The 72,089-nt window shown below is 40.7% G+C and overlaps 1 protein-coding gene across 1 annotated transcript; it reads left to right on the plus strand.

The window, feature by feature from the left end:
- Positions 1-21,621: 21,621 nt before the first annotated feature.
- Positions 21,622-28,272, plus strand: LOC147906087 (linamarin synthase 1-like). The gene is made up of 5 exons (XM_087385872.1): positions 21,622-21,939; positions 22,053-22,101; positions 22,227-22,441; positions 23,866-23,919; positions 28,054-28,272. The coding sequence occupies exons 1-5, from the start codon at positions 21,622-21,624 to the stop codon at positions 28,270-28,272; spliced, it is 855 nt and encodes a 284-aa protein (XP_087241998.1).
- The last annotated feature ends 43,817 nt before the right edge of the window (positions 28,273-72,089 follow it).

Here is a 72,089-nt window from a genome sequence, read left to right on the forward strand (position 1 = left end):
ACTGGCACTGGTCTTGCAAAGCAGGTTCTTCAATCACCAAACCCCATGGGCCGGTTGGCCAAATGGTTGGCAGTTCTACAAGAATATGATTTTTCTTTCAAAATTGTAAAAGGGGGTTGTTCCAACTTGAAGAATGCTTTGATTGATTTAGAGGAGTGCCTTGATGTAACCCTTGTAGCAGCCATAGAAGTTGGGGATCCTTGGTATGGTGGTATCTACAAGTTTTTGACTGCTTTCTCCTTTCCTTCAGAAAGTACTAGTAGCTATGAGAGAAAGAAGATCCGCAGAGATAGTAGGCGCTACACCCTCCTTGATGGGGTGTTGTACCATCGGGGTGTTGTACCGTCAAGGATGGATGGGGTACTAAGACGGGCCATTGATGCAGATGAAGTGCCTAAGGTATTGAAGCATTATCATGATGGATTTTGTGGAGGCCACTATGCCAGTGACTATACAGCTAAGAAGATTTTACATGCTGGATACTATTGGCCGACCTTGTTCAAGGATGTCACTTTGTATTACAAAACATGTGAACCATGTCAATTCTTTGGTAGGAAGGATTTGCGTCCTGGGCAACATCACCCAGTGATGTCCATCCATCCGTTTCAGAAGTGGGGAATAGATTTTGTCGGGCCCTTGCCCATGACTGCCCGCAAAAAGAAGTATCTTTTGGTAGCCACTCAATATGTCACTAAGTGGGCTGAAGCTATCACCCTCCCTACTACAAATGGCAAGGCAGTTTCAAATTTCATATTTGAACATATCTGCACAAGGTTTGGGACACCCATGGAGATAGTCTTTGACCATGGGAGTCCATTCTTAAATGAAGCAGTGGAGTTACTCATGGATCGCATGGGTATTGATCATCACACTTCTAGCATCTATTATCCAGCATCCATGGGTCAAACAGAGCGGACTTGAAGAAGAGCATGCATGATACATTCCAAGAAAACTCTTGACCAAGGCACTCACAGCTTATGTAAATGATTGGCAGCTTGATATAGTGGCTTTGCATGAGCATAATTAGCATATGTATGTAGGTAGGACATGACACTTTGCTTGTTATGATATCTTTTATGTAGGAGAGCATTCTTTTTCAGGTGTTCTCATTAAGTCCTAAAAAAAGTAGCATGCCCATTTGACACACACACACACACATATGCTAGAAGCACATCGATAACACTCTCTTAATTTGCCTCTTCATGTTATTAGCTACTTCAATCACTAAAATTTTGGACCACGCCTTTGCATAATTTGCCATAGACTGTAGTCAAGAGAAGTGGGATGGCCTGGCACTCTGCGGCAAGAGTCCAACCCCAATGTTGCATACTTATAAGCACATCAAGTGGTTTGAGAGAATCCTACACAAGGACAGAGAATGAATCACCTACAGATGAAGCAAGGGCTTTAGGCGCAACAATAGAAGATGGCTCCACAATGGAGTCAGAGGTAATTATCATCAAGTCATGATTGAGGACTTTGCCTACCTCGGTCCCAAGTTTTATTCACAAAACTTACTCTACCATTACCTACCTCCATCAACAAACTCTAACTCCTATTCTGCAGAATCTACTCCCTTCTCTCTCCACTACTATAATCTCCTCATCTTTACACACTCAGTCTAAGTCTGAGTGATCCCCTCCTCCAACCTCTTCCAGAAACCTTGATGTTCAACGTTCTCCTCCTAGTACTCAAGCCTCACTAGATCATCAAGATTATAGAAGTCACAACAAGAGGAAAAGACGGTAAGAATGTGTTGGTTGATACCACTAAGAATTGGTAACAACTTAGAGTTTCCATTGCATCGATGCCACTCAGACCACACACCATGTGACTCACATATGGGTGCCAACCCAAGTCCTATCATATAAATGCCAAGAGCACACATGGAATGTCCAAGAACTACACATCTTAGATCATAATTGTGATCTCCCCTAGGAGGTAACAACATAAGAATGGTCTACTAGCTCATTTGAGAATGAGGTGCTATACTAACAACAATGGGCTTTGTGGCATAACAAGGTGCTAGTAAGCACCATCTAGTCAATAACCCACCCTCAAGTATGTCTTAGCTACCATCATATTTTGTTCAGCTTCTTTGATTGGTTGAATCGCTTCTCAGGAATGCCCTCATAGAGGCATAGACATATTTCCAACACATCAAATAGCTCTATTAACCCTCATATGAGAGAAGTGGATTAGAACAAAAGAAATGGTAATTTATCAATATAATAGAATGTATGAGTCCCAAGCCTAGATGCACGGGCCGGACCTTGTTGAGCTAGTGTGTATATGGATTGATGCTTGGGAAGCAGCCCCAATGGTATCATTAGTCGACATACAAGGTATATTTCCATGGCCTGTGGAGTCTCTTAGTTATCACTGCGAGATTGATTAGCAAGTACCTTGTGTATCTGTATGGGATACTTCACCATGGGCTATAACACCAACCCAACCTCTCAAAGAGCCTACTGAAGGAGAAGTTATTCTTGCTATGACAGAAGAGTCGATGCACTAAACATGACACCAAGCACCTACTATGAAGAGGAAGACTCCTCCTCCCAAGACATGGCTAGAATGAAGAGCCCCTCCTAGGAAATGCCATCAACACACTTCTCGCTGAAGTGCCCAATTGGTGGTATAGCTTCCTTCAAGCAATGGCTATGGTGCATCATGAAAGTTGAGATGTGAGGACATAGCTCAAGGTAAGTTGAGGCAAGTATTAACCTCTAGTTAACATGTGGCCTGGGATTGGTTGACTCAACCACAAGAAACTCAACTCAATAAGTCCACATCATGGAAGCCAACCTAAAAGTGGTGAAGGATTTGGATTGTGCTGACTAGCAGGACAACTAATCTCTAGAGATAAAGGGGAGATATCGAGAGCCAAGAGCAGTAGCCAATGGTGGAACACGATCCAACTAGAAGACAATGAGCTTGCCTTTGATTAAGTCAATAAAGCTCCTACTTAGTGGTAGAAAATAAAGATTAGGAGGAGGCTGCTACTACTACTTTTGAGATAAAGAGTTTTGTGTAGAAATAATGGTAGCATAGAGCTAGTAAGTCTAGATGAGTCTGAAGGCTCATAGAGCTTCTAGCTCAGTCAGGGTGAGGGAAGGTGAGTTTGAGTTTGAGTCTGAGTGGAACTTTCAAGGGATTGTGCAGCCATGAGATGTTGTAATGGGAGGATTTATTCTATAATATACAATCAGTGCCTGGGAAGCTCTGGGTGTACTTATGCCTACAAACTTATGCCATTTGGTTTGTGAAATGCACATCAATGTCTTGGAGATTCATGGTGAGACCTTGAGGGAGTATATGACCAAGTTCATTGCTATATATCTGAGTGCAATTTCTATATAGCTTGCTTGCTTCAAGAAGTATTTGCCAAGTATAGGTAGGTAGGGATCTCCTTGAACTTGGTCAAATGGGTGTTTTGCATGTCACAATCGGTATACTACTTGGTCATGTCATTTCCAAGGAAGGCATTTGAATCGATCCAAGAAAAATCCAAGCCATCGAGTAGAGCCTGGGAAGATTTTGACAAACCTCATATCTTTTGTTTGGATTATTGGTTTCTATAGGATATTTGTAAGGGAATTTGTTAAGATTGCAATGCCTCTTTACGAGGTTACTAAGAAAGACATCAAGTTCTAGTGAAATAAGTATTTTTCTACATCTTTTCATGCTCTTTACATTGTGTAGGCAAGACACTATTTTTTAGGTAGTGAAGTGAGATGTAATCTTCCATCTCCATGTGGATGCTTAAAGATATTTCATTGGCATCATTTTGGCCAACTAGATGATCGATTAGATACTTGATTTACTATACCAGTTCGCCTATGAAATCACCAGAGCAAGAGGCTCTTGCAATAGTTTCTAGTGCTCAAATATTTCAATGCTATTTGGTTGGCAATCCTTTAAACTTTTTCTATGTTGGTCATATGGTTTGTTTTATTTGATTAACGAAAAAATCATCCAAGGGTGATTAACAAAGACACTCTAGTATCTGTCGCATGCCATGTTTCTTGACCACATGCCATATTTGATTAACAAAAAAATCATCCAAGGGTGATTAACAAAGACTATCTCGTATTTGTTCAGCATGCCATGTTTCTTGAACACATGCCCCAAGACAAGCACCTAGGTAGATAGTCTTTAAATCCCAAAAGTATAGCCAAATTAGAGTTTATTTTTATCACCAAGTAGTAGATGGGTCTTGCAACATTGGGTCCTTTTTCATGAACGAATCATTGTGTTAATCAAGGCACACACTTGACATTCTAGGGGAAACGTCATAGCCACTATTAACACTTATTTCATTAATTTTGGACTCATATGTCTACTTTTGGACTATTCCTTAAAATCCTTCCCAAATGAAAAGTTTACTTTATAAAACTATCATTCGAGAATCAAAAGTTTACTTTCTGGCACTATCATTTTCACATAAGACATTTCAAAATATCTCTATACAATGTTGTACAAATAATGCAAAAACTACTATTAAATCCTAAATTTGTATTTCTTGTTTATAAGAATCATATTCTTAGAATAAAAAATCCGAGTTATTAGTTTAAATCCATGAAAAACCATGCTATTGAGGATTCACAACATTTTAAAAATGTATACATAAGAGACCTGTAAGACTCTTTTTACTTTCAATGCAGAAAACTATAACACTCTTGAATATTCAAGAAATTAAAAGGTTTATATACACATGAGACATGATGGAAGCCTCTTTTGTACTCCAAAAAATAGCAATAGCTATGCTTGCAATTTTACATTATCATGTCATAAGTTTTACAACAAATATTGCTCTGGATGAGTCTTTGTACAAAGGATCTCCTGTGGCCTTTTCAATAATTTAATTTTTCCTTTACAATGAGTTTAGTACAAATGGGCGATCCAAACATTTTCTTGTTTGAATGTCCTTTTCTATCATGATCACAGAAATGAGCGATCCAAACATTTGCTTGTTCAGAATGTCCTTTCTGTCGTCACTTGTCACTTGGGTGCCATCTTCATTCACTCTCATCTGACAACCACCACCACCTTCACTCTTTCTCGATATTTGAATGGTGTTATCATGGGCATTGTTCATTTGCGCTATCTCCTTCTACTTCCTCCCGGGCGAGCATCTTTGTGAACTTTGTAATGTGCGTAATAATTGGTTGCGGTAATTTTATTTTGTCTTCTACATCATACCCCATGTGCTTCTTTAATTTCTTTGACCTTGATTTCCAAGATACTATGACTGTCTCTGTGGAAAGTCTTGAAATTGCTTCATGGTTTGGGACCCATTCCTTTTTCAAACAACTACTATACAATGTACTATTATCTTGGTTCTCCTTCCTGCCCCTTGGCTCATACCATACCACTGTAAATGTTGTAGCTCTCCCCCGGTCATCCATGCTCACGTCAACTACTTTCGCAACCCAAAACTTCACGTTCTCATGTTCATCATCCGATGGTCGAACTGCAACAAAACAGTGGACATCTATGTCTATTTGTGGCATAAACTCTCTCTTCTTGGGTCCACAATATGGACGTGGGAGCAACGATTCAAACTCATTTTCAAAGACACCACATGCTGGATGCAAGTCATTGCCAACATTTGGCCAAAATAAAGGATGTTCTACCTTAATATCATCTTCTCGCATTTTTGCAAGGTCCTTTATCAATTGGTAGGTCTTGCTAATTACAACAGTAGTGTGTTCCTTCCAAGAGGGCTTCCAATCAGGAAATCTCCGGAGCATTTCCTCTTTGTATGCAATAAAAGCTTTTAAGCCTTCTATTTCACCTTTGGATTTCTCGCTGAATTCTTTTATAGGAGCCCATGTTGGATGCATTTCTTTGCTCGGGATTGAAGTTAAGAGAGAGTAAGGTTCTTTAGGTTCCCATTTTGTATCAAGAGAATAGTGTTGCCATTGCATCACTGGTTTTTCATCCTTTAAGAAAAATCGAAAATAGTATGGAGCGCTATGACCAATCAAGGCATCACCACCTTTTTGTATGAAAGGTAGAATAAAGCTCTTCCAATCATACATCCTCTCAACCATTGAGCATATTGTTCCTTCCTTACGGCCACCAACTTGCCTCCCACATTTTCTTATCAAGTCATCCATTGTCTCCATGTCCTTGTGTTTTAGTTCTCTTGAAACTGTGCTAAATATCTGATCGATATCCTCATGTGTGTGCCCAACCAACAAAAACCCAACTTCAATCTCATTGAAGATTCTATGAGCGATTAGCATTGAGCAAAATGCAAAGAAGAGTACATTCTTATTCTCTCGTCCGCAATTGTCTACTTGTACTCTCAAAGTTGCTAGTAGGCGACCTTTTTCTGCATGTACATTGTGAATTGCCTTCATAACGGATGTTACAACTTGATTGCTATCATGTAGATGCAAGGAATCAATCCATATGTCTGCAAAAAACTTAAATCCGTGCACTAACACTCCACATAGATGTGTCTTTAAAAAGTATTTGCCTTGTAGCTTAGGTGGAGTGTTAACGAATCGAGGTAATGTTGTTGTATTTTGATCCATACCATCAACAATAATGCACATGTACTCATTTGGGTGAGAAATAGCTTGCTCCTTCCAAAATGCATATTTTATTCTAGAATGTCGAACAAGTCCATGATGAAATTCTCTCTTTCTTTTGTAAGCTTCTTGCACTCTCAAGTGCTCGCTTTAGATCATCACAGTCGTTGCACTTTGACATTTTTTGCCTCTTTGGGATTTTAACATGTCCAAAGCTTTTTTTCCAAAGAGTATACAAAGTATGAAAAGATGCCGGTGCATGCCCTCTTTGCCTCTGTGTTTCTCCAATAGAGTTAAATACTTCTTTTTTGGTCAAACCTATCGGAAGATGCATTTCTGATAGGTGGGGTTGCGGTAAAGCATTTTCATAAATGTAATCTTTCAAAATTGCTGTTGCCGCAATCGTTGAGGCTCTTGTTTTGGGCCTTCCTATGTTTCCATGAATGTTAAATTTAACTCCATACTTTGCTTTATTAGCCAAATTCCAATATGTGCCATGTGATAATCCTGTAATAATGCGATATGCATTATTGCATATACTTTTTCCATTTATAAGAGGCCTTATTTGATGTCCTGAACTTCGCCTTCTCTTATCATTTACAAGAAAGCAAGACAATCTCGTGAGTAGGTATTCATTTCTTCTGCTTCCTTTCCTTTGCCAGACATGTTCTCTACAACCCTTGATGTCATGTAAGTTAATGGATCGCATACATGTATGTTTACAGCATGTAGATCGCACTGCTTTTAGCATAACATCTTCATTCATTACTCTTATTCTCTTTGGTTGCTTTTCTGGATCTACCTGCACTCGTTGTCTTTTCATGCATCTGTATGTCTGTTTTGGGACCTTCTGTACATTCTTATTTGGATTTGTGTAGTTCTCCTTGTAAGATTTATTTGTCACGTTGTTTTCATGAGATGTTGCATCCTTGATCTTATCACTCTGACAGTCAAATACTGAATATTCCTTTGTTGATGTCATCCTTGCTTTTGATACATTCGTTAAACCATTTGTAACATTTACAAGTTCACAATCAAAGTCAAACACCGAATAGTCCTTTGTTGATCTCATCCCTACTTTTGATACAATCGTAGAACCACTTGTCACAATGGCATCAGAGTGTCTCGAATGATCTTCAAACTCATCTATTCCTGAGAGAACATCACTCATTGATGCACTTTCTATGGATTTCATAACTCCATAGTCAGTGGTGATAGAGTGTCCAGAATGATCTTCAAACTCATCTATTCCTGAGAGAACATCGCTCATTGATGCACTTTCTATGGATTTCATAACTCCATAGTCTTGAAACTCCTCTACTCCAGAGAGAACATCACTCATTATACTATCGTGCATGATTTCCATAATTCCATAGTTACCTGCTTTGACTCCAAGAACTTTATCAGTATCCATGAAGCCATCCATGCTTGAAAATATAACACTTTTGACATCTTTGCCCAAGTTCTCAATGTGCATGAACTCATCCACCCCGGATAAGGCATCACTTGTGAAATATTTTTCTTTCTCGGTACCAATGAACTCATCGACTTCTGATAAGACGTCAGTGCTATAGTTGAGTGCATTGGAATCATCCATCTCTGAAGGAATAGAGCTTGGTACATTGGCATATTCTTTCAATTCTTTGATGTTGTAGTATACATTATGTTTATCATTAAAACCACATGCTGAGTCTTTCCAATCTTTAAAAATTGCATGCTCCATCTCAAATCCTTACCTACCTCATAGTAGGGACCATCCCATGACATTGAGTTATCATCCATACCATCATCAGTAACTTTTTAAATTCTCATCTGCGCAAATGTCCAGTGTTCAACTTGTTCAAATCCCAAGACTTGACCTTCTGCTACATACTTATTTGCAAATGATAACATTTGTAAAATATCTCCCACTCTAAAATCCAAAGATATGCACTTTGTATTCCTGATGACATGTGTTGGATAAGTCTCATCTCTGTCCCATGCAATAAATGCTTTGTTGGAAGTATTATAGGGCATAACATCTCCAAGGATTTCCATATCCCCACACTTATGCTTTAGCTCAACATGTGCACTAAGAATCCTTGATACGATAACCGCCACCTTATCTTCGCCAAGTCTTCTAAAGTGACAAATAGAATTTGGATCACTTTCATGGATTGTAGCAAATGCAACTACTTCTCTTTTGCAACATAAAATCACCTCCATCCCCGGAATAAATTTTGTAGCCATCTCCTTTATGAGTTTCCTTTGCAAACAAGCTGTAACAACCATTATAAAGAACATTAGTCTCTTCTCAATAATCTACTTTATTAATGATTTAAAAATCTAGAACTTGTTTGAAAATTTAATTAGACACTAACCAATAACAACCGTAAACCAATAACAACCCTAAACCAAAACAACCCTAAACCCTAAACCCTTAACCCTCAACCCTAACCAATAACAACCCTACACCCTAAACCCTAAACCCTAACTCCCAAACCCTAAACCCTAAACCCTAAACCCCAACCCCCAAACCCTAAACCCTAAACCCTAACCCCCAAACCCCAAACCCTAACTCCCAAACCCTAAACCCCAAACCCTAAACCCTAACTCCCAAACCCTAAACCCTAACTCCCAAACCCTAAACCCTAAACCCTAAACCCTAACTCCTAAACCCCAAACCCTAAACCCTAAACCCTAACCCTCAAACCCTAAACCTTAACTCTTAAACCCTAAACCCTAAACCCTAAACCCTAACTCCTAAACTCTAAACCCTAAACCCTTAACCCTAACCCCCAAACCCTAAACTCTAAACCCTCACTCCTAAACCCTAAACCCTTAACCCTAACCCCCAAACCCTAAACTCTAAACCCTAACCCCCAAACCCTAAACCCTAACTCCCAAACCCTAAACCCTAAAACCTAAACCCTAACTCCCAAACCCTAAACCCTAAACCCTAAACCCTAAACCCCAAACCCTAAACCCTAAACCTTAAACTCTAACTCCCAAACCCTAAACCCTAACCCCCAAACCCTAAACCCTAAACCCTAACCCCCAAACCCTAAACCCTAAACCCTAAATCCTAAACCCTAACCCCCAAACCCTAAACCCTAAACCCTACCCCCTAAACCCAAACCACCAAACTCTAAACCCTAACCCCCAAACCCTAACCCTCAAACCTTGAACCCTAAACCCTAATTCTCAAATCTTAAACCCTAAACCCTAAACCCTACCCCCCAAAACCTAAATCCAAACCACCAAACCCTAAACCCTAACTCACAAACCCTAAACCCTAACCCTAACTCACAAACCCTAATTCCTAACTCACAAACCCTAAACCCTAAACCCTAACTCACCAAACCCCAAATCCTAAACCCAAACCACGAAATCCTAAACCTTAAATCCTATGAGTGTTTTCAAGTAATATCATTTATTTAAGTAATAGTTTTAATTAGAATTCATAAGTAATAGTGGAATTGATAGTTGGGAGGGTGGTAGTGGGAGAAAGGGAGAGTGGGAAAGTGGAGAAAGGGAGTGTGGGAGGGTGGTAGTGGGAGAAAGGGAGAGTGGGAGAGGGAGTGGGAATGGGGGCGGTGGGGGTGGGGGTGGGGGTGGGAGGATGGGAGTGGGAGTGGGAGAGGGAGTGGGAATGGGGGAGGTGGGGGTGGGGGTGGGGGTGGGAGAATGGGAGTGGGAGTGGGAATGGGGGAGGTGGAGGTGGGGGTGGGAGAATGGGAGTGGGAGTGGGAGAGGGAGTGGGAATGGGGGAGGTGGGGGTGGGAGGATGGGAGTGGGAGTGGGAGGGGTGGGGAGTGGGAGTGGGAGGATGGGAGTGGGAGAGGGAGTGGGAATGGGGGAGGTGGGGGTGGAAGTGGGAGGGGTGAGGTGGGAGGATGGGAGTGGGAATGGGGGAGGTGGGGGTGGGGAGGGGTGGAGAGGGAGGTGGGGGGTGGGAAATGGGAGGTGGGGGAGGAGAGGGGTGGGGATGGGGGTGGTGGGGGTGGGAAATGGGGTGGGGGGTGGGAGTGGGAGTGGAGTGGGATGGAAAAGAGTGGAGGGGTGGGGAAGTGGGAGTGGGGTGGGAGTGGATGGGATGGGTGGGGGTGGGGGTGGGAGGATGGGAGTGGGGTGAGAGGTGGAGGTGGGAGGTGGGGTGGGTGGGGAATGGGGGAGTGGGAGGTGGGTGGGGGTGGGGGAGGGTGGGGGGGGTGGGGGGGTGGGGGGGGTGGGAGATGGGAGTGGATGTGGTGATGGGAGTGGTTGTGGAGAGGTGAGTGGGGATGGGGAGGGGTGGGAGGAGTGGGAGGATGGGAGTGGGAGAGGGAGTGGGAAGGGGAAGATGAAAGAATGGGCGTGGTTGTGAGAGTGAGAATGGGGGAGGAGGGGTGGGAGGATGGGGGTGGGAGTGGGAGTGGGAATGGGGTGGGAGGATGGGGGTGGGAGTGGGAATGGGGTGGGAGGATGGGAGTGGGTGGGAGAGAGAGAGAAGATAATCTAATAGAGAGGCCAATGGGAGAGGAGATAATGTTATAGAAGAACCAATGAGAGAGAAGCACTTAAAACCCTAGTTTTTCTTATATATACTCTCCTTCTCTCATTGTTTCTCTCATTTCAACAAGGAAGAGCAAGAGGAGAAGCAAAAAGAGGAGGAAGAGCAAAAGCAAGCACAAGCATAGATTTCAACTTTTTTTAAAATTTGTATTCTTTGAAATTTTATTATAGAGAGAGAACTTAGAGAGAGAAAAGTGAAGGAAAGATTTTTAGAGAGAGATTATAAGAGAGAGAGTCTTGCTGCCTCGGCAGCAAAAGAGAGAGAGAGAAAGAGAGAGGGAGAGAGAGGAGAGAAGGGGGGGGAAAGAGAGGGGAGAGAAAGGGAGGGGAGAGAGAAGGGGGAGGGGGGGGAAGAGAGGGGAGAGAGGGGGGAAGCGGTGAGGGGGGGAAGAGAGAGAGAGGGGGGGAGAGGGAGGGGGGGGGGAGGGAGGGGAGGGGAGGGGAGAGAGAGAGGCGGCAGCGAGACAGGAGGGGGGGGAGAGAGAGAAGGGGGGGCGCGGCAACGAGAGAGAGGGGGAGGGAGAGAGAGAGAGGGGGGGGCCGCTACCGCGGCAGCGAGAGAGGAGGGGGGAGAGAGAGAAGGGGGGCCAACGAGAGAGAGGGGGGGGAGAGAGAGAGAGGGGGGAGAGGGAGGGGAGGGGAGGGGAGAGAGAGAGGGGGGGGCCGCTGCCGCAGCAGCGAGAGGGGGGGAGAGAGAGAAGGGGGGGAATGCGGCAACGAGAGAGAGGGAAGAAAGAGGGGGGGTTGCTGCCGCGGCAGCAAGAGAGGGGGGGGGAGAGGGAGGAGGGGGGGGGCTGCCACGACAGCGAGAGAGGAGGGGGGGTAGAGAGAGAAGGGGGGTGCGGCAGTGAGAGAGAGGGGAGGGAGAGAGAGAGAGGGGGGCCGCTGCCACGGTAGTGAGAGAGGGAGGGGGGAGAGAGAGAAGGGGGGGCAGCGAGAGAGAGGGGGGGAGAGAGAGAGAGGGGGGAGAGGGAGGGGAGGGGAGGGGAGAGAGAGAGGGGGGGGCCGCTGCCGCAGCAGCGAGAGAGGGGGGGAGGGAGAGAGAGAAGGGGGGGGATGCGGCAACGAGAGAGAGGGGGAGGGAGGAGAGAGAGGAGGGGGGCCGCTGTCGCGGCAGCGAGAGAGGAGGGGGGGGAGAGAAAGGGGGGGAGGAGAGAGAGAGAGGGAGGGGAGGCCGCTATCGCGACAGCGGAGAGAGGGGGGGAGAGGGAGGGGGGGGAGAGAGGGAGGGGAGGGGAGGGGAGAGAGAGAGGGGGGGCCGCTGCCGCGACAGCGAGAGAGGAGGGGGGGGAGAGAAAGGGGGGGAGGAGAGAGAGAGGGGGGGGGAGGCCGCTACCGTGGCAGCGGAGAGAGGGGGGGGAGAGGGAGGGGGGGGAGAGAGGGAGGGGAGGGGAGGGGAGAGAGAGACGGGGGGGCCGCTGCCACGGCAGCGAGAGAGGAGGGGGGGGAGAGAAAGGGGGGAGGAGAGAGAGAGAGGGGGGGGAGGCCGCTGCCACGGCAGCGGAGAGAGGGGGGGAGAGAGGGAGGGGGGGGGAGAGAGGGAGAGGGGGGGGGCACTGCCGCGGCAGCGAAAGAGGAGGAGGGGGAGAGAGAGAGGGGGGGCGCGGCAGTGAGAGAGAGGGGGAGGGAGAGAGAGAGAAGGGGGGGAGAGAGAGAGAGAAGGGGGTGGGAGAGGAGGGGGGCGGCAGAGAGAGAAGGGGAGGAGGGGGCCGCTGCCGCGGCAACGAGAGAGGAGGGGGGGGAGAAAGAAGGGGGAGGGGGAGGGAGAGAGAGAGAGGGGGGGCCGCTGCCGCGACAGTGAGAGAGAAGGGGGGGAGAGAGAAGGGGGGGGAGGCACGACAGCGAGAGAGAGGGGGGAGAGAGAGAGAGAGGGGGGGCCGCGGCAGCGAAAGAGAGGGAGGGGGGAGAGAGAGAGAGAGGGAGAGAGAGAGAGGGGGGGGAGGCCGCTGCTGCGGCAGCGAGAGGGAGAGAGAGAGAGGGGAGGGGAGAGAGAGAGAGAGAGAGGGGGGGAGGCCGCTGCCGCGGCAGCGAGAGGGAGAGAGAGAGAGGGGAGGGGAGAGAGAGAGAGAGGGAGGGGAGAGAGAGAGAGGGGGGAGGCCGCGGCAAGTGAGAGAGAGAGTGGGGAGCGCAAGCGAGAGAGAGAGAAAAGGTGAGGAGAGAGTGGGAGAGAGAGAGAGAGAGAGGGGAAATGAAGAGGAGGGGAGAGAGTAGACTAAGATGAGAGGAAACGTAGACTAGAGCGGAGAGGAAAGAGAGAGAGAGAAGAGTGAGAGAGATGGACGAAATTTAGAGAGGGAGGACACAAGAGAAAGTACGATCGAGATAGAAAATCTTACCAACAAAGAGGAGAAATGAGTGGGCGACGATCGAGAAAAGATAAAGGAGAGATGTTTTGATGGAAGAATTTGGGAGCTACGATCAATGAGGCATATGAGAGGAGATTGGTGTGTGATTTAGTCAAAACTTAAACAAACAAAACTATAAACCTTGGTGTTTGATGAAAATTTAGAGAGGAAGGGCACAAGAGAAAGTACGATCGAGATAGAAAATCTTACCAATGAGGAGAAAAAATGAGTGGGCGACGATCAAGAAGAGATAAAGGAGAGATGTTTTGATGGAAGAATTTGGGAGCTACGATCAATGAGGCATATTAGAGGAGATTGGTGTGTGATTTAGTCGAAACTTAAACAAACAAAACTATAAACCTTGGTGTTTGAAAAGAGAAACGTGTGGAAACTAGAATTTCAAATTTCCCGCCTTTTTTTAAACTATGAATCCTTGTGTTTGAAAAGATAAACGTGTGAAAACTTGAAAATTGTGATAAAAGACAACCTTGTGTTTGAAAAGACAAACGCGTGGATGTGAAAAGACAAATGTATGCTAAAAGCAAAACTTGTAGAAACTTGAATTTTAAATTTTTCTTTGTTTTTGAATTTAAAATGAGTTTCACTTTCATTTTCAATTTACTAGTTTAATTTAGACTATAATGCATTTTGTTTTGGAATATAAAAAGTATAATTTTAATTTTATTACATTTTAAATTAAAATTTTAAAAGTAGTTTAACTTACATTCGTTATTATTACTTTAATTTATTTCTTTTTAGGGAGAATTAATATATTCTTCTACGTAAATATTAAAATTTTAATTTTAAGTCTTATTTTCTTTATTTTACGTTATTTTTTCATAAACTTTAAGTTAAAGTACTTTATAGTTTTTATTATTTAAATTCAAATTTATTAAGATTTTAACTTCTTATTAATGTGAATGTTCAATTCTTATGAGTTGTAAGTAAATTAGTTTTTGAAAATATAAATTTTATTGAACCACTCTTTTTTGTGTAACTTATCTCAGGCTTAACTTTTGAAGGTGTTTATTAACACCATTAAATATTAAGAGAGTTTACAACCGAATCTTATTTTTTCATGTAACTTATCTAGGCTGCGTTAAATTTTATAATTTTAGTTTCATGTCCTTAAAAAATATATAAAAAAATGCTTGTTTTTATGTTTTTATATGTGCTTTGAAGATTGGGTTTTTCTTAAATTTTATATGAAAACTAATCCAAAAGTATATGTAAAAATGAATTTGTACATTGACAAGTCCAAAATTAATGAAATAAGTGTTTATTGCTCAAGGTAGAGTTAGGTTTGTGCCTTGAGCCCCGCTCGGGGGGTGCACCATTAAGAAATCCTAGGTATCACTTGCGTTCAAGGGGTATTCAAAAAACCCCACAACTAAAAATTTTTCCCAACAAAACCACACCTCTTTACTTATGAACTAACGGATTTTTTTCTAAACCTAAATAAAAAACCCCCTCTTGTTATTGTAAACCTGTTAAAACTTTTTAAAAAGTGGAATTAAAATACCCCTCCTTTTGAATGCACGTGGTAGACTAAAATTTTCAAAGGTGAACCCTCCGAGGAGCCCCCCTTGAGACGAGGTAAGTTTGAGGATTGTTCCACCAACACCTTGTTGAATGAGATCATCCTTTATAGCTATGGTTATTTGTAACATGCATTATCCCTTTTATCCTAGTAATACAAGTTGTTTGTTCCTTACACATTTTCTTGCTTTGTTTAGTTATTCAATCATTCATCCATATCCATACAGTTCTATTTACACTTGGAGGCTACAAACCTATTTAGAAAATGCGTGTTTTCCCTAGAACCATGTATCATTAGGATGCACAATGCCAAGTGAATTAATGGGTGCAAGAGAGGACACATTCACAAACTAAGAACTTTGACAAGCATGAGCATCATGCACTCGCCAAGAGTAGGGTATTAGGGTGGTCACAGGTCAACAAAGGGGTGACGGATATAGACCATCAACATAGAATAAGGTGACCTACTACAAGGTGTCCTAGGTTGTTGACCCTATCTGCAACGTGGCTTATCTACCATGTCACCTATAGAGATTGGAGACCTAATCTAGCCTCAATGGGGCCACTATGCTAAAACCCCATATAGCATGTGCTCTCAAGAGGTATTAAAAAAACCCCCTACCTATGGATGTTTATAAAATATATACTCCCCATCTATAGACTTTGAGATGGTTAATATGTATGAAAATTTTCACTTTTTGAATTGTAAAACCCCTTTTGTACATATATTTTTTGTAACTCCATAATAATATAAAAAACATTTTGTTGATAGCACGTGCTATCTTACAAAATTTTTAGTGGCCCCCATGGGAATCTAGTACATGGACTATGCTTAGTGCATGTGCTAAGGCTATGGAAAGAAAATCTAGGCTGCACTACATCTAGAGCGAATGAACATAGGTTGATAGTGCTTGAACAAACTCGAGGTGGTGAATATTTGTGGGGAGTCCCATATCCCAATAGCAACACCAAAAATGTAAACAAAAATCAACCCATGCCATAGAAACACTATATTGCTGAATGCACCAATTGTGGGGACATATTTGAATGACATGATCTGGGAGGGACTAATATGAAGAGAGGTGGACTGCATGAAAGGGAAAGAAGATACATGCAAAGTGTGTGTGTGTGTTTAAAATAAAAAACCTTTTAACAACATGACACACGAAGCTTGGATAAGGGTGGATAAAAAATTATTTACTACATGGTTGTTCACACAACCAAAAGTTGGTACAAAAGTGTAAACAAAAATTATAACACCGGTGCAGTCCTGACACACATCTTATTTACTGAAGAGGAGAATCTGCATACCTGCCATCATCCAACAAGAAAACATGATAAGAAGCAAGTTATCTTAAATTGGGAAGACATGTGTCATAAACCCTCCTCCCTTGTTATCGTGGTCACAATAAATTCAAAGCCTAGTCATAAACTTAGCCAGCACATTGTAAAAAATTAAAGTGTAAAAGATGGGTTTTATAAGAGTGAAAGTGTATAGGAATAACCTTGGTTACTTATAATAACGAGAAATATTTACTTGGGGGAATCAGTAAGGGGGGGGGGGAAAACCTTTGGGGGGGAGAGGGGTTTTTTAAGAGTTAGAAGTACATATATGTTGAGAAGGGTGAGAATTTTATAGAGTAACTGGGAGTATTATGGTTAGAGAGGGAGAAAAAATGTAGAAAGAGATAAGGGAGTATAGTTAAATATGGAGAAGGGTGTGGGAAGGAGTACTAGGTAAAGGTATAAATTGAAAGAATTCCTTAAGAAGGGATTAACTTTCTGGATAAATGAGCATAAAAAATATTTTTTTTTAACAAAAACCTTCAAGGTAGATGTTAGTAAAAATAAAAAATTAAAATAACCTTAGAGTAGTTTTAAGACTAGGAAAAAAGAAGTAGGAAGAATTTAGGAAAATAAGAGATGGGATTATGGATAACTTAGCGTGGTAGCTAAAGAGATTAAATAGGAAAACTTTGGAGAATTAAGGGTATAACAAAAAACAATTTTTTAGAAAAAAAGGGGGGGGGGGGAAGGAGTAGTATGTTGAGGGGGAATGTAAGGGATCTATAGACAAATAGAGGGGGGAACAAAAAGGAGAGAGGGGAGGGGGGCAATACAAAAAAATTACAAAAAAACAAGAGTGAGAAAATGGGGGAAAATTTTGAAACCTGAGAATCCATAGGTCGTGGGAATCGGGCTTCATGCCAGGAGTTATTCTACCCTAGGCTCTGTCGTCGCACAGCCGTACACGCACAGCCGTACACTAGAGTCGAGGCTCAACTATAGGAGTTATGAAAACGAGGGGTGATCGGCCGCACGGGAGGGGAGATCTTTGTAAGGAGCATCAGCAGCGTTGTAGGGTGGGCATGTACTATTTACTAGAGGCTTTGGGAGACTTAGAGGTACAAAAGGGTTTTAGAGCGATGGAGCTGAGATATTTCACATGGGTAGGCATCGTAGCAAGCGAGAGGAAAAGACAGGCAAGCAAGGTAAAGGTAAGTCATACGGATCGTGGTTAGTGATGGGCTAGAGTAGGAGTAGGATATCTTTTATAGGCCAGGGGTCGGGAATTAGAGGGTCGGGGGATAGAGAGCTAGGTTGTTGTGGGGTCAGCGGGCAGTTTGATAGTAGATAGGTTTAGGAAGTGTAATTAATAGGGGGATTAGGAACAAAACAAGGGGGGTAGGAGTAGTTTAATTAAAGGGGGTTAGGAGTAGATTAATTAGAGGGGGTTAGGTCTTAAAGGAGACAAAATTAAATTAACCAAGCAAAGAAATATTAAACAAGACAAGAAATTTTAGAAAAAAGGGGGGCGAGGGGGTGTTACTTATAAACAAACAAGAATTTATGTAAAAAGTTACAGATAGGACGACTAAAATTAGCCCCTCTAAAGATAGGCTTAGAAGATTTAAATAAAAGAGCGACAATAAATTGCTTTTAAATAAATTAAATTAGGAGCACATTAGAAAATATTAAATAGTAAAATAGTTTCTAGAGGAAATTTTTGAAAATAAGAGGGAGAGTAATTAAAAGATATTCAAAAGGGATAAAAAACCTAGAAAGGAAAATAAAATATATAACAATGATTATTATAAAGAAAGAAATAGTAACTAAGTAAATAGTAAGAAAATAGTAAGACAATTTTAAAAAAAGAAAGAAATTAGGCACAAGAGGAGAACATCAAGGAAAAAGGTAAAAAAGGTAGTAGGAAAAAGATTGGGGATAATTCAAAACCTACAAATGAAAAGAATAAGCACTTAGTCAGAAAAAGAGAGAGAGAGAGAGAGAGAGAGAGAGAAACCAGGGGGCCATGGTCTGAACAAAAAAGAGAGAAGGGTGTAGGAAGTGTGTGTGTGTGTGTGTGTGTGTGTGTGTGTGTGTGAGAGAGAGAGAGAGAGAGGTATGTCATTGAGTAGTATTATAGTTCAAGAAACACAGAAATGAGAAAAGGAAGAAAGGGGCTAGAAAGAGACTCCATGGGAAATGTGAGAATGGGTCCAAATTTCTTAGCATTAGAAAGAAATAGGAAATACATAATTTGAGAAAACATTGGAGAGAATATCATGTATCAAGGCGATGCCCTCATTTTATAGTCAATTCTCCCCATCAACCGATTCCCCTTCCACATGCACAAGTGGGTGGAGGGTATCTTCCATATGAAGCATAAGTCCAGATAGTTCAATCAGGCATGACACTCCTCAGCTCCTCCTTAGTTTCCATATTTTCATAAACATCCAACTTCTATCTCAATATGAAAACTGAGTGCATCACATAGTGATCCTTTCCTAATTTTAAGATACACAAATGCCAACTTGAAGGTCATGTGTGTGTGTGTGTGTGTGTGTGTGTGTGTGTGTGTGTGTGGTGTGAGTGTATCTTAAAATTACCATTAAAAATATATATATTTATAGTAATTTCTATATTATAGAGATATAATATAAAAATTACTATATGCTTGGATATGCACAACTTTCTAAATGCACATAAAAATACATATGTGCTTAAACTATGCACAACGAGTCCTACATAATGCACTCATGCGCCCATCGATGTGGTAGGGTGGGGTGGACACAAGTGAGATGTTTGCCACCTCAAGTATGGCCATATGCTTTCTCATCTTACAAGATACAATCCAAATCCTTATTATGCATACAATTTACGTAGACATAATATGATTGGGCATGCTCGTGTGCCTGTGCATGTGTGTGTGTGTGTGTGTGTGTGTGTGTGTGTGTGTGTGCGTGCGTGCACATGTGTGTGTGTGTGTGCACGTATGTGCACACACACACACGTGGGCCTACATGCATGTGCGTGCACATGCATGCAAGTATGTATGTGCATGAATCTGCACACGTGCACGTCTTCATGCAAATGAGTCTGCATGTGCATGTGCATGTTCTTGAGACTATGCAGGGTAGTGGAGTTTGTATGATTGTGTGCCATGAGACGTTGTGAGCTTTGGTAATTTTATTTGGTCATTGTGGGTTGGTGTCTTTCATAGATAGTTATTTAGTTGTGGATTTGTAACTAGTATTGTGCATGTAGGATACATTTGTGTGTTTTGCATTCCTAAATAATTCTTGTTGTTGTCACAATTGTGAGCTAATAGATGCCGTGTTAAGAATATTGGTGAATGAGTATTCCAATACATATATTCCAAAATGCGTATTCCAATATGGCATGTTAAGAATGTTGATTAATAATGCAGATTCCAATATGAACTAATGAGTTTATCTATAATAGTATCTCAAATATGGTAATGGATTATTACTTGTATGACTTTTGGTTGCAAGTTGGCACAAGGTTCCATTCTAAGACATTGTGTACAACAATGTGTCCACTTTAAAATAGTTTGGATGGTGGAATCTCCTTGAACCCTCAATAATTGTTTCGTGCCAAAATGATGGGACAGTGATTGTAATTTATTAGTAATTTTCAAACCAAAACTTAGCTTAGGATTTCCCTATGGAATAGTCCATCACATGCTAGTCATAAATGTTCTTCTTAGTTAATTCTTAGATAATAAAATCTTCATTATTTGATAGTGTTGTACCTTTGTCAAATATTACTTTGATTTTTAAAATATTGTTGCCTTCTATCAAATTCATTTTAACAAAGTATAGATGTTTACAAGCTTATATATTGAATTTGAATTATGTCTCAAGTTGCTTCAATATCATATTTTTCATATACAAACGCCATTCATGACTACTTTAGTATATGTTAACTTTTTTTTAAAGGTTCTCCTTACACATTTTCTTCACATTGACTTTTAAAATCATGTCTCTTCTTGACTCATATGCTTGCATATGTTTCATGTATAATCTAAATTCAGTAATTGCAAAGATGTATAATAAAGTTATATTTTTTAACTTATTTATTGCATATGTTTTGTCCCACATGGTTTTCCACCCATCAAGGATGACTTCTAGTTTGATGTCTGTTTCATGAGAATTTCAAAGCTCTATTCTATTAAGTTTGATGTATATCCCAAAAAAATTCCAAAGCAAGTGTTTTGTAAGATATTCAAAAGATTTCTTTATTAAAGGGCTAGTTTAAAATCAAGCCCAAATAAGTATGTCTTCTTCTTTTCATGTTTTATAGTATATGTTTGTTAACAAGTTAGATTCCTTTAGAAGTTTATTTGAAAGCCTTCAAAATTGCATAAATCAAGGATGTAGACACTCATTTGTTTGACATCATATGATGTTTAAATGTAGATATAGGATGACTTATGTGTGTGTGTGCATGCACATGCACGCATGCGTGCATGCGTGGGGGGAGAGAGAGAGAGAGAGAGAGAGAGAGAGAGAGAGAGAGAGAGAGAGAGAGAGAGAGAGCATTTAGTGCATCTGTATTTTGGTTCCATCCTTAGAACCAACCGTTTGAGTTTGGTTATTTGAATATTTTATGTTATTATATGTGATTGATGCTGCCAATGTGGGCACGAACGCCACTCTTACCTTTTTATTAGCTTCAACTTGTCAATCCAACTTCCTGTGACTAAGTAAAAGCTCATCATCTTTGACCAAAGCATGTGTCTCTATGTCTAGAAGAAGAGGATGTTGAGTCAAAAAGCCTCTTTGTAATTGTCACTTGACTGTGTTAATGAGTGCTCTCTAAATTCAATTAATTAGACAAGGGGTGGGCAGGCAGAGCAGCCAAGGGGTGGGCGGCCTCTAAGGCTTTTTACACACCAAAGCTCTGCCCGCCCACCCACCTAAAAGTATAGGCACAAGATGCCACATGTCGAGCCATAATTGAGCACAGGAATCTCTTCGATTAGACAACTTTGGGTGGGAAAGGCCCCCTACCTAAGGGCTTGGCAGGAGAATTTCTTCATGAGGGAAATTTAATGGGTCAGTGGGTGGTAGGGCTAGAACACATAGCCTCATGCCATGGATACAAGTACTTTACAACCCAGCCATGGGGGTGTGTATGTAGACTTGCCTAAACCCAGATTATTGAGGCATGGGCATGTGCCCATTCTTATGGAAAATAGTTCTAGCCACTCAAAGTGCATAGTATATGAGAACCACTAATACATAGAAGAATGTTGTAGACGTGTAATGCTTGGTGACTGTCTAATAAGAGGTGTGGTTTTTATCAATCTAAAGTTGCCTCTGTTTGATTGTGAGCTTGCAAATTTGTTGGCTATGGCGATGGCCATATCCCCTCCCCACGCAGTTGTGTTTCCCTTCCCCGCCACAGGCCATATCAACCCCATGCTCCAGCTTGCAAGCTTCTCCGTTACCTTCGTCTACACCGAATACGACTTTCATCGCCTCCAACTCCCCTCCTCCTCCTCCTTCGCCCACCCCTCTATTTCCTTCGAGTCTGTCTCCGATGGATTTCTCCTCAATCTCGTCCAGGAACGCAGCTCCGACATTTGGCACCACATTGACGCCTTTGAAGAGAACATACGTCGAAATTTCGATAGCCTCATCGCACAGGTCACTTCTCGAGGAACTCGTGTGACTTGCATCAATATCGTGGATTATTTCTTACCATGGAGCCAAGATGTCTCCAAAAAATAAGGACCCTCTTCTGACCGCAGTCTCTATCTGTACTTGCAATATACTTGCAGACGCCATTGCTGGTGGTTGACGGTCTTATGGATGAATCGATTGGGACGGGTGAGTTCACTGACTGCTGGGAATAAATTCTCCCGTTTCCTTTGAACTATCTTTAAGTGGATGAATGGCAAACGGTGTAGGCGTACATTCCCTTTTGTAAGTACTGAATTAGTTTCAATCTGCAGTGAAACGTGGTTGCGAGAGCCGGAGCGCAGATCTTATAAGCTCTTTCGTTCCTGGATTACCAGCCCTTCGTGGTATTGATCTTCCATACTTCCGCAATCCTGCGGGCTTCGAATGGCTAACACGCTGGCTATACGGATTAATTAAACAGAACAATAAGAGTCTTTCAAAGGCTGCATATATCCTCTGCAATATATTCTACGCGCTTGAAAACGAGGTCATTAAAAAACTACAGCTCCCCATATTCCCACTAGGACCATGTCACAATGTAGGATCATGCTAAGCCTAGTCTAATCATAAAACAACATGAGAAATCATGGAGGCTCAAAATAATCAATGAACCCCATACGGGAAGACACAAGGAGTAGGCAACACTCAATCTGTTTCAAAATGTGTTATATCAACAATACACGATATGCCTATTATATAGAGAGTGCCCTTTGAATAGTCAACATCTGTGGGATCCTCTATCCTCTGATCCACATCTCTCCTTGTGGATATCCTCAATCCACATCCTCACATCATGTAGTTCACATCCTAGGGTGGTTACTTTAATACATTCCTATACCATACCTTAGCCTCTAATTATGTGCTCATGGCACCACAACTCTCAACACCTCCCCTTGGTGCCATGATCCTTTGGCTACTGCAAGGTGGTCAGATGTGAGTTACAAGATCAAATCCTCCCTTGAGTGCTTACATGGCTACTCTCAGGTGGTCAGGTTTATTTTACAAACATATGGGCTGAAGGTGACAAGGTTGTTGCTTCTCAATGCTTGATGTCGATGGCATTCGCTTCGTTGCTTGATGTAGCTTGATCCATGATGCTTTGTTCTTCCATGTGCCTTGATGCTTTATGTGTAGATGCCATGTTTTGTGCTATGGTCATCTCATGCACTTGTACTTTTGGCATGCTTTTTGCATTCATGCGTCGCTTTTTCATTTATTGCAAAGGTCTTACCAATTGATTTCTTTCAATATTGGTAGTGTCTAATTGCTAACAATGATACTGACTTTACAGAGACGTAGAGCTCAAAAAGACGATCACTTTTCCTTTTTGGAGCATGTGCAAATTCTTCTTGGATTGCAAGTTAGACCTTGTCAAAGTTTCTATGAAGAAGAGGGACAATTGATGATGTGGCATAGGGGTTCATACGCTGCTTGCAAACTATGCTTGGCGAGGGTTACTCTGCCATGTGCCATGTGGCAATATTTTAACCCAAGGCTAAGAAACTTGTTGAGGTGGCCCTGTGCCATGTGGCAGTATTTTAACCCAAGGCTAAGAAACTTAACTATGGTCCAAACAACTGATCCTAACTCCACTCACTTAACCACTCCTAGCCATGATTAAGTTTTATCTTTACCACGTGTCTTTGCCTAAGGGCTGCCACATGTCCTAAGGGGTGGATGGACACGTGTCACTAGGGTGTGGTGACCCTAGAGGATAGGGTGGAGAGTTGCTTGACACATGGCTTTTTCATGACTGTAGTCACCCAAACTGGGGTTGCCTCGACTAACCTGGGTGTTTTCTAGCTATCCCTACCCTCAGAGGTGGAAGTTTGACACTTTGGAGGTCGTTGCCCGTCGAAATGCTGCTCGTGGAGGTGTTGTTTGTTGTGAGGCTGCCTCTTGGAGTTGTAGGTTGAGGAAATGGCGTTGATGGAAGTCGAGGTGCAGTTGGAGGCAGGCTGGCTGGTGTGTTCAGAGCAGTTGTAAGAGTTGTTGACTACACAATGAAGCAAGTGAAAATAGCATGGTTGGATATGGTTTATGTTAGAGAAAAGAGATGGAAAGTAATCATGGAAGACAATAAATGGAAGGATTGGTGGCTATGTATATCTATCAAGGAGATGTGGAAAGTTATCAAAACCAAGAACATGAGAATTGAGGGCAAAGCCAAGATAGCCCCTATCATGTGGCAATCTTAGGATTTTTGTCTTTGACATGAAGATAACATCATTCAAAGCATATGAAATAGTATACGGTATGTGTTGTTAAATAATTTCAAAAAAAAAATCCTTATGTTTGTTTTTATTTGATACTTACATTTAGTTACTCTATTTGAATCATGTTTATGTAGGTGTAAGATGGCTAGCGGCAATGCGGACATGACAACAACATTGGAGAAAATGATGAGGGAAAATCCAAGTTTCCTAGGACTCATGGATTCAATGATTAAGGATATTAAAGGTATGTCCTTTTATGCTTAGACATTCATGTTTGTAATGTCTTATGGGTATGCGATGGGGGGGGAGAAAAGGTAGGCGAGGAAGATGAGTGCTTGAATTTAAGGGGTGGATGAGGGATATGGAATGGGAGAAGAGGCAGGATTATGCTATGGGATGGAAGGCTGTGAGAGGAAAAGAGGTGGTTGAATTTAGGAAATGGGATGTAAGTGTAGCTGAATTCAGGGGATGTGAGAAGGGGGTGGCTGAATTAGACTATTGGATGAAAGGGGCAATGAAGAGAATGGGTGGGGGGTGGGAGAGGGGATGATTTTAGGGAGTGGGAGAAAGGGGGGGCTGATTTGTACTATGCTTAAACATTTCATTGTTTGCATTTCTCTATTATGCACCTATGTTTGGACTATGTTATGGGTTGACTTCAGTTTTATACGATGCTATGTTTAGAATTTTGTACTATGCACTTACCTCATGAAATTACACATATATTGTCTATATAGATGGCAAAGGAGATCCTACAGATGCACCTAGAAATGGGTCTTACGAAGAAGATAAGGAGCATGCTTCCTTGCAAGATAGGCCTCTATTTGCTCCTGTTCTAGTCTCGGGTGCAATTTTAACACCTAGTTATGATGACGTCTTTAGGCCACCTAAGATGCATGGTACAGATAAAAGTAAACTTTATGGCAAGGAGCTCCTAGGAGGGAGCATACACCAAAAACCAAGATAGTGTATGAATTGCCTATTCTGTTTAGACATGATTATGATTAAGTTTTCACATTTGAACTATTGTCTCTTTTTAAAGATGTTCCTCATTCAAGTTTTATGACGCTTTATATAAACCATCTAACTAATTTGAACATTTTCTATAAAGGATTCTTATGGTGAAGGACATGTAGAATCGAATCGTCATAAAACATTTTCAGAGTTGCTACATGGGAAAGATATGTGTGAAGTAGAGGAAGGACCATTCGCCAAAAACCAAGATAAGGTATGAATTACCTATTCTTTTCAAACATCATTATGATTAAGTTTTCAAATTTAAACTATTGCCTCTTTTCAAATATGTTTATAACTCAAGTTTTCTAGAGTTATTTTTGTTTACTTTTAGGATCACATATGAAATTCGGATGATTTTGCAAGTGAGATATCTAGAAAAAGTGAAAGAAAAAGGAAGGTAAGAGTTTTCATTGAAGCGATACTCTTAAACAACCTTTGTCTTGTATTGTATATAAAGTAGTTTGTATGGTTATATAATTCTTTAATACCACATCTTGTATCATTTCATAGATAAATGAAAAGATGAAAAGCCATTTGGAGCAAAAGGGTGTACAAAGGAGTGATAAAGTCCAAAGGAAAGATTCCAAGGCATTATTACTACTAAATTTTTCATTTTTATGATTCAAGGTGTTTATATTTTGATTTTAATTTCATTATTTTTATTGAAATAGAATTTAAAAGATCTTCAAGGTGTAGACATGGAGATGAACATGACTTCAAGTGAAAGTAAAGAATTAAGTGATATTTGTTATTTGTAAAATTCTTCATTAATGAGGTTGATAGCATAAATTATTTACTCTCTTTTAAATATTATCTTGTGACTTTTTGTTTTGTTATTATGGCATCAAGTGGATGATCTTTAAAAAGAGAATATGGAGACAATTCTCTTGAAATATATGGGTGTACACAACACGATTCCTGATATGTACTTTTCTCTTAAAAGTACATACTTGAAGCTTAAGAAAACCGAGAGTGGTTTCAAAAGCTACTCTAGGGACAAGAAACCAGATAGTAAAGAAATGATTAGAGACATTGTACATTGGCTCATTCAAAGTTGAAAAGTTAAAGTCAAGACACAATCTAATATGGCATTAGTTTAGAGGATGTAGAGATTTTGGTATGAGATATAGCTCAATGCAAATACCTATTCAAACATGTTATATCGAGCTCGCTTAGCTCTTTTTAACTTTCAAAAAATTTGGTGGTATAATCTATTCACTTTTTCTTCTGAATGTTCATATGAAGTATAAGGAAAAATTATGTGAAAGCTTCAAAATCTACTTTTTGTCTTTGATGCAGTTTAAATGAAGTAGGAATAAGATTATGAGCTATCAGTTCGTAGAAAAACTAAAGAAGGGAACTTTATTATCTTTTATTGATGCTCTTATTGAATCTTATTGTGTATATAATTTAAGCTTATGTGATCATACAAACAATTACGTATTCCTCTAGTCCTTTTTTGTTTTTACAAGTTCAAATTTCTACATATAAAATGAGTAGCTACCAAGGAAGATGTGAAGTACTAAATGCTTCATTTTTTATTTAACTAGAGTACTTAGAAAAAATGACAATGATTTTTTAAATTCCATATTGCTTTCTCTTTATATAGGAAAAAAGAGGATTCTCTATATCATTTACTAGTTTAAAATGAGCATAACTAGGAACTGTCCAAACTAGAGAAAATAGAACATTTTCGAATCTAGGGAAGATTCCCTAGATAGATAACTAGGGAGTGAATTTCCCTAGGTAGGAAATTTTCATGAGTGATTCCCTAGATAGGCTAAGTAGGAAAAAATATGGGACTCTAGGGAATCACTCATGAAAATTCCCTACCTAGGGAAATTCACTGCCTAGTTATCTATCTAGGGAATCTTCCCTAGGAATATCTAGGGAATCACTCATGAAAATTCCCTACCTAGGGAAATTCACTGCCTAGTTATCTATCTAGGGAATCTTCCCTAGGAATATATAGGGTAGATTCCCTAGATAGATCACTCCCTAGATAGATAACTAGGCAGCAGTGAATTTCCCTAGGTAGGGAATTTTCATGAGTGATTCCTAGATAGGCTAAGTAGGAAAATATATGGGACTCTAGGGAATCACTCATGAAAATTCCCTACCTAGGGAAATTCACTGCCTAGTTATCTATCTAGGGAGTGATCTATCTAGGGAATCTTCCCTATATATTCCTAGGGAAGATTCCCTAGATAGATAACTAGGGAGTGAATTTCCCTAGGTAGGGAATTTTCAATATATAGGGAAGATTCCCTAGATAGATAACTAGGGAGTGAATTTCACTAGGTAGGGAATTTTCATGAGTGATTCCCTAGATAGGCTAAGTAGGAAATGTTCTGTTTTCTCTAGTTTGGACAGTTCCTAGTTATGCTCATTTTAAACTAGTAAATGATATAGAGAATCCTCTTTTTCCCTATATAGAGATTGGTTCATGGACGGGGATGAGTATGATGATACCCGAGCCGAACCTAGCTTTTGGCAAGAGGATAACTGCATTCCCTAGTTGGATCCACATGCCCCAAACACTATTTTTTATGTGTTAATGGGCTCAGTAGTGAATGCTTTGGAAACGCAACAACACAAAATGGCCCTCGGGCTCAAGGCAAGCTAGAAGCCTTTTTTATGCATAGTGAGAGGCTATAAGGATACTCAAATCTTGGCACAAATCTTGCCGAAAGGCTATCTTGAGGAAGTAAAGGATCATGGACGCATAGTGCCTTGGGCACCACAAGTGCTGGTGCTATCTCATCTCGCCGTCGGTGGGTTTCTAACACATGGAGGCTAGAACTCAACACTGGAGGGGATCAGTATGGGAGTGCCACTGATTATGTGGCCATGGTTTCTGGATCAGTGGACGAACTACAAGATGGTAATGGAGAGATGGAAAGTTGGGCTGGAGCTGGTGACTCCGCAGGATATCGATTATTCAATGGAACCTACAGCTAAGCTGGGAAGGTTGGAAGTAGAGAGGGGTGTTAGGAGATTGATGCGAGAAGACGAGGGCAAGGAGCTAAGAAGCAGAGTGGGTAGATTGAGTGAAGAGGTGAAGAAGGCTACCATGAAAGGATGATCACCTTGCAGGTCTCTACAAAAGTGGATAGATGACATGATGATGAGATCATAATCTAAATTAGGTGTGCAAGTGCCATTGATGGCATAAAAGTTTACTAAGTTTTACAAAGAGTTTCCTTCTTAATAGTCAAGTTTTATGAAGGTGATATAGAGTAGTCTTTCTCAACTTTCATGCAACTTCCTGTTTTGTCATTGAGGCAACCATATGTAGTTGTTCTTTGATGTCTCTTGAGAATCACTATTGATGATTAAAATCAAACCACATCTAATGTATTGAAAGCACATAGTTTGCTTATGGAGGAATAGTGTACAAATTGTGGGGATCCTATGCAAATGGCTTTCTTTGAGGGAGTGAACTTTGAAGCATCTCTACTATTAGTCATAGAGAGAGGTACGAGGAATAGATTGATTGTTGAGGGGAGGGAGGTAGGCCTGAACATCATGCCTTCTTCACCTACTTCCAATCAGATTCTCTACTCCAAACTTGTTGCTTGGAGTTGTGGAAAAGTACCTCTTTCATTTTTTCGCATTTGAGCTATAGCCCAAGGTTAGCTAGATGTCCTATCGTAGTGTTGCATTTTCTAAGGTTATTTGATTGTTTTGTTTCCCAAGGTATTGATAGTATTTGCAACACAAGATGCCTTGCAATTTGTATGAAGGTTTACTCTCATTAAAACCCTCAGATGATTAGACTCTGAGTCAAAAAATCCCAACCCAAAATCTGCTTAGTTAACTTTTTCGAAAGACATTGAAGGTTTTCTATCTTCAAAGTCAACATGGAGAGATAGCCATCTAAATAGGAATGCTTGGCATGCCATAAGGGAAGCCTTGAGTGAAAGAAAAGCATGCGGCGGAAGCTCCTTACGTGGTAGCAAGCCAACAATCTAACTTTTGTGAAGGGCACACAAGGAGGGCATCAAAAAATAGCTTCACTGCCGCAAGGCATTACCTTTAAAGGGTTGAGTTGCATGCTAAAAGCATACCTAAAAGTGCTCACACTAGGGGGAAAGGGTGAAGGAATTTGCATTAAAGGGGTAGCACCTCTTCAAAGCTCCTCCATCTCTTAACCACATTGGTTAGCAATGCCATTTTGATGGATTTGGATGGTGGAGTCAATAGATTTTTAGTAATGTCAAGTGTTCAGAATGAGTCAATATAGCTAAGCCTTTGCGTTAAAGCCATGTTGGCCCAAAAAGTGGGTAAAATGATTAGCCAAGAGAGTGGTATAGACATGGGGGATTCACCAGTAGTAATAAGGAGACGTCACTTACGTGCAATAAATATATGAAAACTCCCCTTTTCTACCCCCTATTTATAGGACCTTACCTTATAAAATGTACCTTCCTTCCCTTATATAACCCCCCTCCCTTACACTCATGTGGTACCATACGATAAACCCTAGTGGACCCCCCGGGGGTATAGAGAGCATAGGCTTGGCCCTCCCTTCAAAATATGGATTATATATAAGGGCAGATCTTTGACTTTGGTATTCATTTGTTGTATGCATCTTTGGAATACAAGCTCAATCTCTCTTATTCCTTCATGGGTTTGGTCTTGTTTCAATGTTATGCCCTTTGTGATTGCCACGCTTCCTTATCTTTCCCTCTTCACCATGCTTACTACCCCATCTCTCCACTCTCGTTCCTCTTCCCCTTGCCCTTCTCCTTCTTGTGGAGTCACAATTGCAGCAACCTAGGAGCCACATGACTGGCACTTGTGGATAGCTCTTGCTTGCATTTCTCTCAACGAGCATAGCTGGAGGTCAGATCTCCAACAATGTTCCAATAAGATCCCAATGACACTTGAGTCATTGACAAGGACTACACATTTTTGGGGCCACTATCAGGGAGTTTTCAAGTACGATCAATTGTTGCTTCTCTCATCAACCACCGTACCCATTTCCCAACACTTAGCTTAATGCATGGTTATTGGTGGTGGAGTGTAGGAAGTGTCTGAGTGAAAAGAGAGTGTCTTGGGTGTTTTTGGAGTAGAATAGTTGTCAAATTGAAGGGATAGATAGGTGATGGGATTGCTAAGCTAGTAGCATTGTCAATTGCAAAGGAAGTAGGTAGTGTTGTTTAGGGGATTTCAGGTACAGTTTTGCATGCATTTGCTTCTCTCATGAACCACCCATTTCCCAACACTTGCTAGCTTAATGCATGGCTATTGTTGGTGGAGTATAGGAAGCGTTTGAATGAAAAGAGTGTGTTCTTTAAATGGAAAAAAAATGAGATTTTTTTGGATGTTTTTAGAGTAGAACAATTGTTGAATTGAAGGGATAGGTAGGTGAGCATCCTTAAAAATTCATGTATATGCAAAATACTTTGCTGTGGTATTTTTATTTTTCCTTCTACCTCATATCCCATGTGCTTCTTTGACTTCTTTGCCCTTGAATGCCAAGACACTATGACTGTCTCCATCAAAACTTGTGAGACCAACACCTATTTCATTAATTTTGGACTTTTTCACTTGTTTTTGGACGAAGCCCAAAAATCCTTCCCAAATGAAAACACTACTTTCTGAAAATATCCTTCCCAAATCAAAATTTTACTTTCTGAAAATATTCTTCCCAAATCAAAAGTTCACTTTGTGGCACTATCATATTCACATAAAAATATTGTTTTTTCAATCTATACTTTTGCACCAACATGCAAGAATTTGAAATAATCCTGTATTAGAAATTCTAGCTATATCTAAGTTATTTGTTAATTTAATTATTTTTAATATTTTTCCTTGACGTTTTTCCTTAACGTGATAAATTTATAAATCCATGAAAGGAGACTTAAATATTTCATGAAAATAACATTGTCAATTGCAATATGCACAAAATTTTTAAAACTTTTAATAAATAGAAAAAGACATGATGCCATAAGACCCAAGTTTTGTATTGAACCAAAGAGGTATAATAGCAATTATAGCTATTATTATATGATTACATTGAAAGACGTTGCTCTCAGCTAGAGTCTTTATATCCAAAATGATATAGATTGAACATATGTTTACAATTTAAATTGTTGCTCTTAAAGAGCCTCAATTCGTGCCATCTGCATAATTTGACTCCCCATTGTCTTATTGCTCAATGTCACGATAGTCCCTTGCCAGGTGCCATCTGCATAATTTGACTCCCACTTGTCTTGCCAAGCCTTGCCCCTTGGGTGCATTGACTCCCCATTGTCTTATTGCTCAATGCGATAGTCCCTTGCCAGGTGCCATCTGCATTAACTCCCTATTGTCTTGCCAAGCCTTAACCCTTGGGTGACATCCAGTGCAAAATACAGGTGCCATCTGCATTAACTCCCACAAGTTGTCTTGCCAAGCCTTGCCCCTTGGGTGCATTGACTCCCCATTGTCTTATTGCTCAATGTGATAGTCCCTTGCCAGGTCCCATCTGCATTAACTCCCTATTGTCTTGGCAAGCCTTCACCCTTGGGTGACATCCAGTGCATATTTTGACTCTCATTTGACATAGGAGGTGATGACTCTGATTATAATTATCTTGGATTGGCTTCTTGCCTAGTACCCAAATAAAATCCTTCAATGGACTTCAATACAAAGCTTTAATCATGGACATTCTTCATTTGCACTCTCTCCTTCTACTTCCTCCATGGCGAGCATCCTAAAAAATTCGTGTATATGCAAAATAGTTTGTTGTGGTATTTTTATTTTTCCTTCTACCTCATATCCCATGCGCTTCTTTGATTTCTTTGCCCTTGAATGCCAAGACACTATGATTGTCTCCGTCGAAACTTGAGAGACCGCTTCATCATTTGGGACCCACTCCTTCATTATACAATTAGTATACAATGTGTTGTTATCCATATTCTCCTTCCTGCCCTTTGGTTCATACCATACCATTGTAAATGTTGTAGCTCTCCCTTGCTCATCTCTTTGCACATCAACTACTTTTGCAACCCAAAACTTCACATTCATCATCCGATGGCCGAACCACAACAAAACAATCGACCTCTATATCTACTTGTGGCATAAACTCTCTCTTCTTCGGTCACAATATGGACGTGGGAGTAATGATACAAATTCATTTTCAAAGACTGGAGCTGGGTGCAAATCGTTATGAACATTTGGCCAAAACATATTGCATTCTTCCTTGACATCCTTTGAGCCTCGCATTCTCTCAAGGTCCTTTATTAAATTTTGTGTCTTGTTAATTACAGTGGTAGTGTGTTCTCTCCAATTAGGCTTTGAATCAGGATATCTCCGGAGCATTTCCTCTTTGTATGTAATAAATGCTTTTAATCCTTCTATTTCACAGTTAGACCTCTCATTGAATTCTTGTATAGGAGCCCATGTTGGATACCTTTCCTTGCTGGGAATTGAAGTTAAGAGACTGTAAGGTTCTTCAGGTTCCCATTTTGTATCATGAGAATACTGTTGCCATTGCATTACAGGTTTTTCATCTTTAAACAAAAAACGAAAGTAGTGTGGATTGGTATGACCTGTCAATGCATCACCACCCGTTTGTATGAAGGTAGAATGAAGCTCTTCCAATCATACATTCTTTCGAGCCTCTCACATACTGTACTTTCCTTACGACCACCAACTTGCCTGCCACATCTTCTTACCAAGTCATCTATTGTCTCCACATCCTTGCATTTAAGCTCCCTTGAGACTGTGCTAAAAACCTGATCGATATTCTCATGTGTATGCCCAACATACAAAAATCCACATTCGACCTCATTGAAGATTCGATGAGCAACTAGCATGGAGCATTATGCAAACATGAGTACATTCTTATTTTCTCGCCAGCAATTATCAGCTTGTATTCTCAAAGTCGGTGGTAGGCGACCTTTTTCTGCATGTATATTGCGAATTGCCTTCATAATAGATGTTACAACTTGATTGCTATCATGTAGATGCAAGGAATCAATCCATATATCTACAAAGAACTTAATTCCATGCACTAACACTCCACATAGATGTGTCTTTAGAAAGTGCTTTCCTTGTAATCTAGGTGGAGTGGCAACAAAACGAGGCAATGTTGTTGTATTCTGATCCATGCCATCTACAATAAGGCACATGTAGTCATCGGGATGCGAAATAGCTTGCTCCTTCCAAAATGCATATTTTTGTCTGGAATGTCGAATAAGGTCATGATGAGATTTTCGGTTTTTTTTGTATATTTCCCTTTGATTTGGACATGTTGCACTCTCAATCGCTCGCTTTAAATCATCACAGACATTGCACTTTGACATTTTTTGCCTCCTTGGGATTTTAACATATCCAAAGTTCTTCTTCCAAAGAGTATACAAAGTATGAGAAGAAGCTACAGCATCCCCTCTTTGCCTTTGCTTTTCTGCAATAGAGTCAAATACTTCGAGCTTTGTCAAGCCCATTGGAAGGTGCATTTCAGTGATCGCGTCACTGTTAGGGAGTTTGGTAGATATATGGGGTTGAGGTAAAGCATTTTCATGTATGAAGTCTTGCAAAATTGCTGCTGCCCTGACAGTTGAGATTCTTGATTTGGACCTTCCTCTATTACCGTGAATGCTAAATTTGTTGCCGCCCTTTGCCTTGGTGACTGAATCCCAATATGTACCATGGGATAATCCAGTAATATTGCGATATGCCTTATTGCAAATCATTTTTCCATTTACGAGAGGTTTTACCTTTTGTCTTGAACTTAGCCTTTTATTGCCATTCTGAAGGAAGCAAGAGAGACTTGTGAGAAGGTATTCATTTCTTTCGCTTCCTCTTCTTTGCCACACGTGTCCTCTACATTCCCTGATGTCTGCAAGATCAATGAAGCGCATACATCTTCGCTTGCAACATAGATATCCCAAGGCATTTAACATGTTCTCCTCCTTCATTACTCTCTTCCTCTTTGGTTGCTTTTGTGGATCTGCCTGGATTCGCTTTCTCTTCATGCATATGTATGACCGTTTTTGTTCCTCGTGCACGTTGTTATCTGTATTTATGCAGTTCTTCTCCTCACATTTGTTTGTAACCAAGCATCCATGATTGGTCGTTGCATCCTTGTCCATATCACAATCAAAGTTAAATATTGAATAATCCTCTGTTGATCTCATCCTCGTTTTTAACATACTTTTAGGACCATTCAATGAATTCAATATTCTACGAGAGTATTGAGAACCTTGAAACTCTTCCACTCCTAAGAGAACATCACTCATTGGGACATCTTGCATGGCTTTCACAAATCCACAAGCTTGATTGACACCAGGTTTGTTAATATGCATGAACTCATCCACACTTGACAAGACATCACTATTGAAACCTTTGCCCTTCTCACTGTGCAAGAATTCATCCACCCCAGATAAGGCTTCGCTTCTGAAATCATTTTGTTTCTCAGAACCAATGAACTCATCCACTCCAGATAAGATGTCACTTCTATAATTGAGTATATTAAAATCATCCACATTTGAAGTGATAGAGCCTGGCACATGGGCACGCTTTTTAGGTCCTTTGATATTGTAGTATACCTTGTCTTTATCATTGAAAACCACGTGCCTCTTTCTCATGCTTAAAAATTGCATGCTCCATCTCATATTCTTGCCTACCTCATAGTAGGGATCACATAAGGATGTTATGTTATCAACCATACCATCATCAGTGACTTTTAGAATCCTCATCTATGCAAATGACCATTGCTCCACTTGTTCAAATCCCAATACTTCACCTTCTGCTACAGTCTTATTTGCAAATGATCTCATTTGTAAAATGTCCCCTATAGTAAAATCCAAGGTGGTGCACTTTGTATTCTTGATAATGTCTATTGCATAAGTCTCATCTTTGTCCCATGCTATAAATGATTTGTTGGATGTATTGTAGGGCATAACATCTCTAAGTGTTTCCATATCTCCACATTTATACTTTAGCTCAACATGTGCGCTAAGAATCTTTGATACAGTAACTGTCACCTTATCTTCGCCAAGTCTTCGAAAGTGGCAAATTGAATTGGGATCACTATCATGGATTGTAGCAAATGCAACTACTTCTCTGTTGCTACATAAAATCACATCCATCCTTGGAACAAAATCTATAGCCATCTCCTTTGTGAGAGTCCTTCACAAACAAGCTGCAGTAGCAACAATTACATAAATATTAGTCTCTTTTTAATAATCTACTCATTTATTATTATTTTTAATTAGTACTTAATTTATTGTTGGAGAAGTTATCCGATCAAGTACTCATCAGATGAACACGCCAAGTTATCCTTTGCATGGTCGATCGAGCATTAAATACTATTTTTGCTCTAGTGTCATGCACATCCGTAAAAAAACATGAGCCTGCTAGGTATGTTATCCAATCAAGCACTTATGGGATGGGTGTGCCACTTTGCATGTAAAAACACACGGTTCTAGGTGTGTTATTCAAACAAGTACTTATGGGATGGGGGCTCCACTTTGCACGCAATTCCGTTTCAACTACGTTGAGGTGCGTGCAAAGTATTGCACAACCATGAAAAAACACGGTCCTAAGTGTGTTAATCAAACAAGATGGGGGCTCCAGTTTCCACATAAGTCCATTTCAACTAGGTTGAGATGCCTGCAAAGTATTGTCACCATCGGATATGCTCTGCATGGTCGATTATGCATTATACAACGTTTTTCCCGTAGTGATATGCACATCTGCAAAAAAACATGCCCTTAGGTATGTTATCTGACCAAGTACTTATCGGATAGGTGTACCTCTTTGAGAACATTTCAATACCACCTCGGTTAAGGTGTAGGAAAAGTATTGTGCCCATCGGATATGCTTTGCATGGTCGATCGAGCATTAAATACCATTTTGCCTTAGTGTCATGCACATCCATAAAAAACCACGCTACTAGGTGTGTTATCCGATCAAGTACTTATGCGATGGGAATGCCACTTTGCATGTAAGTCAATTGCACCTATTTGAAGGTGTGTGCAAAGTATTGTGCCCATCGGATATGCTTTGCATTGTCGATCAAGCATAAAACACCGTTTTTGCCTTTGTGTCATGCACAACCATATAAAAACACAGCCCTAGGTGTGTTATTCAAATAAGTACTTATCGGATGGGGGCTCCACTTTGCACGCAAGTCCGTTTCAACTACATTGAGGTGCGTGAAAAGTATTGTCACCATCGGATATGCTTTGCATGGTCGATCACGCATTATACATCATTTTTTCCCTAGTGATATGGACATCCGCAAAAAAACATGCCATTAGGTGTGTTATCTGACCAAGTATTTATCGGATGGGTGTGCCTCATTGAGAACATTTCAATACCACCTAGGTTGAGGTGTATGAAAAGTGTTGTGCCCATCAGATATCCTTTGCATGGTCGATCGAGCATTAAATACTATTTTTGGTCTAGTGTCATGCACATCCGTAAAAAAACACGCTACTAGGTATGTTATCCGATCAAGCACTTATGGGATGGGCGTGCCACTTTGCATGTAAGTCAATTCCACCTATTTGAAGGTGTGTGAAAAGTATTGTGCCCATCGAATATGCTTTACATTGTCGATCAAGCATAAAACACCGTTTTTGTCTTAGTGTCATGCACAACCATGAAAAAACACGGTCCTAGGTGTGTTATTCAAACAAGTACTTATCGGGTGGGGGCTCCACTTTGCACACAAGTCCATTTCAACCACATTGAGGTGCGTGCAAAGTATTGTCACCATCGGATATGCTTTGCATGGTCGATCATGCCTTATACATCATTTTTTCTCTAGTGATATGCACATCCGCAAAAAAACACGCCCTTAGATGTGTTATTTGACCAAGTACTTATGGGATGGGTGTGCCTCTTTGAGAACATTCTAATACCACCTATATTGAGGAGTACGAAAAGTGTTGTGCCCATCGGATATCCTTTGCATGGTCGATCGAGCATTAAATACTATTTTTGGTCTAGTGTCATGCACATCCGTTAAAAAACACGCTGCTAGGTATGTTATCCGATCAAGCACTTATGGGATGGGCGTGCCACTTTGCATGTAAGTCAATTCCACATATTTGAAGGTGTGTGCAAAGTATTGTGCCCATCGGATATGCTTTGCATTGTCGATCAAGCATAAAACACCGTTTTTGCCTTAGTGTCATGCACAACCATGAAAAAACACGGTCCTAGGTGTGCTATTCAAACAAGTACTTATCGGATGGGGGCTCCACTTTGCACACAAGTCCATTTCAACTACGTTGAGGTGCGTGCAAAGTATTGTCACCATCGGATATGCTTTGCATGGTCGATCACGCCTTATACACCATTTTTTCTCTAGTGATATGCACATCCGCAAAAAAACACGCCCTTAGATGTGTTATCTGACCAAGTACTTATCAGATGGGTGTGCCTCTTTGAGAACATTCTAATACCACCTAGATTGAGGCATACGAAAAGTGTTGTGCCCATCGGATATCCTTTGCATAGTCGATCGAGCATTAAATACTATTTTTGGTCTAGTGTCATGCACATCCGTTAAAAAACACGCTGCTAGGTATGTTATCCGATCAAGCACTTATGGGATGGGCGTGCCAATTTGCATGTAAGTCAATTCCACCTATTTGAAGGTGTGTGCAAAGTATTGTGCCCATCGGATATGCTTTGCATTGTCGATCAAGCATAAAACACCGTTTTTGCCTTAGTGTCATGTACAACCATGAAAAAACACGGTCATAGGTGTGTTATTCAAACAAGTACTTATCGAATGGGGGCTCCACTTTGCACGCAAGTCCATTTGAATTACGTTGAGGTGCGTGCAAAGTATTGTCACCATCGGATATGCTTTGCATGGTCGATCACGCCTTATACACCATTTTTTCTCTAGTGATATGCACATCCGCAAAAAAACACGCCCTTAGGTGTGTTATCTGACCAAGTACTTATCGGATGGGTGTGCCTCTTTGATAACATTTCAATACCACCTATGTTGAGGCATACAAAAAGTGTTGTGCCCATCGGATATCCTTTGCATGGTCGATCGAGCATTAAATACTATTTTTGCTCTAGTGTCATGCACATCCGTAAAAAAACACGCTGCTAGGTATGTTATCCAATCAAGCACTTATGGTATGGGAGTGCCACTTTGCATGTAAGTCAATTCCATCGATTTGAAGGTGTGTGCAAAGTATTGTGCCCATCGGATATGCTTTGCATTGTCGATCAAGCATAAAACACCGTTTTTGCCTCAGTGTCATGCACAACCATGAAAAAACACGGTCCTAAGTGTGTTAATCAAACAAGTACTTATCGGATGGGGGCTCTAGTTTGCACGCAAGTCTGTTTCAACTAGGTTGAGATGCGTGCAAAGTATTGTCACCGTAGGATATGCTCTGCATGGTCGATTATGCATTATACAACGTTTTTCCCGTAGTGATTTGCACATCCGCAAAAAAACATGCCCTTAGGTATGTTATCTGACCAAGTACTTATCGGATGGGTGTGCCTCTTTGAGAAAATTTCAATACCACCTAGGTTAAGGTGTAGGAAAAGTATTGTGCCCATCGGATATGCTTTGCATGGTCAATCGAGCATTAAATACTATTTTTGGTCTAGTGTCATGCACATCCGTTAAAAAACACGCTGCTAGGTATGTTATCCGATCAAGCACTTATGGGATGGGCGTGCCACTTTGCATGTAATTCAATTCCACCTATTTGAAGATGTGTGCAAAGTATTGTGCCCATCGGATATGCTTTGCATTGTCGATCAAGCATAAAACACCATTTTTGCCTTAGTGTCATGCACAACCTCTGCACAACCATGAAAAAACACGGTCCTAGGTGTGCTATTCAAACAAGTACTTATCGGATGGGGGCTCCACTTTGCACGCAAGTCCCTTTCAACTACATTGAGGTGCGTGCAAAGTATTGTCACCATCGGATATGCTTTGCATGGTCGATCACACATTATACATCATTTTCTCCCTAGTGATATGGACATCCGCAAAAAAACTCGGGGGGGTCACTATGTATAAACTCTCTATATCACGTGCATTCAAGGCCTATATTTAAAGTCCCTTATCTGTAAAAAATTTCATTAATAAAATGTACCCCTTTTCTATACAAATCTGTAAATTTTTTCCAAAAGTATTTTAAATAGTCCCTTATGTATATTTATTTCTGTAAATTTTAGAAATAAAAAAATCCTTCTGTTGAACTCATGTGATAGGGTTACATATGATGAGTGACCCCCCCAAGCAAAAAAACACGCCATTAGGTGTGTTATCTGACCAAGTACTTATCAGATGGGTGTGCCTCATTGAGAACATTTCAATACCACCTAGGTTGAGGTGTACGAAAAGTGTTGTGCCCATCGGATATCCTTTGCATGGTCGATCGAGCATTAAATACTATTTTTGGTCTAGTGTCATGCACATCCGTAAAAAAACACGCTGCTAGGTATGTTATCCGATCAAGCACTTATGGGATGGGCGTGCCACTTTGCATGTAAGTCAATTCCACCTAGTTGAAGGTGTGTGGAAAGTATTGTGCCCATCGAATATGCTTTGCATTGTCGATCAAGCATAAAACACCGTTTTTGCCTTACTATCATGCACAACCATGAAAAAACACGGTCCTAGGTGTGTTATTCAAATAAGTACTTATCGGATGGGGGCTCCACTTTGCACGCAAGTCCGTTTCAACTATGTTGAGGTGCATGCAAAGTATTGTCACCATCGAATATGCTTTGCATGGTCGATCACGCATTATACACCATTTTTACTCGAGTGATATGCACATCCGCAAAAAAACACGCCCTTAGGTGTGTTATCTGACCAAGTACTTATCGGATGGGTGTGCCTCTTTGAGAACATTCCAATACCACCTAGGTTGAGGTATACAAAAAGTGTTGTGCCCATCGAATATCCTTTGCATGATCGATCGAGCAATAAATACTATTTTTGCTCTAGTGTCATGCACATCCGTAAAAAAACACGCTGCTAGGTATGTTATCCGATCAAGCACTTATGGGATGGGAGTGCCACTTTGCATGTAAGTAAATTCCACCTAGTTGAAGGTGTGTGCAAAGTATTGTGCCCATCGGATATGCTTTGCATTGTCGATCAAGCATAAAACACCGTTTTTGCCTTAGTGTCATGTACAACCATGAAAAAACACGGTCCTATGTGTGTTAATTAAACAAGTACTTATCGGATGCGGGCTCCACTTTACACGCAAGTACGTTTCAACTATGTTGAGGTGCACGCAAAGTATTTCACCATCGGATATGATTTGCATGGTCGATCACGCATTATACACCATTTTTTCCCGAGTGATATGCACATGTATCCGCAAAAAAACACGCCTTAGCTGTGTTATTTGACCAAGTACTTATCGGATGGGTGTGCCTCTTTGAGAACATTTTAATACCACCTAGCTTGTGGTGTAGGAAAAGTGTTATGCCCATCGGATATCCTTTGCATGGTCGATCGAGCATTAAATACTATTTTTGCTCTAGTGTCATGCACATCCGTAAAGAAAACACGCTGCTAGGTATGTTATCCAATCAAGCACTTATGGGATGGGTGTGCCACTTTGCATGTAATTCAATTCCACCTAGTTGAAGGTGTGTGCAAATTATTGTGCCCATCGAATATTCTTTGCATTGTCGATCAAGCATAAAACAACGTTTTTGCCTTAGTGTCCTGCACAACCATGAAAAAACACGGTCCTAAGTGTGTTAATCAAACAAGTACTTGTCGGATGGGGGCTCTAGTTTGCACGCAAGTCCGTTTCAACTAGGTTGATATGCGTGCAAAGTATTGTCACCATCGGATATGTTCTGCATGGTCAATTATGCATTATACAACGTTTTTCCCGTAGTGATATGCACATCCGGAAAAAAACATGCCCTTAGGTATGTTGTCTGACCAAGTACTTATCGGATAGGTGTGCCTCTTTGAGAACATTTCAATACCACCTAGGTTAAGGTATAGGAAAAGTATTGTGCCCATCGTATATGCTTTGCATGGTCGATCGAGCATTAAATACCATTTTTTGCCTTAGTGTCATGCACATCCGTAAAAAAACACGCTGTTAGGTGTGTTATCCGATCAACTACTTATGCGATGGGAATGCCACTTTGCATGTAAGTCAATTCCAGCTAGTTGAAGGTGTGTGCAAAGTATTGTGCCCATCGGATATGCTTTGCATTGTCGATCAAGCATAAAACACCATTTTTGCCTTTGTGTCATGCACAACCATATAAAAAGACGACCGTAGGCGTGTTATTCAAATAAGTACTTATCGGATGGGGGCTCCACTTTTCACGCAAGTCTGTTTCAACTATGTTGGGATGCGTGCAAAGTATTGTCACCATCAGATATGCTTTGCATGGTCGATCACGCATTATACACCATTTTCTCCCTAGTGATATGGACATCTGCAAAAAAACACGCCCTTAGGTGTGTTATCTGACCAAGTACCTATCGGATGGGTGTGCCTCATTGAGAACATTTCAATACCATCTAGGTTGAGGCGTAGAAAAGGTGTTGTGCCCATCGGATATCCTTTACATGGTCGATCGAGCATTAAATACTATTTTTGCTCTAGTGTCATGCACATCCGTAAAAAAACACGCTGCTAGGTATGTTATCCGATCAAGCACTTATGGGATGGGCGTGCCACTTTGCATGTAAGTCAATTCCACCTAGTTGAAGGTGTGTGCAAAGTATTGCACCCATTGGATATGCTTTGCATTGTAGAACAAGCATTAAACACTATTTTGGCCTTAGTGTCATTCACAACCGTCAGAAAACGCGATCCTAGATGTGTTATTTGACTATGTACTTATGGGATGGGCAAGCCACTTTGCATGTAAGTCAATAATATCTAGATTGAGATGTGTGCAAAGTATTGTGATGATCGCATATGCGTTGCATTGTCGATTAAGCATAAATCATTGTTTTTGCCTTAGTGTCATGGACAACAACCAATAAAAAACATGGTCCTAGGTGCGATATTCTAAAAAGTACTTATTGAATGGGCGTTCCACTTTTCATGGAATACCATACCACCGCTTTTAAGGCACGTGCAAAGTATTGTGCCCATCGGATATGCTTTACATGGTAGATTGAGTATTAAATACCGTTTTTGACCTTGGTGTCGTGTACAACCGTCAAAAAACACGATCGTAGGTGTATTTTTCAAACAAGTACTTATCGGATGGGGATGCCACTTTGTACACAAGTCAATACTGCCTAGGTTGAGGAACATGCAAAGTCTTGTGTCCATTGGATATGCTTTGCATAGTCGATCTCACATTATACACCATTTTGTTCCTAGTGTTATGCACAATTGTCATAAAATACGTTTGGAGGTGTGTTATCCGAACAAGTACTTATGGGATGGGTGCACCACTTTGTATGCAAGTCAATACGACCTAGGTTGAGGTGTGTACAAAGTTTTGTGCCCATCGGAGAAATGTAGATGCGATGATATTAAAAAATTCTCGGTGTGTGTATATGTGTGTGTGTGTGGCAAACAATTTTGATACAACAAAGTAAACACCTAGTGCACAAATTATGCACTTCATACCTTGAGTAAATAAGCTTGTTGATGAGGATAAATACGCCCTTGAATAAAAGCACAGTTGTTGTATGACCACAATAGGATCGCTTTGACACCTGTGATTTCGCCCACATGTAAGTTTGCAAATAATATAAAAAATCATATAATAATATATTAATAGTTTGCAAATGTGTATAGCAAGTGAGTAATGGGAAGTGGAAGTGGGAGTGAGGAGGGAGGAGTGGAATGGGAGAGGGAAGTAATAGGGGTGTATGATAATAAGTATAAAAAATAGTATAATAATATATTAATAGTTTTCAAATGGCAAGTGAGTAATGGGAAGTGGAAGTGAGAGTGGGGAGGGAAGAATGGAATGGGAGAGGGGAAGGTAATAGGGGAGTAGGATAATAAGGGAGTGAAATGAGTGAGGGGAGTTAATAGGGGATGAAAAAAAGGAGGGTGAGATGGGGAAATATGGGATTTTGGGAAATGGGAGGAGTATGGGACGTGGTGGAAATGTGGGATGGGAGTGGTGGCAATGGGGGAGGAAGAAGAAATGGATGGGGGGAGGGCTAATGGAAGATTGGGATGAGGGATGGGGGTCCAATGGGGGAAAGCCTAATTTTTCTTATATATAGTCTTCCTTCTTCATTCATTCTCCCCTCATTTCATTCATTGAAGCAAGAAAGCAAGGACGATCAAGAAAGCAAGGAAGGAAGAGCAAGAAAGCAAGAAAGAGCAAATTTTTTTGATTAATTCTTTATCTAGATTTTGTTTTAAAAATTTGAAGAGAGAGGAACTAGAGAGAGAAAGGTTCCTGCCAGGAGGGGAGGAGAAGGAGAGGATTAAAAAAATTTGAAGAGAGAGAAACTAGAGAGAGAAAGGTTCCTACCAGGAGGGGAGGAGAAGGAGAGGATTAAAAAAATTTGAAGAGAGAGGAACTAGAGAGAGAAAGGTTCCTACCAGGAGGGGAGGAGAAGGAGAGGATGGAGGGGCGGGAGGGAAAGGAGGAGGAGGGGAGGGAGAGGCGGGGGCGGGGTCGAGAGGGGGAGGGGGGAAAGGAGGGGGAAAGGGGGACGGGGGGGGAAGGGGCGGGGATGGGGTAGCCTCCCTTGGAGGGGGGGAAGGGGAAGGGGAAGGGGGGGGGCGAAAAGGGGGGGGGGCTGGCGGCCGCGACTGCCAGCAAGGGGAAGGGCGGGTGGGGGTGAAGGGGGGGGGGGGAGGGGGGGAAGGGTGGAGGGCAGGGGAAAGGGGGGGAAGGGGGGGCTGGCGGTTGCGGCCGCCAGCAGGGGAAGGGGGGGGGAAGGGGGGGCTGGCGGGGCTGGTGGCCACAGCCGCCAGCAGGGGAAGGGGGGGGGGCAAGGGGAGGGAAGGGGCAAGGGGGGGGGGGAAGGGGGGGCTGGCGACCGCGGCCGCCAACAGGGGGAAGGAGGGGGGGGCGAGGAGGGGGGGGAAGGGAAAGGGGGGCTGGCGGCCGCAGCCGCCAGCAGGGGGAAGGGCGGGTGGGGGTGAAGGGGGGGGGGGAGGGTGGAGGGCAGGGGGAAGGGGGAAGGGGGGGAAGGGGGGGTTGGCGGCCGCAGCCGCCAGCAGGGGAAGGGGGGGGGAGGGGGGGTGGGGGAAGGGGGGGCTGGCGGCCGCGGCCGTCAGCAGGGGGAAGGAGGGGGGGGGAAGGGGGGGGCTGGAAGGGGGGGCTGGCGACCGCGGCCGCCAGCAGGGGGAAGGGGGGGGAAGGGGAGGGGGGGCTGGCGGTCGCGGCCGCCAACAATGGAAGGGGGGGGAAGAGGGGGGGGAAGGGGGGGCTGGCGGGGGGGAAGGGGGGTGGGGGCTGGCGGCCGGGGGGGGGGGGGGGAAGGGGGGAGGGGGGAGGGGCAAAGGGGGGCTGGAGGGAAGGGGGGGGCGGGCGGGAGGGAGGGGGGGCGTAGAGAGGGGGGAGGGGTTCTGGCGGCGGAGGGAGGAGAGGGGAGGGGAGGAGGGAAGGGCGGGGTCGAGGGAGGGAGGGAGGGGAGCGAAAGGAGAGAGGGAGAGGAGAGGAGGGAGCCGAAGGAGAGAGAGGGGAGAGGAGGGAGGGGAGTGAGAGAGAGAGTGAGGGGAGGGAGAGAGAAAGAGAGAGAGAGAGTGAGGGGGGAAGGTATGGGAGAGAGAGAGAGTGAGGGAGAGAGAAACAAGGGAGTAGAGGGAGAGAGGTCGAATTCTTACAAGAGCGACAAATAAGATTTGACTTAGGAAGAGAATGAAAGGGACTTACTAGAAGAAAGTATCAAGAAGAATGTTGAACACAAATTTGAATTCTTACAACTAAGAGTACAACTATCACGAGCAAGAGCGACACATAAGATTCTTGCTCAAATAAGATTTGACTTACTATCACGAGCAAGAGCGACAAATAAGATTCTTGCTCAAATAAGATTACTATCACAAGCAAGAGAGACAAATAAGATTTGACTTACGATCACGAGCAAGAGCGACAAATAAGATTTGACTTACGAGAAGAATGAAAGGGACTTGACAAATAAGATTTGACTTACGAGAAGAATGAAAGGGACTTACGAGAAGAAAGTATCAAGAAGAATGTTGAACACAAATTTGAATTCAAAAGATACGTACGAGAAGAAAGTATGAGAAGAATGTTGAACACAAATTTGAATTCAAATTTATAATGAATTCAAATTTCCCTCTCTTTTTTGAAAATTCAAATTTATGCGTAGGAGGAGTGGGCTAGTTTTTCTTATATATACTCTTCTTTCCATGACATCTTCGACAAGAGAGACAAAGATGACATCTTCTAGGCTGAGCTAATGGAAGGTGTTTTTTAACACCATATGGCTTTGAGTTATATGATCTACTTCTTGTACAAATGTGTCATGCTTTTTTTTAAATGTACTCTAGTTTTTTTTCTAATTTGATTTTTTAAAATCTTACTTTTTGTCTCTTTTAACAACATGAAGTCCTCCTTTTTTAATGTACTCTAGTTTTAATAACATGTCACGTCATTTTTTCTAATTTGCTTTTTTAAAATCTTACTTTTTGACTCAAAGTTTTGTTTTATAAGAGCCTCTTTTTTTGAAATGCTTTATCCAAAATTATCTCACAAAACGAATTTGGACAGTGCACTAGTCCAAAATTAATGAAATAGGTGTTGACCGCTTCATCATTTGGGACCCACTCCTTCATTATATAATTAGTATACAATGTGTTGTTATCCAAATTCTCCTCCCTGCCCTTTGGCTCATACCATACCGCTGTAAATGTTGTAGCTCTCCCTTGATCATCTCTTTGCACATCAACTACTTTTGCAACCCAAAACTTCACATTCTCATATTCATCATCCGATGATCGAACCACAACAAAACAATCGACCTCTATATCTACTTGTGGCATAAACTCTCTCTTCTTCGGTCCACAATATGGATGTGGGAGTAATGATACAAATTCATTTTCAAAGACTGGAGTTGGGGCGCAAATCGTTATGAACATTTGGCCAAAATATATTGCATTCTTCCTTGACATCCTTTAAGCCTCGCATTCTCTCAAGGTCCTTTATTAATTTTTGTGTCTTGTTAATTACAGTGGTAGTGTGTTCTCTCCAAGTAGGCTTCGAATCAAGATATCTCTGGAGCATTTCCTCTTTGTATGTAATAAATGCTTTTAATCTTTCTATTTCACAGTTAGACCTCTCATTGAATTCTTGTATAGGAGCCCATGTTGGATACCTTTCCTCGTTGGGAATTGAAGTTAAGAGACTGTAAGGTTCTTCAAGTTCCCATTTTGTATCATGAGAATACTATTGCCATTGCATTACGGGTTTTTCATCTTTTAAAAGAAAACAAAAGTAGTGTGGATTGGTATGACCTGTCAATGCATCACCACCCATTTGTATGAAAGGTAGAATGAAGCTCTTCCAATCATACATTCTTTCGAGCCTCTCACATGCTGTACTTTCCTTACGACCACCAACTTGCCTGCCACATCTTCTTACCAAGTCATCTATTGTCTCCACATCCTTGCATTTAAGCTCTCTTGAGACTGTGCTATATCCTCATGTGTATGCCCAACATACAAAAATCCACATTCGACCTCATTGAAGATTCGATGAGCAACTAGCATGGAGCAGAATGCAAACATGAGTACATTCTTATTTTCTCGCCAGCAATTATCAGCTTGTATTCTCAAAGTCGGTGGTAGGTGACCTTTTTTCTACATGTACATTGCGAATTGCCTTCATAATAGATGTTACAACTTGATTGCTATCATGTAGATGCAAGGAATCAATCCATATATCTACAAAGAACTTAATTCCATGCACTAACACTCCACATAGATGTGTCTTTAGAAAGTGCTTTCCTTGTAATTTAGGTGGAGTGGCAACAAAACGAGGCAATGTTGTATTCTGATCCATGCCATCTACAATAAGGCACATGTAGTCAGCGTTACCAAAAATGGCATTGGAGAAGACTCCTCATATTGTCTAAAAGTATCCATGAGATGTGCAAATGTCAATGTTTGGCTAGTTCTTAACCTCTCTGAAAACTTGTTGAACATTGCATCAATATCCTCATGTGTATGCCCAACCATCAAGAATCCCAATTGGATTGACTTTGAAATCCCTCAAGCAACAAGTAATGATAGGTATGCAAACAAGTACCTATTCTTGTTTTCAGAACCACAATTATCCAACTACAATAATAGGTGTTTGGGTAGTTTCTTATAAGGATTTTCTTGATGGGAACTTCCAAGTCCAAGGTATTTGAATCTTCCACCCACTGGTCCAAGATGAAGTTGTTGTTTGTCATTAGAAACATAGTGAGAATCCAATGCTTCTCTTGAGGTTAGTGCGTTTAGTAGAGCGTTGTTAGACCTTGGCATCCCATCATGTACCAAATCTCCAAGTGCATGGTTATCAAATCTTTCAAGATTTCTCAAACACAAAGCCAATGAACCGATTGTGAAGTTAGGATCTGACGGCCACAAGGATAATGAAAAATGACCATAACGTCCTTGACCATGTCCATGTGTTATCATGCGAGTCAAAGCCACCAGGAGCTGAAAGGATTTGTCTGTGTCCTTTGAATGATTGCATAATCTAGGGATGGTTGTCTTCTTTTGGTCCATCTTATCATGGATAATGCACAAGTATGTCTGAGGATACATTTTAGAAAATTTGCACCAAGTGTAGTACACATTTCTACAACTTTTTTGTTGTAACATGTGCTTTCTTCTATCTTCCACCGACTTATTACGTTCATTTTGGCAATTTGTCGCTGCAAGATGACCCTTGATTGCACTACATAAACCACACTTAGAGAATTCACTTGTTTTTGACAAAGTTACATGCTTGAATCCAGAGTTCCATATATGGTTGAATGTGGAAGTTGACATCTCCTTACAACCCAAACTATGCTTTAACTGCATGTTAACCTCATAGAGAATATCAACCTACTTGTATACATCTGGTATCACCAACTGTGTTTCCCTTGATCCATCCTGAAGTGTTCTACTTTTGTGTGGCATACGCTCAGAATTGTTATCCACAAAATCTTAAATTATGGCTCTACCTAGTTTTGTGTGGTCCCAACCTCTCCGCATGATTCCTTTATTACCATGCATGCACCTTCATATACCAATTTCAAATTGCTCCATATAGCGATAAAAGGTTATTTTTGGAATACCATGCATTTCATACCATGCTCTACAACAAACTTGAATACCATTCAATGAAAAGACATATTTGAACTACCCATTGTCATCTTTTCAACAAGCAACCCCAAGAGTGTCATATATATAATTGGTGTGAGCCTCCAAACTTTGGCCCCAATACTCTATGCGTAATTTGGATAACATTTGACGATCGGCAAATTGACAACAATTTTGTTTACAACAATCAATCATAGATACTTTTGTGACTGCATCCCTTGTGAGTCTAGATGATGCTAATGGCATGCCATGCTTTTTAGCTTTCCTCTTTATCATGCAGTAACGCTTCTTTTTTGTGGATTTTTCATTTGGGTCCTCATCTTCCATGTGCTTTTGCCTAGAACCACTTGGAAAATTCATGGTGTCATCGATTCTTAATGAAGTTCCATCTAAAAAGGTTATTTGTGCAATGGGCCATTTTATTAAGTGGATGGTATCGATGCCTGATACATCACTATGATACTTTTCAATTCCTACACCCAGATTACCTTCACCAAGCATCTCAAAATTTATAGGTTCAAATGGGTAGACATACAAAACAACACCCTCAGCAATGCTCTTGGTTTTTTGCTCATCCCATATTAAAACTTTCTTGTCCTTCCATGATTCTCGAATGGAAAACTCATCATATTCACATAGAGGTTCAACATCAATGGTATCTGATGCTATATCATTCATTGGTAGAATAGCTCCATTGACATTGTCCACACAACTCATTGATCGTGCTTCCCAACGAACAACACTACCCAAAGCCTCATAGACTAAGAATGCATCCATTGTAGGAAATGGAAGAAGTGCACTTTCATCCATACAAATATCGATCGCCACTGATACATTGTTTTCTCCCAAGGGCACACCTTGACACATGTCATCATGTGATGTAGAGAATATTGTCCCAATGGCAACAATATTTCCACTGACAAGCAAGTTGACTTTAACCCCCACTTTCAATGTGGCACCTGCATACATATCATTTCTTATAGTTCAATATTGATATCTGATGGTGTGACTTAGGACGAAAATGCTTTACAAGATTTCATTGCACGACCAGATCTTCCTAAACCTTGGTGCTTTGAATTTTAGCCAGCAAAATCTAGCTACATGGCCAAATCTTCACAGACCATGGTGCTTTGAAAGGGAGATAGCAAGACTTGTCCACACAATCAAATCTCTCGAGACGCTAGTGCTTTCCAAAAACCATCAAGATTTATCGACACAACCAAATGTACTTAGACCTTGGTGGTTTGAAAGAAGCCAAATCTCCACATACCCTGGTGCTTTCAAAGAAGCCCACAAGATTTGGCCACATGGTCAAATCTCCCCATACCCTAGTGCTTTGAAAGGAGCCAACAAGATTTGGCCACATGGCCAAATCTCCTAAGACACTAGTGCTTTGAAAGAAGCAATAAGATTTGGCCACATAGCCAAATCTACTCAGACCTTGGTGCTTTCAAAGAAGCTAGCAAGATTTGGATGCATGGCCAAATCCTTCAAGACCTCGGTGACTTATTTCAAAGCACTGAGAAGATTTGGTTGTGCCGTTCTTTCAAACTTGGGGAGATTTGGTCATGTGGCCAAATCTTGTAGGCTTCTTTCAAAGCACTAGGGTATGGGGAGTTTTGGCCGTGCAACCAAATCTTGCATGCTTCTTTCAAATCACCAGGTTCTGGGAGATTTGGCCGTGTGGCCAAATCTTTCAAAGCACCAGGGTTTGGGAAAATTTTGCTGCAGGGCATCGAGAGAAGAGCATCCCCTTCTTTTGTTACACGATCAGTAATGCCAGGAGATTTCAGCTCAGTAGTAGAGGTTGGAGACCCTCCAGAGTTCCTCATTGGGAGACATTTGATATCACTGCGGATCTGCAGACGTGCTTTTGGAGGAGACTCTAGAAATCCCACAAGAATAGAAAGATCACTATCTTCTTTTGGCTCTCTATCCATGGTGGGATTGCTGTGAACCTTTGGAGATCCAGGTTCGGAGCCGGACCCTACTTGCCCTCGTTGCCTCTCTGCTTCAAAGACTATTCAGCATTGCACTCCCCATTCTTTATGACATGGGGCTAAGTGGCTTGGCTTTCTCTTACAGGGCCTTAGGTATTCTATAAGAGATTTGACTTCTCTCGGGCCATTTCGGTTCGATGTCATCAGATTGAGTTCTGCTCGTTGGATGTGGTACCACACCTTCCTTTTACAGCTGTTTACAGCTGTACATGCCTCTGTGGATACTTCTTGGGAGATTCTAGTGAGCATAGCATCCTGGCATATCTGGAGAGCCAGATGCACAGAGGATTTGGAGGGTACTCAGGTTCATCCCTCGCACACATTGGCTAGTATCTGGACAAACACCATACATACTTTGATGTCCGTATGGACGAGTATGCAGGGAGACTCCCGTGCAGCCTAAGCTAGGAGGGCTTCTTTCTTCAGGGAATGGAAGGATTCTCCTTTCTTCTTTGAGACTACTACAGGGCTGAGGTGGCACTTTCAGCCTCAGCCTTGGTTGTTTTCCACCTCACTCTGAGGGGGTTTTTATTTATCCTCATGATTTCATGATGTATTCTGCTTTGAGCTTGCTCTCACGGGTTTTTTCTCTTACTTAATAGAAGTCTCTTTCTTGGGGAAAAAAAAATATGATGCAGACATGCCAGAGGGTGATGGTATGATCTTCTATGACATCACACAGATGGGAGGCATCTTGATGGATGCACGAGGGAAGGACATCATGGCCTTCATGTGCTCTGTAGTTGCTAACAACTATAGAGATTGCTTTATTCCATTCAAAGAGCAGCAAAAAAGGTTGGTTGATGATACCATCAATGCTATATGCTCTAGGTATCCCAATCCCCCCAATGTTGAGTTCATAGAGAAATGGGCAAAGTCAAAGATTACCATTATACTTGCCAATAAAAGATCTTTGCTTAAGAGGCGGGTAGTAGCCGAGATTGCCAGGAGAGAGGGAGGTCAACCACCAAGGGGCCAGCCCCACATAGCTCATAAGAGTGAGTGGAAGAAAACAATGAAGGCAGCGAAGGTGGACCCCATTCTCTAGCATGTGGAGGCACGAAGGATCCAAATTGAGCAATATGGAAAGGTGCATTTTGGAGCAGGGGGTATTGCATCACGGGAGGCCCAATTTGTAAGTATCGATCTCAAATTATATTGTGTTTATATGGTTTATTAGGAGGTTTTTTCTTTGTACTAACCCCTCAACAAATTGTGTCATCTTACAGCTTGATATCATGGGCAAGTACCCTACTCTTGTCGAGATAGCCTACCATGGTGGACATTGCATAGGACATACATGGAGGCACTTCTATGATGAGGGGTTGATTACTGAGGAGGAGTATATCTGGGCTACTAGAGTGCCCCCCCAGGTATTTAAAATTACTTAAATAATGTCAATATTGTAAATAAAGATTTGATTTTTCATACATTGATACATGTTGTCCCTCGTTTATAGGCCCCTAAGGATATTCAGGAGGAAGAAGGTGAGGATACTAAGGAGGAAGAAGGCGATGAAGAAGGAGATAAAGAAGGCGATGAAGAAGGGAGCGAGGATGTGGATGACTTAGATTAGTCGTAGAAGTAGTGCTAGAATTAGTGCTCGCTACTCTTTTTTGTACTTGAAGCCATTGGCTTGCCTCTCTTGTATATACACTCCTCTTATTTTTTGTACTTGAAGCCACATGTGGATTGGCTTCGTGCTGTATGTATATACAAGCACTTTTTCGGCTATGAATTAATATACACTCCTTTTATTTTTTTGGCATTCAATTTCCTTGTGCAATGTTCTATCAATGAATGCTTTGTGAACTAAATGTTTTGGAGTTGTATTGTTTTATTTGGAATTGTAATCGTCGGCTATAGACATGCATGGAATCATGCTAATTAAAATGCATTTGGCTATAAGAATTGAATTGCACACTGTAGAAATAGGAATCTTGCAACCACGCATCATACACAGCATTCTGTTCATCCACACAAAATTTTACAATAATAATCTACAGAGCATTTTATAAGCATGTCTTTCTATTTTTTTAAAATTTCTATAGAGCGTCTAATAGCATGTCTATAGGAGCATCTGTCTATTATATAGACATGCTTATAGATGTGGATCTGTAGACACACTAATAGACGCACAAATAGATGCACCCGTAACTTTTTTAAAAAATTAAGGAAATGCATCTGTATGCACGTCTATGGATGCATTGTGCTATTATGTGTACTCTCTCTCTCTCTCTCTCTCTCACTCACACACACACACAGACATAATAATTTTGATTAGTAAACATGTATCACACCGTTAAACATTCATGGATGATGGTCACACTAGAAAGGATATATATATATATGTATATATATATATATGTGTGTGTGTGTGTGTGTGTGTGCATATATATACATACATACAAGTCCAATGTGGCTCCCCATGTATACTTTCCCCATATCCAAAGACATGTACATACTTCGCCCACATGAATGGGCCATTAGTTTTAAAGGGGTCATAAGAGAACCTTCGATACCACTACATTGGGTAGTCACATGGAGAAAGCTTGCAAACTCCTCATGTGACTATCTCCCAATAATAGAGAGCAACTTTTATGCATGTTTGAGGAGGAGAGATAGCAAGTCTTGGGTGTTCTAGCCTTCATAGAGATCTACCAAGCTGTCATTTTAGGAAGAGAGAGAGAGAGAGAGAGAGAGAGAGCATTGGGGGGTTCCAATTGGCTCCTAAACTTCTACCAACACTTATTTCATTAATTTTGGACTTGTCAATGTACAAATTCATTTTTACATATACTTTTGGACTAGTTTGCGGATAAAATTTAAGAAAAAACCCAATCTTCAAAGCACAGATGAAAACATAAAAACAAGCAATTTTTTTAAATTTTTTTCAAGAGATGAAGCTAAAATTATAAAATTTAACAAACCTTAGATAAGTTACACTAAAAAATAAGATTTAGCAGTTGTAAACTCTTTTAATATTTATAATGGTGTTAACAAACACCTTCAAAAGTTACATTATTAAGCAAACTCTCACAATATTTATAAAGGTGTTGACAAACACTAAAATATACAATAAGCCTCAGATAAGTTACACCAATGTAAACTCTCTTAATATTTATAATGATGTTAGCAAACAACTTCAAAAGTTACAACTGTATTAAGCAAACTCTCACAATATTTATAAAGGTGTTGACAAACACCAAAAGTTACAATAAGGCTCTCACTGGAAGGCATTAATATTTTCTCTTGAAATCCTAGATTCAACCCATTCAAGGTTTGAGTTCATCTCATCATCATCGATGTAGTTAAACCTACAGAAGAGAAGTAAGTAATTATAAAATTTCTCTTGTATAACACTTTGTTTATTCTGAATGGCTTGTGCTTCCTAGGGTGGAAATCTTCCATAACGAGCCACATGCAAAGATATCTCACTTAGAAAGTCCTATATGAATGTAATCTATCTATTTCACTAGTAGACCTACTTATTTTTCCTCTCTCCTCCTTCTCTAAGCACTTTTGACAAGCAAACTCGTCCTTCTTGTACTGGGTTGACGGAGCTGTATGTCTCTTTCTCTCCTCCCTCTTCCCCTGGTTCTCAGCGGTGATCCATTCTTTGCAGGTGCTAATGGCTGCTCGACGAAATTGATGACTTCAAAAAGATCCATGGAAACGAGAGGAGGAAGGTAACGAGAGCAAGGAAATTAGAAAGAGTAAAGTGGAAGAAGTGTTTCAGTGTAAGGCTACTGGCAAGATGGAAGGAGCAAGCTTGAGGAGAGGAGGAAGGTAATGAGAGCAAAGTGGAAGTAGTATTTGGCTATAAAGCTACAGTCGAGATGTAGGAGACGAATGACTAGAGAGGGATTTATAGAACTGCACACTCATAATGTGAGATGAAAGACTTAGAATAAAGAATTGGGAGAGGCTGAGATGTCACTAAGATGATGGTTGGAGAACGCTAGACTACTAGATTATGTGAAGTAACAGATGCAAGGCCATAATGCAAGACATGTGAGGCGGTAGATTTTGAGTACATTGAAATCTATAAAATAAAGTGATGGAACACAAGAATGATATAATTATTAGATTCTCATCATGAGATATTTATTTTATATAAGAAGTTAGACTTGCAGATGCAAGACTGTAATGCGAGACATGTGAGACAATAGGTTTTGCCTACATTAAAATCTATAAAATAAAGTGATGGAACACAAGAATGATATAATTATTAGATTTTCATAATGAGATATTTATTGTATATAATAAGTTAGACTTCGAATAAAGTGAAATCGACTAAATAAATTTAGAGAGGTGAGTTGTCGATTTAGTGAAGTAAAAGATGCAAGACCATAATCATATGAGATGATAGATTTTGAATACATTTAAATCTATGAAATAAAGTGATTGAAGACAAGAATAATATAATTATCACACTCCCTTCTTTCATCCATCCTAATCCTTCTACAAGCACATTCTTCTTTCATCACTCTTAATTTATCATCTCCCCACCCACCATGGTTGTCCTTGGCATCATCGCAGACGTGGAGTCCAGAATCGACAATCTCAAAGAATGGATTGCTAACCAAGGAGCAAGGAGAGATGCAAGAAATCGACAAGGCTCTCCACTTACATGGATGGAGAGAGAGGAATTCGATGCACAGATGTGGGCAGAGAGGGAGGAGACTTAGAAGATAGCAGAGAGCAAAAGACTTTTACAATGTATTATAAAAGCATGACAAGATCTCTTAGACTTCTTAATCAACCTACATTATCGTAGCACTCGGTGTGGCCGATTTGATGCAGATGCTGAAAGAACAATAAGGGCCTCCCAAAGAGATTATAAAGAAACAATCTGTGACTACTTGAATTTCTTCCGTCATTGTAATTATGTTGAGAATACGGATTTGGAGTCCGTGGAAGATTGGATTGTTGAGAAGATAAGAGATACTAATGATGAGATCTTCTAGTGTGATCTCGGCCTGTGTGGCCCATAATAGTCACTATTCTTATTTTATATTATCTGCAACAAGCCTAGTAGGGCTGAGCAGATCATATTAGAATTGCTAATACAATTTATTTTTGAGTAGCAAATTCTCATGAAGTGTGGCTCTTATGACTCTATAATGTTATAAACTTTGACCCTATAGCATGATTTGAGTAATCTTATTGTTTTAAGTCACAATTTCTCATCAAGTGTATCCCATGATAAATGTCCCTTATGTATCCATGAGAGACTGCCCCTTATGTATTCACATATAATCAAATAATAATACAAATTGAATAAATATCATAAGTAAATATTCTAATGTATTATAACATTAAACATAAGTTAAAAAAACACTATCCTTAGTCAACACAAACAAGGTAAAAATATTCAAGGACTCGTGTTTCTTTCTACATGCTTTACAACAGAATAGAGTTTGATAAATCCGCTTGAGGCTATGATGCTCTAAGAGTACATTGAGTCTCTACTTCTTGTGTAGATGGTGTACATTGAGTTTCTACTTCTGGTGCAATCGGGATAGACTCAATTTTTTTTTCTTCGCAAGATGTGATGTTGTAGATGCACATTGAGTCTCTACTTCTTGTGTAGGAAGAATGCATTGAGTCTCTAATATTCAAGTGGAGACTGTAATGCTTTTGTTATAGACTCATTCTCTTCTTGAGGCTGTGATGCACAAGGAGATTGAATTGTCTCTTGAATTTCTTTGGCTCCCTGAGGTTCTTCATTGACATCATGTTATTTTCCAATGGTAGCAGTTAGTCTTAGCTATAAAATCTTATAGCTCGAGCTTTGTATATGCTTCTATTGAGACATGTTCAAAAATTTCATTGAGGAACAATATGAAGCTATAGGCAACTCTCCACCCACTGGTAAACTCGTCTTTTTGCTCCACTACAAGGCGTGTCTAGAAATTTGGTTGGTCTTGATGCTCCCTGATTTTTATAATCGTAGATACTAACTTGTTTGCAGACCTGTCCATCATGACATATGATAAAGTGAATTTGTGTAGTAAATAGTAAGATGCATGTTCATAATGCTATGATAAAATAACACTTACTTGAACACCCCGTGAAAGCCTCTAAATGAATTGACAAGCCAACAATGGTTGTCATCAAGATCCCATACTATCAGGCTCCAATGTGAGTTACATCACCAATGAAGAAAAAAAGATTTATTGACACAAAAAATAAAGAGTAAAAGAAAGGTTGAGATGATACTTACTTCTCATAATATGGCATAAAGACTACTAGCATGACATCCAAGTCTAAAGGTTGTAGCATTGAACAAACACCATCTACCATCTTCTTGATATCACTAAGTACAGCTGGAGAGAATCAAGCATACACACACGATTCTATACCGATCTAGGAAAGTGAGATATAACTATACTACTGTAGCACTAAATAAACAAATGTTACAAGTAGATTGAATCAAATGATTGAAGTATCAAGACAAGAGAAGTTCATATCAAACTTGAGGATGGCCATCATGACTTTTTCATTAGACTCTTTCAAAGGGTCAGAGAGGATTGTAACTTCCTCACTACCAAATGTCAAAACATGAGGTCGCTTGCTAATGATGTGACTTCCCATCTGGGCGACAGCAAAAATTCCATCATACTAATTAAAAGATCAGCACTCTTTGCTGGCCTTTCATAGTGATTGGTGTTACGATGGAGGGGACTTGGAGCTCCATGCTCTTCCAGCATTAGTTGCATTCCCTCTTATGTTGTTCTATAAGGAGTGATCATTGTAAGGTCTCTTCATGCACAAGAAAAATGTTTCAAGACTGTATCTTGAGACCACGTTCTCTCTTGTCCCTCTTTCTTGAGTATATACCATTGTAAATCTTAAGCTCATTGCCATATTGTTTTTCTAGGGTAGAAGACATTTTTTCCTTGTTATCTTTATCAACAAATATGACAATGTTACATAGTCCCACTCTACCAATGGTGGTATGTAATATTCTGTCAAGGAGTTGATGAATATCATCAGGTGATATTTCATAGACAAAGAAAAGTTGAGGCCTCTCCCAAGTAGTGTCATCAGACAAGAAATCATTCAATGAAACTCCCTTGCACTCAACACTCTTTCCAGACTCTCAAATGATATCATGTATTAAAAAAAAGCCCTTGTTCAAAGTTTTTTCTTTTCTGAGAGTGTGCTCATTGATTATTTTTTGTGCATATGCATGCACATTTTCTGGAATTTCACTTACCATAGAAGGAGTAATTTCAGATCCATCCTCTTCTACCTTCACCATTTGTGTGCCCAAGCCTTCTGTTTAGCCAATGGTAAAGCTAACGCCATCTGCCTCACAATACTGTGATCAACTTTACATTGGCTAATTGGAATATTTTTTTAGCCAGAAAATATTCAATTGCACCCTTTACTAAATCACGCTTGACCTAAAAAACCATTCTTTGGACATTAATTTCTCTGCAGCAAGACTTGCGTATTTGTCTAGCAAGTTTCTTATAGGCCTCCACATCTGAGCCGTCATCTCTTTTTTCTCATTCTTCTTTGCCTTGTCTTTAATCAATGACAGAAACTCATATGTGACAATTTGGTAATCCATCCAAGGAACTAGTTTTTTCCCATCAAGCAAAGCCTAAAAAATCTTTTTAGCATAGACTGTATCTAAGGTCCTCCCATTGGTGAAGATGCCTGCTTTGACCACTGTTGAAGCATGTACAACTTGAGTCTTCTAGCCCCATATATATCCTTTTATTCATGCGAAGATTTAGGTTCTTCATTGATAACATTTCTGCTTCTGAATCTGACTCCATCTCAAGACCCTCCGCATCCTCTTCATGTTCTTTCTCTTCTCTTCTTCACCCTTTCTTTGTAGATGAACGACCTCTTTTTCGAGCACTTGTAGCTATCATAGGACTTGGAACTGTAGCTTGTGAAGTACTTGCCTTTTGCATTTGACGTCAGGGTTTATTTTTTAGGGGCTCTATGTGAACCACTTTAGATCGCCCTACTTCTTGTTGTATTGCCTCCACTTCAAGTATACTCAAGGGCTGCACTTGTTCTGTTATTCCATCAACTTCATGAGTTACACCATCTAATTGCATAATACCATGAACGAAGATGCATGTGCATGTCTTGTCTCATCTGATGCATGTTCTGTCTCACCTAATTCAATTCCTATCTCTGATGTAGGTCCCTTGTAAGCATCCACGTGTACAAGATCCTCATCTGATGCGACAATGTATTCTGTCTCATCCACTCCAATTCCTCTCTCATTTGTATTACCTTGAACCAGGTCTACATGGCGTGTCTCATCACTTCCTTTCTCATGTGTGGATTCTTGCACCTTAGGTCCCTTTAATGAAGTTGAACCTTGTTCAATGACACCCTGAAAGTGTTCAAGGATTATCTTTGAGTGCATTTTTCTTGCTTCCTCAATGGGAAATTCCTCCCACACACATTGGAGGATCTCCAATGCAAGAACCAATTCAAAAAATCTAGGTGCTATTGGAGGTGGCATCACAAAGTGCATTGCATCTTTCTTTGAAAGATGAAACAATTTGTTGTTCATTCTTGACTTTGTGTAAATCATCATTGTATTGCTATCTTTTTCAATTTTTATTCCTAGTAAGGTGCCCCCTTGAATCAAATTGCTCTTTGAGAAATATATATCTAATGCATGCTCATCTTTCTCCAACTCTCTCTTTGCTCAATACGAAGAACCATGCTTTCTTTGTGGTGTCAACAACGGTCCAGTTTGTGAAGTCCTTCGAGGCATAAATTCTTCCATTGTATTTTAGTGTCATACCATTGACAAATGCTGAAGCCTCAAGATCCATCCTATATTAAAGCATATCAAAAATTTTAGGTATAAATAATATAATACTTTTGCATGAAAACTACAATTACTTTGATAAATCAAAAGTGCAATGATTCCCATTAATATGCCTCAAGTTTTCATTCTCCCCAATGGTGTAAGTGTCAATTTCATGCTTTGGGAATAGCCTAAAAGGCTTTACAAGGCTTAGATACATGCATAAATGTGAAAAAAAATAAGGATTTACAATGAACTCATGGATAGTGTAAAATGAAATAAAGTACAATCGAATACAAATCTGAAGTCTATCTGATACAAGTGCAATATGCTCTGGTATAAATACAATCTGCTCTATCCACTCCCACAATTGATACAACTGTAATCTGTCATGTCCATTGATACAACTTCCAATCATCTTGAAAGTTAAAAAACCTTGATCATTGCTTAAATGGTAGGGTTGTTGTGAGTGTGAAATCGAATGTGAACAAATGGACTGCTGACTCTGATTAGAAACTAGTTGGGAAATTTTGAGCATGGCCTTGATTCATTTTTTTAGAGTTCTCTCCTCTAAGGATAAACTAATCTATGCTAATCTAAACTGCACCAACCGTCAAAGCGAATAAAAGCAAGAAATAGTTTCTTTTCCGTTGTTCTTTTTAATATGCTTAGGTTGCGAGTTAAAAGCAAAAAATAATTTCTTTTCCATTGTTCTTTTTAATATACTTAGGTTGCGAGTTTAAAAAAGACAATTACTATTGAGATAAGCAATTTGAAAAATGAGAATATATTTTTATTTACAAAAACTAATTTATTTACAACTCATAAGTATTTAACATTCACATTATTAAGAAGTTAAAATCTCAATAAATTAGAATTTGACTTTATGAAAAATAAGAAAAAATAAAAATTGAAATTGACTCCAAATCCTGAACCCTAACCCCAAACCCTAAACCCTAGACCCTAACCCCTAAATCCTAGTCTTGGCCTTCTAAACCCAAACCATACAAACCCCCAAACCCTAAACCATAAACTCTAAACCCAAACTCCCAAACCATAAACTCTAACCCCCAAACCCTAAACCCAAACCCTAGAACCTAACCCCTAAACCCCCAACCCTAAACCCAAACCACCAAACCCTAAACCCTAACCCCCAAGCCCTAAACCCTAAACCCTAAACCTAAACCCAAATCCCCAAAGCCTAAACCTTAATCTCCAAACCCTAAACCAAAACCTCAAAAACCTAAACCCTAACCCCCACATTTTAAACCCTAAACCCCAACCACCAAACCATAAAGCCTAACCCCCAAGCCATAAACCCTAACCCTAAAGCCTTAACCCTAACCCCCAAATCCTAAACCCTAAACCCTAAACCCTAAACCCTAACCCCTAACCATAATCATAACCCCCTAAACCCTAACCCTAAACTACAAAACTTAAACCCTAAACCCTAAACCTCAACCCCCAAATCCTAATCCCTAACCCCCTAAACCCTAACCCCAAACCCTAATCCTAACCCCCTAAACCCTAACCACAAACCCTAAACCCTAAACTCGAACCCATCCTAAAACCTTAACCCTAAACCCTATTCCCTAAAACTTAAACCCTAACTTCCCAAACACTGAACCCTAAACTTCCCAAACCCTAACTCCTAAACCCTAAATCCCCAATCCCCAAACCTTAAGCCCAAACCCCCAAACCCTTTTTTAATTCAAATTGATTTCACTTTAAAATAATAAGAATTTAAAATTCACATTAATAAGAAGTTTAAATTTTGACAAAGTAAATTATTATTAGTTTGAATCACAAAATTTGAAATATAAATAAATTTAATTTAACTTTATGGAAAAATATAAAAATTTAAACGTAAAATTTAGAAAATAAGACTTAAAACAAAAAATTCAAAATTTATGTAGAAGAAAATATTAATTCTCCCTAAAAGGAAATAAATTAAACTAATATATTAATGTAAGCTAAACTACTTTTAAAAATTTCAGAAAGGTGAGAAATTTGAAATTATACTTTCTATATTCCAACACAAAATGCATTTTTTTTCTATTATATTCCATAAGTTTTAATTGAGAAATTGAAGTAGTAAATTGAAAATGTAAGTGAAAACTCATTTTAAATTTTAAAAAAAATGGGAAATTTGAAATTCAAGTTTCCATAAGTTTGTCTTTTCACACACTTTTCAAGTTTCCACACTTTTGTCTTTTCAAACACCAAGGTTCATAGTTTTAAAAAAGGTGGGAAATTTGAAATTCAAGTTTCCACAAGTTTGTCTTTTCACACACTTTTCAAGTTTCCACACGTTTGTCTTTTCAAACACCAACGTTTATAGTTTTGCTTGTTTAAGTTTCGACTTAATCACAGACCAAGGTATATAGTTTTGTTTTCAAGTTTCCACACATTTACATTTAGTCATTCCTATCTTCTCTTTAGTAGCCTCTAATCTCCTTCTTTGATAGTCCCCTCTACTCCTATACCCATTGTCGTCTCTAATCTCCTTCACTATCTCTCCTCTAATATCCCTCATTGATCGTAGCTCCCACATCCCTCCATCAAAACATCTCTCCTCTATCCCTCCTTGATCGTCGTGCACTTCTTTCTCCTCCTCATTAATAAGATTTTCTATCTCTTTCATTCTTACTCTCTCTCTCTCATACTCTCTCTCTCTCTCTAGAGTTTCATCTCTCTCTCTCTCTCTCTCTCTCCCTCTCTTTCTCTCTTCTCTCTCTCATGCGAGTACGCTTCTCTCTCTCTCTCTCTGTGCATCGTCTCCCCTCTCTCTCTCTCTCTCTTCTCTCTCTCTCTCTCTCTCTCTCTCTCTCTCTCTCTCTCTCCCCTCCTCTCGGTTTCCTCTCGTCTTCATTTACTCTCTCTCTCTCTCTCTCTCTCTCTCTCTCTCTCTCACTCTCGCGGCAGTGGCACTCTCTCCCTATACCTCTCTCTCCCCCCTCCCTCTCCTTTGCTCTCTCCTCTCCATTTCCTCTCCCTCCCTCTCTCTCTCTCTCTCTCTCTCTCTCTCTCTCTCTCTCTCTCACACACACACTTGTGCACCCGTGATAGTGGCACTCTCTCCCTACACCTCTCTCTCTCCCCTCTCTATCCTTTGCGCTCTCTCTCTCTCTCCCTACCTCTCTCTCTCTCTCTCTCTCTCTCTCTCTCTCTCTCTCTCTCTCTCTCTCTCTCTCACTCGCACTAGTGCGGTAGCGGCACTCTCTCCCTACCACTTTCTCTCTCCCTACCTCTCCCTCTCTCTCTCTCTCTCTCTCTCTCACTCTCGTGCTACCCCGGTAGCGACACTCTCTCTCTACACCTGTCTCTCCCCTCCCTCTACTTTGTGTGCTCTCTCTCTCTCTCTCTCTCTCTCTCTCTCTCGCATGCGCGCATGCCCTACCACAGCAGCGGCATTCTCTCCCTACACCTCTGTCTCTCCTCTACCTCCCCTTTGCTCTTGCTCTCTCTGTGTCTCTCTCTCTCTCTCTCTTTCCCTACCTCTCTCTCTCGTGCGTTGCCATGGCAATTGCGCTCTCTCCCTACACCTCTCTCTCTCCTCTACCTCTCCTTTGCTCTCTCTCTCTCTCTCTCTCTCTCTCTCTCTCTCTCTCTATCTCACGCGTGCTACAGCGGCAATGGCACTCTCTCCCTTCCTCTCTCTCTCTCTTTCTCTCTCTGTCTCTCTATGTGTCGCTGTCACATCTCTCCCTTCACCTCTCTCTCTCTCTCCCTCGCACTGCCGTGGCAGCGTCGCTCTCTCCCTACCTCTCTCTCTCTCTCTCTCATTGCCACATCTCTCCCTTCACTCTCTCCGTTCACCTCTCTCTTTCTCACTCTCTCGCTGCCGGGTCTCTCCCTTCACCTCTCTCTCTCTCTTTCTATCTATCTTGCGTTGTCGTGGCACTGACACTCTCTCTCTTCACCTCTCTCTCTCTCTCTCTCCCCTCTCTCTCTCTCTCTCACTGCCCCGTCTCTCCCTTCACCTCTTTCTCTCTCTCTCTCTCTCTCGCGCGTGCCCGCACGTGCGCGTGCGTGCTACCGAGTCTCTCCCTTCACCTCTCTCTCTCTCTCTGCCACGGAAGTGACAATGGTACTCTCTCCCTTCACCTCTCTCTCTCTCTCTCTATCTATCTACATGTCTCCCCTCTGCCTTTTCCTCTCTCTCTCTCTCTCTTTTCTTTGTCTCTCTATATAATAAAATTTTAAAAAAATACCTGGAAGAAAGTTGAGATGTGTGCTTGTGCTTGCCTTTGCTCTTGCTCCTCCTTTTGCTTCTCCTCTTGCTCTTCCTTGTTGAAATCGGAGAAACAATGAGAGGAGGAGAGTATATATAAGAAAAGCTAGGGTTTTAAGTGCTTCTCTCTCATTGGTCCTTACATTTCATTGTCTCCTCTCCCATTGGCCTCTCCATCACATTATCTCCTCTTCCATTTGCCCGTCCATCCAAGTACCTACTCTAGTCACCAAAAACCTCCAATAACCTCCCCTCTAGTCACCCTCATTGAATGCTACTTTGGCAAAAGGCAGGCTTTCATGGGGCTGTGTTTTTCAAACTCTAGCTGGGCGTTGGGGTGTTGGGACTTGAGCAGGGGGACTAACTTGGGGAAGCCCTCTAAATTTAGATGAGTTTACAAGTTTGTGGGAGAATCTGACTCCCAAAAAAAAATTCAATAGATAAAAAGCATGCCAAATTGCAAATACAACACAATTAAGGGAGGATTGTAGTGCGTGCTATGCGGGGAGTCCAAGGTATTGATGGGAAGAGGAGGGAGTGAGTCGAGAAGTGCCAAGTGGCAAAAAAAGGAGAGCCACAGATGTACAAGGAGTTGGAGGGCGACGTGGCAGGGGGGCGGGGATCACAAGAGGAGCCGGGGGGATCGAGGGCAGCATTGAAGGGCAACAGTCGATGGCAGGATTTGTTCGCAAGTTGTCGACGACGGGGGGCCTACAAGAGGTGGGTCGTCGGTGGGAGTGAACTTTGAAGAAGTAGAAGAAGATCGGTGAGTCACAAGTGACTCGTGGTGGCCATTGGTAAAGAAGAAGAAGGAGATGAGTCACTGCTGCTGACCGGTGGTGGTGGCTAGCCGGGCAGCAGAGTTGGCGGGCAAGAGGCAAATTTAATGGGTTCACATTTCCAACATCATAACGCAAGTGTATATTCAAAGCATTGATGGAGAAGGTTCATGATGTATGTATATACATGTGTGTGTATATATATATATATGTGTATGATGTATCATGCATGGTGATGTGAATGGGGTCCAATAGGATGGGTGATCATGGTGATGATGGATAAAGAGATGGGATGTTAACTCGAGCAAAGTAACTAGGGTTACCACGTGGCCTCTGATCCTGATGACAAGGCTTCTTCATCAATGGCTCTATTGATTTCAATGCACTCTTTGTTTTCATCTTTGGACTTCTTTTTCTTCTTCTTGTTTGTCTTGTTTGAAAATCACAACCCCATGGAAGCTTGCCTTTTGCCAAAATAGCATTCAATGAGGGTGACTAGAGGTTTTTGGAGGCTGTAGCACCTCCCCCTCTCCCACCTCCCCCTCTCCCACCCACTCCCACTCCCACCCTCCCACTCCCATCCTCCCACCGCCACCCCCACCCCCACCTCCCCCACTCCCACTCCCACTCCCACTCCCACTCCCTCTCCCACTCCCACGCCCACCTCCCCCTCTCCTACTCCCACTCCCACTTCCACACTCCCATTCTCCCTTTCTCCCACTCCCAGCCTCCCACCTCCCACTCCCATTCGCACATTCGTACTACCCTCAATTCCACTCCCACTTATCAATCCTAATGAAAACTATTACTTAAATGAACGATATTACTTAAATCAACCATAGGCTTTAAGGTTTAGGGTTTGGGGGTTTGGGTTTAGGGTTTAGGGTTTGGGGGTTGAGGTTTAGGGTTTAGGGTTTGGGAGTTAGGGTTTTGGGTTTAGGGATTAGGGGTTAGTTTTTACAGGTTAGGGTTTAGGGTTTGAGGGTCAAGATTCACGTTTACAGTTTAGGGAATAGGGGTTAGGGTTTAGGAGTTAGGATTTAGGGTGTAGAGGGCCAAGACTAGGGTTTAAGATCTAAGGATTAGGGGTTAAGATTTAGGGACTAGGGGTAAGGGTTTGGGAGTTAGGGTTTGGGGGTTAGGGTTTAAGATTTAGAGGGACAAGATTAGGGTTTAAGGTTTAGAGGTTAGAGTTTAGGGGTTAGGGGGCCAAGATTAGGGTTTTAGGTTTAGGGGTTAGGGTTTAGGATTTAGGGTTAAGAGGTCTAGGATTAGGATTTAGGGTTTAAGAATTGGGGGTTAGGGTTTAGGGTTTTAGGTTTAGAGTTTTGGGATTTGGGATTACGGGCTAGGGTTTACGAATTAGGATTTAGGTTTAGGGATTAGGGTTTAGGGTTTAAGGGTTAGGGTTTAGGAATTAGGGGTTAGGGTATAGAATTTAGGGTTTTGAGGGCTAAGATTAGGATTTAGGGTTTAGGGATTAGAGATTAGGGTTTAAGATTTAGGGTTTAGGATTTAGGATTTAGTTTTTAAGGTTTAGGGTTTAGGGATTGGGGGTTAAGGGTTAAGGGGTTAGGATTTAAGGTTTAGGATTTATGGTTTCGAGGGCTAAAATTAGGGTTTAGGATTAGGGGTTAGGGGTTCTAGGTTAGGGTTAGGATTCAAGGTTTAGGGTTTAGGGTTTAGAGATTAGGGGTTAAGTTTTAAGGGGTTAGGGTTTAGGATTTAGGGTTTATGGTTTCGAGGGCAGGGTTTAGGGTTTGGGGATTAGGGGTTAGGATTTAGGGTTTAGGGTTTAGGGAGGTAAGATTAGGGTTTAGGGTTTAAAGAGCAAGGATTAGGGTTTACAGTGTTTGGGTTAAGGATTTTGGATTTAGGGTTTATTTTAGGGGGTAAGGTTTAGAGGATTTGGGTTTAGCAAATTGCTAATTGCTAAATCATAAATCCTTTATTGAAAACATGGATTTCTAAATAAGACCTCCTATATTTTCTAAACAAGATATGAATTTCTAAATAATTAATAAAGTAGATTATTGAGAAGAGACTAATGTTCTTTATAATGGTTGTTACAGCTTGTTTGAAAAGGAAACTCACAAAGGAGATGGTTACAAAATTTATCCCAAGGATGGAGGTGATTCTATGTTGCAAAAGAGAAGTAGTTGCATTTGCTACAATCCATGAAAGTGATCCAAATTCTATAAATGTGACTTTAGAAGACTTGGCAAAGATAAGGTGGTGGTTATCGTATCAAAGATTCTTAGTGCACATGTTGAGCTAAATCATAAGTGTGGGGATATGTAAATCCCTAGAGATGTTTTGCCCTATAATACTTCCAACAAAGAATTTATTGCATGGGACAGAAATGAGACTTATTCAACACATGTCATCAGGAATACAAAGTGCATATCTTTGGATTTTAAAGTGGGAGATATTTTACAAATGTTATCATTTGCAAATAAGAACGTAGCAAAAGGTCAAGTCTTGGGATTTGAAAAAGTGGAACATTGGACATTTGTGCAGATGAGAATTCAAAAAGTTATTGATGATGGTATGGATGATAACTCAATCTCATTGGATGGTCCCTACTATGAGGTAGGTAAGGATTTGAGATGGAGCATGCAATTTTTAAAGATTGGAAGGACTCGGCATGTGGTGTTTAATGATGAACATTTGAATGTATACTACAACATCAAAGAATTGAAAGAATATGCCAATGTACCAAGCTCTATTCCTTCAGAGATGGATGATTCCAATGCACTCAACTATAGCACTGACAGCTTATTAGGAGTCGATGAATTCATTGGTACCGAGAAAGAAAAAGATTTCACAAGTGATGCCTTATCCGGGGTGGATGAGTTCATCCACATTGAGAACTTGGGCAAAGATGTCAAAAGTGATATTTTATCAAGCATGGATGGCTTCATGGTTACTGATAAAGTTCTTGGAGTCAAACCAAGTAACTATGGAATTATGGAAATCATGCACGATGATATAATGAGTGATGTTCTCTCAGGAGTAGAGGAGTTTCAAGACTATGGAATTATGAAATCCATAGAAAGTGCATCAATGAGTGATGTTCTCTCAGGAATAGATGAGTTTGAAGATCATTTCGGACACTCTATCACCACTATGAGACAAGTGGTTCTACGATTGTATCAAAATTAGGGATGAGATCAACAAAGGACTATTCGGTATTTGACTTTGATTGTGAAACAGTTAATGTTACAAATGGTTCTATGAATGTATCAAAAGAAGGGATGAGATCAACAAAGGACTATTTAGTATTTGACTGTCAGAGTGATAAGATCAAGGATGCAACATCCCATGAAAACAAAGTGACAAATAAATCTTACAAGGAGAACTACACAAATCCAAATAAGGATGTCAAAAGGTCCCAAAATGGACATACAGATGCATGAAATGAAAGCGAGTCCAGGTAGATCTAGAAAAGCAACTAAAGAGAATAAGAGTAATGAATGACGATGTTATACTAAAAGCAATGCGATCTACATGCTATAAGCGTAGATGTATGCAATCCGTTAACTTACATGACATCAAGGGCTATAGAGAACATGTCTAGCAAAGGAAAGGGAGGAGAAGAAATGAATACCTACTCACGAGACTGTCTTGCTTTCTTGTAAATGATAAGAGAAGGCGAAGTTCAAGACAACAGATAAGGCCTCTTATAAATGGAAAAATATTTGCAATAATGCATATCGCATTATTATAGGATTATAAATGGCACATATTGGAATTTGGCTAATAAAGCAAAGTATGGAGTAAAATGTAACATTCATCAAAACACAAAAAGGCCCAAAATAAGAGCCTCAACGGTTGCGATAGCAATAATTTTGAAAGACTACATTCATGAAAATGCTTTACCGCAACCCCATCTATTAGAAATGCATCTTCTGATAGGTTTGACAAAAAAAGAAGTATTTAACTCTATTGGAGAAACACAAAGGCAAAGAGGGCATGCATCGGCATCTTTTCATACTTTGTATACTCTTTGGAAAAAAAGATTTGGACATGTTAAAATCCCAAAGAGGCAAAAAATGTCAAAGTGCAACAACGACTGTGATGATCTAAAGTGAGCACTGAGTGCAACATCATTAGAACAAAAAGAAGCGTACAAAAAAAAGAGAGAATTTCATGGTGGACTTGCTCGACATTCTAGAATAAAATATGCATTTTGGAAGGAGCAAGCTATTTCTCATCCAAATGAGTACATGTGTGTTATTGTAGATGGTATGGATCAAAATACAAAAACATTACCTTGATTCGTGAACACTCCACCTAAGCTACAAGGAAAATAATTTCTAAAGACACATCTATGTGGAGTGTTAGTGCATGGATTTAAGTTTTTTGCAGACATATGGATTACTTCCTTGCATCTACATGATAGCAATCAAGTTGTAACATCCGTTATGAAGGCAATTCACAATGTACATGCTAAAAAAGGTTGCCTACTAGTAACTTTGAGAGTACAGGCAGGCAATTGCAGACAAGAGAATAAGAATGTACTCTTCTTTGAATTTTTCTCAATGCTAATCGCTCATAGAATCTTCAATGAGATTGAAATTGGGTTTTTGTTGGTTGGGCACACACATGAGGATATCGATCATGTATTTAGCATGGTTTCAAGAGAACTAAAACACAAGGACATGGAGACAATGGATGACTTGATAAGAAAATGTGGGAGGCAAGTTGGTGGTTGCAAGGAAGGAACAGTATGCTCAATGGTTGAAAGAATGTATAATTGGAAGAGCTTTATTCTAACTTTCACACAAAAAGGTGGTCATAACGCTCCACACTATTTTTGCTTTTTCTTAAAGGATGAAAAGCCAATGATGCAGTGGCAACACTATTCTCTTGATACAAAATGGGAACCTAAAGGACCTTACTCTCTCTTAACTTCAATTCCGAGCAAAGAAATGCATCCAACATGGGATCCTATAAAAGAATTCAGTGAGAAATCCAAAGGTGAAATAGAAGGCTTAAAAGATTTTATTACATACAAAGAGGAAATGCTCTAGAGATTTCCTGATTGGAAGCTCTCTTGGAAGGAACACACTACTGTTATAATTAGCAAGACCTACCAATTGATAATGGACCTTGCAAAAATGTGAGAAGATGATATTAAGGCAGAACGACCTTTATTTTGGCCAAATGTTGGTAACGACTTGCACCTAGCATGTGGTCTCTTTGAAAATGAGTTTGAATCGCTGCTCCCACATCCATATTGTGGACCCAAGAGAGAGTTTATGCCACAAATAGACATAGACATCCATTGTTTTGCTGCAATTCGACCATCGGATAATGAACATGAGAACGTGAAGTTTTGGGTTGCGAAAGTAGTGGATGTGAGCATGGATGACCGGGGGAGAGATACAACATTTACAGTGGTATGGTATGAGCCAAGGGGTACGAAGTAGAACCAAGATAACAATACATTGTATAGTAGTTGTCTGAAAAAGGAATGAATCCCAAACCATGATGCAATTTCAAAACTTTCCACAGAGACAATTATAGTATATTGGAAATAAAGGATGAAGAAAACAAAGAAGCACATGGGGTATGACGTAGAAGACAAAATAAAATTACTGCAACCAATTATTTTGCACATTATAGAGTTTATAAAGATGCTTGCCAAGGAGGAAGTAGAAGGAGATAGTGCGAATGAAGAATGCCCATGATAACACCATTCAAATATCAAGAAAGAGTAAAGGTGGTGGTGGCGGTGAGGTGGTGGTCAGATGAGAGTGAATGAAGATGGCACCCAAGCGACAAGTGATGATAGAAAGGACATTCAAACAAGCTAATGTGATGACATGAAAGGACATTCAAACAAGCTAATGTGATGACATGAAAGGACATTCAAACAAGCAAATGTTTGGATCACCCATTTCTACTCAAGTCATTGTAAAGGAAGAATTAAATTATTGAAAAGGCCACAGCAAATCCTTTCATGTTTGGATCGCCCATTTGTACTTAACTCACTATAAAGGCATAAATAAATTATTGAAAAAGCCACGATAGATCCTTTGTACAAAGACTCAACCAAAGCAATATTTCTTGTAAACTTATGATAATGTAAAATTGCAACCATAGCTATTGCTATTTTTTAGAGTACAAAAGAGGCTTCTATCTCATGTCTATATAAACCTTTTAATTTCTTGAATATTCAAGAGTGCTATAGTTTTCTACATGGAAAGTAAAAAGAGTCTCGTAGGTCTCTTGTGTATACCTTTTTAAAATTTTGTGAATCTGCAAGAGCGTGGTTTTTCATGGATTTAAACTAATAACTCAAGGGATTTTTTAAAAAAAAACACAATTCTTAAAAACAAGAAATACAAAATTAGGATTTAATAGTAGTTTTTGCATTATTAGTGCAACACATTAGAGAGATATTTTGAAATGTATTATGTGGAAATGACTGTGCTAGAAAGTAAATTTCTGATTCTCGAATGACATTTTCATAAAGTAAACTTTTCATTTGGGAAGGATTTTAAGGAATAGTCCAAAAGTAAGACATATGAGTCCAAAATTAATGAAATAAGTGTTTACCACACTCCCTTATGCGGTTAATAGGGAGTTTGAAATAGTGATGAATTTTAGAGGTACCCATGTTACTAACCAAATGCATGGGCTTGTCTCCTCTGAATTCAAGAGGGTGGGGTGATGTATTTCCACAAGCAATCATTTTTCCCCCCAAAAAAGCAAGATTTTATATTAAAAAGCCAAAGTGAACTGTTATAGTAAATACAATTGTTTCTTTTAGAAATTGTGACCATCATTGCTTGGAGAATCTAATATTCTTTCTTTGGGATAGACATGCTAGGACAAAAGGTAACAGATAAAACAATAGTGTTAGAAGCTCAGTGTGTCTACTGTGTGTTTCTTAGCCCCACATTGCACTGTGGTTCAACCTGTCTCTACAGCATTTGCTGAGTCGAAGAGTTGAGCCACTGTTGAATCTGCAAGTTACTCTCATTTTAAACTCTATAGGTAGCACTTCTTGGATCGGTTCAAGCCTCAGGCCACTTGTACTGCACATACAGGATGCTTCCTTACAGTGAGATAGGAGAGGAGATTGCTGCACTTGGTGCCATTGAGGTCGTCATTGGTTCTATGGGGAGGGGGGACGTCCGCTACCTTTGGGCACTTTCTTGCACCTTATCTTTCCCCTAAAGCTCATGTGTGTTGGTCATCATGAGGTCCTGTGCCTTCTGCATGAGTTGGTCCTATTGGTCTACAAGTGCTGCTCCTTTTCAAAGCTTGCCTTTACCTCCTTTGTCATCCTGTCAAGTGCCTCCCAATTTTTTCTTCGTTCCTATGTTCAGCCACCACATTAGTAACATGAGTGCAGCATCACTAAAATCATTTCGAAAATGAATAGAACATCTCTGAATCAATAACACCCAAAGCGCTTGCGTTTGTACTACTACCCTAGTGCTCTTGATGGAGTGTGTCCCAAGAGTATGTATGCATAATGGATTGGAACACCCATTATTTGGCTTCTCGTAAGGTTTCAAACATTGGTTGTCTATCTACAGTTCATGAAGAGATGGGGAATATATCCTCTATCTCCCTCTTGCAACGTGCACACTTCCCATCCCCTCACCCAATTCTTCGGGCTTTACCCATTGTCCACACTCCCTTGTGCACAATGAGCCATACCAAGCACGATTGTTTTTTAGGAATTTCCTTGTCCCGTATCTTTTCAAACCTCCTTTCTCATTTTGCCACTGAGTCCCTTCTTCTCTATTTTTGTTGAGATGTGCAACTAGTTCCTCTTGGTGTTTCTAAATGATGGGCATTGGGTTGAGTTGATTTTTCCCTGCCCATCTGAATT

The sequence above is a fragment of the Dipteris shenzhenensis genome, chromosome 1 (assembly GCF_047967505.1).
Source record: "Dipteris shenzhenensis isolate YYH24624 ecotype China chromosome 1, Dip_SZ_1.0, whole genome shotgun sequence".
In the NCBI taxonomy this organism is placed as follows: Eukaryota; Viridiplantae; Streptophyta; class Polypodiopsida; order Gleicheniales; family Dipteridaceae; genus Dipteris; species Dipteris shenzhenensis.

What these genes read in the sequence shown, in the direction of transcription:
- LOC147906087 (XM_087385872.1), top strand. Translation starts at nt 21,622, where the DNA reads ATGGCGATGGCCATATCCCCTCCCCACGCAGTTGTGTTTCCCTTCCCC. An exon ending in GGATGAATCGATTGGGACGG is followed by an intron (nt 22,102 to 22,226) that starts GTGAGTTCACTG and finishes TTCAATCTGCAG; the next exon opens with TGAAACGTGGTTGCGAGAGC. An exon ending in AGTTGGAGGCAGGCTGGCTG is followed by an intron (nt 23,920 to 28,053) that starts GTGTGTTCAGAG and finishes TTTCTGGATCAG; the next exon opens with TGGACGAACTACAAGATGGT.